The 53013-nt window shown below is 50.4% G+C and overlaps 2 long non-coding RNA genes across 3 annotated transcripts; one reads left to right on the top strand and one right to left on the bottom strand.

Annotated features, from left to right (window-relative positions):
• Positions 1 to 1015: 1015 nt before the first annotated feature.
• On the bottom strand, positions 1016 to 3779 carry LOC107968261 (uncharacterized). 2 transcript variants are annotated; one of them, XR_001709378.3, is made up of 3 exons: positions 3128 to 3779; positions 2439 to 2621; positions 1016 to 1217 (listed from the first exon to the last, which is right to left on the bottom strand). It is a non-coding gene; the product is annotated as an uncharacterized LOC107968261 (long non-coding RNA). The 2 variants fall into 2 exon arrangements; XR_010151040.1 differs by having other exon boundaries at positions 3297 to 3779.
• On the top strand, positions 3766 to 37033 carry LOC107968263 (uncharacterized). Its single transcript, XR_001709380.3, has 3 exons — positions 3766 to 4062; positions 13995 to 14058; positions 36486 to 37033. It is a non-coding gene; the product is annotated as an uncharacterized LOC107968263 (long non-coding RNA).
• Positions 37034 to 53013: the final 15980 nt, after the last annotated feature.

Raw genomic sequence — 53013 nt, 5'->3', positions numbered from 1 at the left:
GTCTTTTCTCCCCACAACGGGGGTGGAGTAGGAGAAGGGAAGCTTCGGAGGGAGGGGCTCTGGGCTGGGAAGGAGGGAGGGTCTGAGAAGCAGGGAGCCCTGGGACTGGTTGGGGCGGGTCACTCTGACACGGATCTCACTGTGGAGGGGGTGATGTTGCTGAGACCTGCATGGGTCCGGGCTTCCAGTGGCCCCACCAGAATCCAGGGCCACCAGGGTGGGGGGTGCTGGTGGTTTCTGAGTACCTTCCCACACTGCCCCCATGGCAGACCCCTCCCAGCAGATCCCAAACATTCCCCACTATGCAGGGGAAGGGTGAAGCCACATTCCCCACTATTCAGGGGAAGGGTGGAGCCCCCTTCCTCTGGGACCACCGGCCTGGAGTCACCTCCTCTGGGCCTGCATATCCCTCCCGGGGAGGGACAGAAAGGAAGGTGGCAGCTGGAGGGCTTCCAGAGACCACCGACCAGCACCGGGCAGACAGGAAGACTCTGGAAGTCAAGCTATGACTTTTTTTGAGACAGGGTCTCGCTTTGTCACCCAGGCTGGAGTGCGGTGGTGCGATCTCAGCTCACTGCAACCTCCATCTCCTGGGCTCAAGTGATTCTCCTGCCTCAGCCTCCCAAAGTGCTGGGATTATCTGCGTGAGCCACCGCTCCCAGCCTAAAGGGGACATTTTCATTGTCAGTTTCTTAATTTCCACTTTAGAGGGCAGGAAACTAAATCAGCCAGTTTGGTCCAATGGCAGGGGTTTGGGCCCCTTCTGAGGGCAGCCTGCTCTTCAATTGTGGGGGCTGCCTCAGGGGGCCTTTGGTTTCGCATTGATGGGATGGCTGTGCCACTCATCTTCCAAACCAGGACAGCTTTGAGAGAGAAACAGGTACCAGTGACGCCAGGACACCAGGGGTGGTGCAGCGCACCTGCAGAGCTGAGGCCAGGCTCCGTCGTGGGCGGATGCGCCACCGGCAAAATGCATCTGTTTGTTGCTGCGACACAAATAACCCTCAGACGTAAATCCCAGAGACCATGTATTTTGCTCCCAAATCTGCAATTTGGGCAGGGCTCAGCAGGACTGTCTCATCTCTGTCCATATGGCATCAGCCGGGGTGCCCGAGTCGGGGCTGGAGGGCCACCTCTGTCATGGTTCACTCAGCATGGTGGCTGGAGCCCAAGTCAGCCTCCCAGGAGAACAAGATGGAGGTGCGTGGACTCCAGAGCTGTGAAAAGAAAATCCGTAATGGAGATGGTTATGTCAGGGCTATCTAAAAAGGAGCTGGGAGGGCAAGAGGAGCTGGACCCCGTCCAACTCGCCAGATAGAATTGATCTGTTGACCTGGGCCAGATCGTGAACCAGCTGCATTTGATTTGAACCATTCACACCGGGCCTGATCACCGGTCTCCTGGAGACAGGCACACCTGACTAGATTGATCATCAGCCAGAGCTGTCCTAAGCTGTTAAGCCCCCACCGTTGGTCATGGACCATGCCAACAGCTTCCGGATGTGTAGACTCACAGCAAACCTTTGTAAGCCCCTGCCCGGCCTCCCCCACACAGACACGTTTGAGCTCCTTGCTAGATCTGTGTCTCCTGAACCGCAGTTCCTGAGGCTCTCCTTCTCTTTTGTTTCCTGATCTACAGTGTTGGTCTATTTTTTGTCAGTTGACAGAACATAGCCTTGCAAGTCACCGAGTCCCTTTTTTTTTTTTTGAGAGAGAGGGTCTTGCTCTGTTGCCCAGGTTGGAGTGCAGTGGTGCAATCATGGCTCACTACAGCCTTGACCTCCTAGGCTCAAGTGATCCTCCTGCTTCAGCCTTGTGAGTAGCTGGGACTACAGATGTGTGTCACCATGCCTGGCTAATTAAAACAATTTTTTTTTTTTGTAGAGAAGGGGGGTCTCACTATGTTGCCCAGGCTGGTCTTGAACTCCTCGGCTCAAGTGACCGTCTTGCCTCGGCCTCCCAAAGTGCTGGGATTACAGGCGTGAGCAACTGTAATGCACCAAGCTAACCCAGCTCACTTCTGCTATCCTCTGTCAGCAGAGACCCAAAGGCCTAGCCAGGCTCAAGGGGAGGGGACACAGCCCCTGCCTCTTGACGAGGGAGAGGCAGGGTTAGGAGGGCTTGTGGGATAGGAGATGGCACGGTGGCCATTATGGGACCCAGGCAGCCTCAGGAGGCGTGGGGGTGGCGCTGCTCTCACAGGGAACATCTGAGCCCTGCGGGGGCAGGTGCATCTCAGCAGTGCGGGTGTTCACCCGGAGAGATGCTTCTCTGCTCACATGGGTTTGTGCCCGTGCCCTGTCTGCACAGTTTTCTGCAGGCTCTGAAGGAGCAGCCATGCACACGCTTTCTGCTTCCTCTTTCTTGACAGCGCTTGCCTGTGGGTGCCAGGACCCCCCACGCTTTTGGTTCCCCTCTGGATGAGTGAGCCCAAGTTACCGTAACAGAAGACCTCAGCCTGGGCAGCTTAGATGATAGACCTTTATTTTCTCACAGCTCTGGAGCCTGGAAGTCCAAGATCAAGGTGCCATCAGTGTCAGTGCTGGTTTCTCATGAAACCTTTCTCCCGGCCTTGCTGCGTCCGCCTCTGGTGTCTCCTCCTCTTCTTGGAAGGCCACAGCCCTGTTGGATTAGGGCCCACCCTTATGACTTCGTAAAGGTCGTAGTTACCTTCTAAAGACCCTATTTCCAAATCAGTCACATTGGGGGTTGCGGCTTGACATAAGGATTTGGGGGGGCCACACTTCAGTCCATAGCACCCTCCTACCTCCCTGGCTGCCCCACCTCTGCGTCTGTCATCCCCTCCTCTCCCCGAGGAGAGGCCTCCTCTCCAGAGGGGCCGTGCCCCATCTCATCTATGAAGACTGCCCCCGGCCCCTGCTCCCGCGCTGTCTGTGCACTGTCAGCCTCCCACCGCCCTCCACGTCCTCAGAAACACACACTTGATGAGGCTGAAAGAACCGTGACTCTCTCGCCCGCCCCCACCATCTGCTTTTGCCTCCCGTGGGACACCCCACCACTTTGTCAAGCCCCGAGCCAGCCTCTCTCCGTGTTCTTCCCTCCCCTCACTGCCTCCACACCGAAGAGCTAGGCACTGCTTCCTAAATCTCCCTTCCTGCATTGCTCACCACCTCCCCTGCCGCCACCATGTCCAGGGGCCGAAATTGTTCTGTCTGCTCTCCCTCCCTCCGCTGGGGCCTGAGGGCAGTCTGCTTCCATGGGAGCCAGCGGGATGCTGGCAAGTCACAGATGCAATCCTGTCCATGGCTCCCGCCTCCCTGCAGGTTACAAACATGCCTCCCTTTTCCTGCTGTTGGAATGAAGCTCAGAACCACAGCCCTGAGGCTCCATCCTGTCTGGTCCTGCTGCCTCCAGCCACGTCTCAGACCCCTTTCTGCGCCCGTCTGCCTCCAGCCGCACAGACATCAGTGCCAGGCATGCGCCTCTTCCCTCCTTCCCCAGGGCCTTTGCACGTGTAGCTCCCGCTGCCTGAGCACTTTTCCATGGCTCTGGCTCAGTCTGACATTCTATTTTTTCCTTGGAGAGTTAAGTGGAAGTTATATGCTCTATTTCTATTTTAAAATAGTCACTCTTAGAATTTTAACAAGTATATTTAGAATTCAAAGATAGCCAGTGTTTCCATCCTCCTCCTGATAGATCACGCCCCTCCTGGCTCACAGATCATTACGACTGCCCGATACTCAGGTCTGCCTTGCCTTTATCACCCTCCGCTTTCCACAGGGCTTTGTTGCACACAGCCAGCACCCGTTGAGGTTTGCACATGTTTGCACCCCACTCTTTCTGGCAGCCCAGGCGTCCCCTCTTTCTGAGCTGTATTCTGTGGAGGTTGCTCTGCTGAGGAGCTGGGTGGTGGCGCAGTCATTTTGCTGATCTGATGCTTCTCCCACACCCGTAAGTGGGAGTGGAGCAGGGCGTGTGGGTCCGGCTGCTGCCTCTGCCTCGGCACTTCAGAGACGGTCATCTGCTCCTGTTCTTGCCATTCGCGGGGTCTGCCTCCAGCAAGTTCTCCTTCAGCATTCTGAGTGTACCACGGGACAGCTAGGTATGGGCTGCTTTTATTCTTCCTGCTTGAGAGTGCTGCACTCTTGAGGCTGAAGTTTCCATATTTTATCAGTTCTGGAAAATTCTCAGCCATATTGTCAGGGAGCTGGTGGGCACTCCCCGTTTTATTTATTTCCACCTCTTGGAATTCCTTCCTTCCTTCCCGCCTTCCCACCTTCCCTCCTTCCTTCCTTCCTTCCTTCCATCCTTCCTTCCCCTCCCTCCCTCCCTCCCTCCCTCCCTCCCTCCCTTCCTCCCTTCCTCCCTTCCTCCCTTCCTCCCTTCCTCCCTTCCTCCCTTCCTTCCTTCCTTCCTTCCTTCCTTCCTTCCTTCCCTCCTTCCCTCCTTCCCTCCTTCCCTCCTTCCCTCCTTTCCTCCCTCTTCCCTCCCCTTCCCTTCTCTTTTCTTTTTGAGGCGAGTCTCGCTCTGTCACCCAGGCTGGAGTGCAGTGGCATGATCTCTGCTCACTGCAAGCTCCGCCTCCCGGGTTCACACCATTCTCCTGCCTCAGCCTCCCGAGTAGCTGGGACTACAGGCACCCACCACCACGTCCGGCTAATTTTTTGTATTTTTAGTAAAGACAGGGTTTCACTATGTTAGCCAGGATGGTCTCAATCTCCTGACCTCGTGATCCGCCTGCCTCAGCCTCCCAAAGTGCTGGGATTACAGGCGTGAGCCACCGCGCCCGGCTTCTTTTCTTTTCTTTCTTCAGAGTCTCGCTTTCCGGCCCAGGCTGGAGTGAAGTGGCGCAATCTTGGCTCACTGCAACCTCTGCCTCCCAGGTTCTCCGGGATTCTCCTGCCTCAGCCTCCCGAGTAGCTGGGATTACAGGCACCCGTCATCATGCCTGGCTAATTTTTGTATTTTTAGTAGAGACATGTTTTCACCATGTTGGCCAGGCTGGGTTCGAACTCCTGGCCTCAAGTGATCCACCTGCTGTGGCTTCCCAAAGTGCTGGGATTACAGGCATAAGCCACTGTGCCCAGCCCCTCTGGAATTTCGATCGGAAGTACGGAAAACCTTCTTATCCATCTCTCCTATGTCTTAACCTCTTCTGAACCCCCTTAACACCTCCTATCTGTCTGTGCCGATCAGGGGTGATCACAGTCTTCCCTATCGATTCCTCACTTCCCTCTTGATCTGCATCAAATCAGCTGCCAGACTAGCTGACTGGGGGCTTGTTTCCACACCGTCTTCCCATGTTTCAAGGTACAGTTCAAGTTCAGTGGCAGTAAGTACGTTCGCATTGTTATGCAACCTATCTCCAGAACTTTTTGACCTTCCCAAACGGAAACTCTGAAACAGCAAACACAAACTCCCCACACCCTCCTTCCCCCAGCCTGGCACCCTCCATTCTGCTTTCTGTCTCTGCGGTTTTGACTGCTCTGGGAGCCTGACAAACGTGGAGTCAGGCAGCACTTGCCCTTTTGTGTCAGTTCTTTCCCTCAGCATAATGTCTTCAAGCCTGAGCTGTGTGGCAGCCTGTGTCAGGACCTCCTGTGTTTGTTGTTGTTGGTGGTGGTGTTGAGGCTGGATAATATTCCCCTTGATGGATACGCCACTTTTTTCTTTTTGAGACAGGGTCTCGCTCTGTTGCCCAGGATGGAGTGCAGTGACGCCATTATGGCTCACTGCAGCCTCGACCTCCCTGGGCTCAAGCAATCCTCCCACTTCAGCCTCCTGAGTAGCTGGGACTACAGGCGCACACCAGCATGTTTAGCTAATTTTCGTATTTTTTGTATTGATGGATTTTCACCTGTTGGCCAGGTTGGTCTTGCACTCCTGAGTTCAAGCGGTCCACCCGTCTTGGCCTTCCATGTGCTGGGATTACAGGCGTGAGCCACCTCGCTTGGCCTGGATACACCAGGTTTGCCCAGCCGCCTCGCTCGGCCTGGATACACCAGGTTCGCCCAGCCGCCGCGCCCGGCCTGGATACACCAGGTTCGCCCAGCCGCCTCGCCAGGCCTGGATACACCACGTTCGCCCAGCCGCCGCGCCCGGCCTGGATACACCAGGTTCATCCATCTGTGAGCACCTGGGCTGCTTCTACCTTCGCGTGTTGGTGAATGATGCTGCTGTGGACACGGGTGTGCAGATATCTGTTCAAGTCCTTGCACTCAGTTCTTGGGAGAATACCCAGAAGTGAAATGTCCGGATGATGTGGCAATTCTAATATAAGTTTTTGAAATACTGTTTGAAATATCGCCATTCTGGTCTCCATAGTGGCTGCACCGGTTTGCCCTCTCTACCGTAAACACCCTCCATGCTCTGCTGATTCATCCCTTCCTCCCCACTAACCCTGGCAACCACGGGTCCTTTTACTGTCTCCGTAATTTCCCCTTCTCTGGGATGTCCTAGAGTTGGAATCATATAGTATGTGGCCTCTTCAGACTGGCTTCTTTCACTCAGTAATATGCATTTAGGGTTCTTCCATGGATTTTCATGGCTTCACAGCTGTCTTTTAAGTTTATCAACTTCATATATACACACTGCCCTGCTTTGTCCCCAGGTTCTGTGAGTTTCGAAGAGGTAGTTTAAGGAGTCAACTGGGTTGGACTACAAGTTTTTGTTCTTTTTCTGTTTGGAAAAGCAACAGTGCATATCACCAGTTCGGGATTCCTGGCTCAATACCACCAGCTCGGGATTCCTGGCCCACAGGCCTTGAGCATGAGACGACTGTGGTTCTGAGGCTAGATATCATAACCTCTCCATACGGAGAAGGATGCGGGAGAAGTGATCACGGGCTTGGCTCTCCCCAACCCCCCTGTAAAACATGAGCCACCAAGATTGCACAACCGGAGACACAGAGGACACTGTCCACAGTAAAGCCTGGTGGCAGCATGTTCCCCTGGAACACAAAATAAGAGTGGGCAGGAAGAGACCACCAACCTGGTGGCTGGCGAGCACGAGGAAGCTGAAAGCAGTGGTGGGCATTGGTGGGCTTGGGACGCCATGGACCTCCTCAGGGGCTCCCTGAGCCAACGTGGGGAGCAGCCATGGTGGGAGGGGTGGACACACACTTGGTGGGGAGCCAGGACAGCCCGGTCGGAAACGTTCACAACCGCCCGCCCAAGCCTCCTAAGGGGAGAGTGCTGGGACACAGCGACCAGGAGAAAGGTGCCCAGGCTGAGCCGGGAGAGAGGCGGGTGGGAGCACCTAGAGCCGCACATGAGGGCGCTGTAGAGTCACCGCTGTGCCACGTGGCGTCGGGTCTCCAGGCCCAGCTAGAGGATGCACCTGCTGGGAACAAGCCCTGCAGGAGGGGAGCAGGGGGGCAGCCCTCGACAGCAGGAGCCACTGGGAGATGAACCTGTGCGTGCCAGCAGCTTGGTCCCTTTGCTGCATGGCCAGCGGCTCCGATGCGTAAACAGTGGACAATTATTTCATGGTTTCTGGAGTTGGCATTTAGGAGGGGCTCATTTGGGAAGCTCAGGTGTGGGGTCTTGCACGTGGTCAGATGCTTGCGGGGATGGCTGTCATCTGAAGGCCTGGCTGTGCTCAAGTATCTGTCCGGGTGCCCCATGTCAGAGGGAACCCAGGCCCGGTTGTGCCCAGGGTGTCTGGTGCCTGTGGGCCGGGCCGTGGGTCTGCTCCTGTACCTGGTGCTGGTCACTGGGCCCCTCCTGCGGCCACTTCTCACTGACAAAACGCTGCCCCGCTTTGTCCCCAGGTTCTGTGAGTTTCAAAGAGGAGTTTCAGAACATCCCCTCCACCATGTGGTGGGATGCTGACTCCGGAGCATGGACCGCGTGCTGGCAGCACGTGGACTCCGCAGAGACAGACTGGCTTAGCCTTCCAAGCGAAAGCCGTCAACACCTCTGCTCTACGGAGGGGGAAACAGAGGCCCAGGGAGGTGAGGTGGCTCCAGGAGGAGCTAGGCTGTGATGGGCAGGGGCCAGGGAGGTGAGGGCTGTGGGGACTCAGCTCTGTACCCCAGCCTCGCGGCACCTCATGGAGGCCAGCCTGAGGGCCCTCCAGACCTGGGAGTCCTGCCCTGCGGCCCACAGGCCCGATGGCTTCACAGGTGGTAGAGGCCTCCAGTACAGATCCCCGTCCACGCCCTCCTCTTTCTGGACTTCCTGAGACGCCCATCCACACCCTCGTCCTTCTGGACTTCCTGGCTGAGGCCTTCTATGTCAAGAGTGGGTAGGGGTGGGGAGGCTAGGTGTGCCCCCACTGTGCCCGGCAGATACTGGGGATGGGGTGGTGCTGGCAGGTGGGCTGGGGCTGCCCTTGGCCCCACCTTTCCAGTGTGAAGTTTGTGCAGCTTCTGCCTGGCCCAGTCGGGGTGTGACTGGCCCCAGGTGTGGGCCGTGAAACCCCAGGCCCACCCTCCCACTCCCAGCCATTCCTTGAAGGGGCCCAGGCCGCCTGCACTGGAGTGGGACGCAGGTGTCTGCTGCGTTCAGGAAAGATGGCAGGTGTCCACGACACCCCAGCCACGCCCAGGACCTTCTGGACAGGCTCCTGTAGGGGTGGGGGTGGAGTCCTAATTATAGGGAGCCTGAAGACCAGGCCAGGACTTCGAGGCATCTTGATGCTACCCATCCCCAGACCCAGCGGCTCTGCCCCAGGGTGGGCCCCAGCCAGCCAGAGGAGCCCCGAGGCTGGGAGATGGGGAGACTGAGGCAGGGTGGGCAAGCGCTGGGTGGTGCGGGGGCAACCAAACCAGGACCCAGGCAGGAGGCTGGAAGCCCCCTGGGCCCCCTCTGTCCCTGCACCTCCTCTCCCCCTCCGCCCCCTCTTCCCTTGCGCCCCGCTCGGCCAGGGGGCGCCCCGCTTCAGTGTCCGTTTGGGGGCGCGGCGCGCCCTCTGGCGGTAAGCAGTGGCATCGCCCTCCTTTGTCAAGGCTGACGACGGGGGAGGAGGAGGGGCAGGGAGAGGGAAGCGGGGATGGAAGGAGCGTGTGGGGAGTGGAGGGTCCGCAGTCAGGCGGGGGCTGCAAAGGCGAGAACGCCTGGGAGGACGTTCCAGGGCGGGGCGGGCTCACGCGGCTCCGGGGCAGCGAATGTCCAGACCCTCGACTTCCTCGGCCCCTCGGCCTCCCCACCCGGAGCATGGACTTGCCCGGACGCCCAGAAAGCCGCTCTCCACCCTGGGGCTGGTGGCGTCGCAGCCCCCCGACCGCAGCGGCGATTCCCGGTGGCCCGTCTCAGATTTGCGGAAGTGCTGCCCCAATCCTCCTTTGTCCCGTAGACTTGTTCGTGTGAACAAAGACGCTCGGTGCTAGCCCCTAAAACCCAAAAAGCAGGAGGACGTTCCATGCGGGATAGTGAGTCTTTTCAACAAGTCGTCGTCACCCATGGAAACAGGGGCTACACGGAAAAAAGCCCGTCCCCTTCATCAGGAGATGCATCCCCAATGAAAACTTCCTTTTTCTGTGTAACGATTTTTAATCAAAATGTATAATATAGATTATTTGTATCCAAATCAGTGGTTTTGAGAAACTGTGGGCTAATAATTGAAAAATAATCCAGTAGAAACATTTAAAGATAAGAGACTTATGAAGTAAAGAATGAAAAGTGGCATTTCAATTTATACACATATTTCCATTACGGAAAAGCACAGTGAGGCCAGCGGAGGACTTGGAGCAGAAGATATGTCATGTTGGCATAAAATTCTGTGGGCAAAGTGGAGGGAAAATACAAGGCAAAGGAGAAAACATTTAAGTCTGTTAAAAAATTGTCTCTTAAAAATTGATGATTAAATCACCATGATATTTAGATTTCGTTGGATTCATTTAAAAGACTGGCCAACATGGTGAAAACCTGTCTCTACTAAAAATACAAAAATTAGCCGGGCGTGGTGGTGGGCACCTGTAATCCCAGCTGCTCGGGAGGCCGAGGCAGGAGAATTGCTTGAACCTGGGAAGCGGAGGTTGCAGTGAGCCGAGATCACACCATTGCACTCCAGCCTGGGCCACAGAGCGAGACTCCATCTCAAGAAAGAAAGAAAGAGAGAGGGAAACAGAGAGAGAGAGAGAGAGATGGCGGGAGGGAGGGTGGGAGGACTGGTCCAACCGTTATCTAATGAATATCAATATGAACGAGCGATCCGTGCAGCAATATGGATGACTTTATAAACATGATGCTGAGCAAAAGAGACCTTCCACAGAACAGGACCTGCTGTGATTCCTTTTATGTGGTGTTCTAGAACTGGCAAGAAATCGTACCAGGGGGTGTCTTTTGGGGTAGGGTGGGGGTGGGGCTTTGCTGGGAGAGAGCATGAGGGAACATTCTGGATTGGTGGTGGTGTTCTCCCTCTTCGTAGGTGTATGCGTTTGTTAGAAGTCATCTAAGCAACCACTAATCTATTCTTTTTTTTTTTTGATATGGAGTCTTGCTCTGTCACCCAGGCTGGAGTGCAGTGGTGCGATCTCAGCTCACTGCACCCTCCACCTCCCAGGTTCAAGCAATTCTCCTGCCTCAGCAGCCGAGTAGCTGAGATTACAGGCGTGCACCCCCACACCTAACTAATTTTTGTATTTTTAGTAGAGATGGGGTTTCACTATGTTGGCCAGGATGGTCTTGAACTCCTCACCTCAGGGCCTCCACCGCCTTGGCTTCCCAAAGTGCTGGGATTACAGGCGTGAGCCACCGTGCCCAGCCTTTACTTTCTGTCTCTGTGGATTTCTCTCTTCTGGACTTTCATGTGGATGGAGTCGTGTAGTGGGTGGCCCTTTATGTCTACCTCTTTTCCCTTAGCTTACTGTTTTCAAAGTTCATTCACATTGTAGCATGTATCAGTAATTCATTCCCTTTATGGCCAAATACTATTTACTACATGTAAATTTTACTTTAAAGAAAAAAAGGAGGCCAGGCCCAGTGGCTCACACCTGTAATCCCAGCACTTTGGGAGGCCAAGGTGGGCGGATCACTTGAGGTCAGGAGTTCAGGACTAGCCTGGCCAATACAGCAAAACCCCATCTCTACTAAAAAATAAAATGAAATAAAAAACTTAGCCGGGCGTGGTTGTGGGTGCCTGTAGTCCCAGCTACACGGGAGGCTGAGGCAGGAGAATTGCTTGAACCCAGGAGGCGGAGGTTGCAGTGAGCTGAGATTGCGCTATTGCACTCCAGCCTGGGTGACAGAGTGAGACTCCATCTCAAAGAAAAAAAAAATAGAGAAAAGGGGCCAGGTGCTGTGGCTCATGCCTATAATCCCAACCCTTTGGGAGGCTGAGGCAGGAGGATCACTTGAGCCCAGGAGTTCAAGACCAGCCTGGGCAACATAGGGAGACACCAGCTCTACAAAAAATAAAAAAAAATTAGCTGAGTTGTGGTGGTGCATGACTGTAGTCTCAGCTACTTGGGAGGCTGAGTAGGGAGGATCACTTGAGCCTGGGAGGTTGAGGCTGCAGCGACCCACGATTGCACCACACTGCACTCCATCCAGCCTGGGTGACAGGGTAAGACCTCAGTAAATCATAAATGAATATTGAACTTTAGTTCCCTATGTAGGAAGTGAAACTTCCTCTTCAAAGTTTCCCTTCTTGTTAAAGAATAAATCGTGTTAAAAAAATAGTTTCTTTTAAAGACTAACTTCCTTCAAGACTCCTTGCTTTGTGCTAGTAACTCTTTGTGAAGCCCTATCCTATATAGCTGTTAAACATGCTCACAGGCACGTAATACATTCCATGTCTTTGTACTTTGACCAAAATATCTGTACCGGACGTGCTCGCAGGCATATCCCAGCTCGCAGCCTATGCCCCTTCCCTATTTGGCAAAAGCAACTTCTTTTCCTTTGTCTTTCCATTACTTTTACCTATTTAGAAAAGTTTTAAACTTTTAGCCAATCGGGTTTTAGTTTAGATTGTGAGGTCTGGCTGCAGCCAATGGAGACAGGACACAGTACCAGGGACAAACTGCGTACGGGATAAAAATTGCTTCCCTCCTTTGTTCAGATGTGCTCTCGCCATTGTTGCATCTGCGATGGGCACCCTTTCTGCAGAAAGTAAAAATGGCCTTACTGAGAGAATTAAATTTATGTTCAAGTGCTGTTTCTTTGCAGCACTGGGGAACGAGCATTCTATTTCTAAACAAACATTTTTACATATAACACCCTATAATCTGCCTGCTGAAGGGCTCAGAGGGAGTAGACTGCAATTTACTTTAAAATGTACTAAGGGCCGGGCACAGTGACTGATGGCTGTAATCCCAGCACTTTGGGAGGCCAAGATGGATGGATCACCTGCGGTCAGGAGTTCAAGACCAGCCTGGCCAACATGGGGAAACCCTGTCTCCACTAAAAATAAAAAAAATTAGCTGGGCGTGGCGGCAGGTGCCTGTAATTCCAGCTACTAGGAAGGTTGAGACATGAGAATTGCTTGAACTCAGGAAGCAGAGGTTCCGGTGACCTGAGATTATGCCACTGCACTCCAGCCTGGGTGACAGAGTGAGACTATGTCTCAAAAAAAAAAAAAAAAAAAAAAAAAAAGGAGGCCGGGCACAGTGGCTCACGCCTGTAATCCCAGCACTTTGGGAGGCCAAGGTAGGCAGATCACTTGAGCTCAGGAGTTCGATGCCAGCCTGGACAACATGGCAAAACCCTGTCTCTACAAAAAATACAAAAATTAGCTGGTGTGTTGGTATTGGCGCCTGTAAACACAAGCCCAGCTACTCGGGAGGCTGAGGTGGGAGGCTCCCTTGAGCCCAGGAGTGAGCTGAGATCACGCCACTGCACTCCAGCCTGGGTGACAGAGTGAGACCCTGTCTCAAAAAATAAAACAAAAATAAATTAAAATGAAACATATTTAAAAAGACGGCCGAGGGACGCATAGCTGGTGGGGAGAGGGAGCAACCAGGGCAGAGCTTGGACCATATATGCGTTAATGGGAGACTCTAGAAGGAGGTAGATGGTGTCTGCTGTACAATTCTTTCAACTTGGCTGTGTGTTTACAAAGGTTCAGAATAAAATAGTAGGGAAGATGTTTGAAAGGCCCTGTGGAAGAAGGCTTGGGTTGTGGAGTTGGCGTGGTGGTCCCTCTGCCTGGTCCAAGCTGGCTGCCCCTCCAATGTCCCTGATCTTGAGAAGTTGCTGGCTGAGCTCCTGGAGGCCCTGCATGTGAGTGGGCATGAAGAGTGTGAATACCTGTGCTGTGGAGGCCTGGGGTTGACTCCTGGCATGTAAAGCCTGTTTCTGTTAGAGTTTGGAAGTAACATGTGTTCCCTGTTTGTGAGGAACAATACAATAATACAGCCCAACAATACAATAACAAGTGACATCACTACAGCTGGGGAGGAGATAGGGAGGAATCAGGGTGTGGACCAGGCTCTCCTAAATTTCTTTTGAGTCATATTTTCTTTCTTCTTCTAGTTTCTTAAATGAAAGCACACTTTCATCCTTTCTTACCTTCTATTAGAATTACTTAAGGCTAGGCTGGGTACAGTGTCTCACACCTGTAATCCCAGCACTTTGAGAGGTCGAGGCAGGCGGATCATGAGGTCAGGAGATCGAGACCATCCTGGCTAACACGGTGAAACCCTGTCTCTACTAAAAATCCAAAAAAAAAAAAAATTAGCCGGGCTTGGTGGCAGGCACCTGTAGTCCCAGCCACTTGGGAGGCTGAGGCAGGAGAATGGCGTGAACCCGGGAGGCGGAGCTTGCAGTGAGCAGAGATCGCACCATTGCACTCCAGCCTGGGTGACAGAACGAGATTCTGTCTCAAAAAAAGAAAAGAATTACTTAAGGCTATACTTTGTCCTTTGAGAGCCACTTTGGCTGCGTCCCAGGGTTTTTGATGTGTGGTGCTCTTGTTATCAAATTAGTTGAGCCTCTAATTTGATGTTTCATTTCCTCTAACTCAGAGTCATTCAGAAGAGTGTGTGTCTCATCTTACGCTAGCATTGGCAGCTAACATTCACTGAGTGCTGTCTGTGTGTGTCACGCTCTGTGTGCTGTGGATATTAAGTGTTTCACTGCCTTTAACTTGCAGAATACAGAGACGTGTAACAGCCTGGTCCTCATTCCGCCGACGAGGAAGCAGAGTCATCTAGCCTGTAAGTAGAAAACGTGTCAGACGTAGTGTCTATCCCACGTCTAAGCTGACAAGAGGTGAGGACTTTAAAGAAGGTGATCTGTTGTTAGTGCCCTGTTTTATTGCACTGTGATCAGAATTTCACAATTTCCCCTTCAGGGACCTACTGGGATTTCCCTGGGGTTCTTGAACACGCTGTTTTTTCACTTGTTTATTATTCGAAAGGAATGCGCTTCCTATCTTTGTTGAGTGTGAAGTCCTGTAGATCTGGTAATTTATGGTGGTTAATTGTTCTATTAATATTCTTTTTTCCTTTACTCATTCTTTGATCTGACAATTACCGAGCGAGGTGTATTGAAGTCTCCCACTGTGACTGTGGTTTAGGAAGATTCTCCCTGTGTTTCTAGCAGCTTTTCTCCATATGTTTTGGAGCAAAAGGTTAATAACTGTGATGTGGTCTCAATGGATGTGTCAGTCTGGCCCTGTGGGGGGCCCTGTCAAGGTCTCTGCCAAGCCTAGCATCTAATTTCTAAATTTAATTTCCTCCAAGATTGTGTGGGATTTTGCTCCTTAAGGGTTTTAGAAAACAAAAGCAACCATCCCGGCCTCTTACGCCAGTGAAATGAACCCTGAAGACCAGGAACCAGTAGAGCACCGTGATGACCGCCTGTGTCACGCTCAAGCCGGGCGTTCTCTAGCTCCAAGATTTGCTGTCCTCTGGGCCTGCCTGGGTGCTGCTTGGCTGGTAGCGAGAGAAGGGCTCAAGTCTCATGAAATAACCAGCGTGGACTTCTAGGGCTCAGTTCCTAATCCACGTGCTGAGACTTTTGAGTCGATGGCTCCAATGCTGACTGCTGCCAAGTCCAGGTTGCAGGTGCCCAATTGCACAGGGTGGCTGTGGGGCAGCCTGGGGAGAGGTCTGCTTTCGGCTGGGCCTGGGGGAGACTCACAGACTGGGCAGTATTTGCCATCTGAGCAAAGCAGATTGCCCTCCCCAGTGTGGGTGCCACATCCAATCAATTGAAGACCCAAATAGAACAAAGAAGCTGAGTAAGAGTGAGCTTTTCTGGCTTGACTGAGCTGGGACGTGGGTCTTCTCCTGGCCTTGGATTACAACTGACACCACTGGCCCCCCTGTCTCCCGCAGGCTGACTGCAGATCTGGGGGCTTCTCAGCGCCGTAATCGCATGAGCCAATCCTTGCGATCAGTCTCTCTCATATGCATACGAAGATAGGCGTTCACACATCCGATTGGCTCTGTTTCTCTGGAGAATCCTGGTACACATTCTGGACCGCTGGCCTCTCCTACATTAACTTCATATTCTGAGATGCCCGGGCTGGCTTTCCTGCAGGCACAGGGGGAATGAATGAGTGTTGGAGTCAGCTCAGGCAGACGTGTGCGTGTAGCATTTGCACAAGTGCAATTAGAAGGATCGCAGAGGGTTTCTCTCCTTGGAGGCCAATGTCTGGGTGAAACACACAACCCTGGGCTTGCCGATAGGGTGAATTGCACTTCTGACCTAAATAGAATATTCTCTTTGTTCCATTAATACTTTTGCCCTGAAATCTACCTTCAAGGCGAAGTACGATGGTAATATTCCCACAATGCCACCTCTTCCTTCTCTTTCTTTTTGAACTCCCCTGGTAGAGCCCCCTGGGGTGGGGACCTGGCTCTCCTTAGGTCTGTGATCCCTCCAGAGCAGGAGGAGCTGGTGGAGGGGAAGGGAGGGGCCTGGCTCTCTAGGGAGGCCATAGAGGGGAATATATTCTGGGCCGTGTCACCCTGATAGCATCAGGACGCCGGTCCCACCCACATTTTTGTTCGTTGCCCTTCCCTGTCCTGCGGAGGGGCACCAGCACCCAAAGCAACCTGACACAAGACCCTTCCCTGACCCTCCAGGCCAGCTTGTCAGGACACGAGGCTGGGGGGCGGGTGGGTGGCGGGTGGGGGAGGGGCACGGGGCCTTGCCACCTCTCTGCACAATGCAAGATCCCAGAAGGAGGCTCTGGGGTGGGCTTCCGGACTGACGGACGGCCTCCTGTGCTTCCTTTAGGCTTTCCTTTCTTTCTTTTTTTTTTTTTGAGATGGAGTTTCACTCTTGTCTCCCAGGCTGCAGTGCTGCAATGGTGTGATCTCAGCTCACTGCAACCCCAGCCTCCCAGGTTCAAGTGATTCTCCTGCCTCAGCCTCCCGAGTAGCTGAGATTACAGGCACCTGTCACCATGCCCGGCTAATTTTTTTGTATTTTTAGTAGAGATGGGGTTTCACTATGTTGGCCAGGCTGGTCTCGAACTCCTGAACTTGTGATCCGCCCGCATTGGCCTCCCAGAGTGTTGGGATTACAGGCGTGAGCCACCACACCCAGCCTCCAAAGCGGAGAAATTCCCTTCCAGTTCATAACACAATTCCCCTTAAGTCTGCGGAAGCACCAGCGGTTGCCAGAGCTGGATTTTGAGGAGTGAACGCTGTGGGGAGGAAGCTGAGCCAGTGGTCCCCTGTGGTAGGTGTAACTGCCCAGGACCACGGTGACTGCCCAGGGGCGGCCGTGGATGGCGTCCTCCATGCAGCCCAGTCCTGCCTCTCCCACCTCTTCCAGCACCCAAGTGCCTGAGCCCTTCTGGGTCGGACCGGTCCGGGTGCTTCCATGTGCCCCTCTGTGGGGCTGTCACTACATGGCAACTCTTCTCCTCTGGGACCACTGTGGGCTGCCCAGCCCCAGGCCAGGCGGTGGCTCCACTGACTTGACCAGGGTTGGTGTGGGGGAGGGTGCCATTCCCCTTGGGGCCTCTGGTCTCTGGGTTCTGAGCATGGCTGTCTCTGGCTCAGGGGCTGTCCTGTGTGTGGATGACCAGCACAGCCCCCAGGCCTCCGTGCTCCAGGGGCCTTGGTCCCAGAGAGTGCTCAGAGCTGGTCAGAAAAGGCCCCGGAGAACAGCTTCCTCCCCCCGAGCCCCAGGCAGGCTGTCCTCTCCCACCACCGAGACGGCTCTCAGTTCCATCTTGGCAGAAATGTCTCCACAAGGCCCACCCTGTGGGCCCGGGGCCGTTCCGACCTTGAGGGATCCCGGATGGAGCCCTGTGCTGAGACTTTCTGGGAGGAAAGAAGTGGAGCTTCAGCCTTGAAACCCGCAGTGGTGGCTGACACAGGGGTGCAGCCACAGGCAGTCGGGTTCGTCTCCCAGCAGCCCTGGGCTGAGCATGGACTCCTCCCCTGGGTCGAGGAGAGAGGGGGTCCCAGGGCCAGGGCAGACGGAGGGGACTCTGCTCAGACTCTGCTGGACAAAGAGCAGGCCGCGCGAATGGGGGGCTTGTGAGACTCACCAGGCCCCGGGCAGGCTGCAGAGCCACCTTCACTCCTCACTCACCCTGTGGGGCCTTCACTCATTCATTCACGCCGTGGGGCCTTCACTCATTCCTTCACCTGAAGGGTCCTTCACTCCTTCATTCACCCCGTGGGGCCTTCACTCATTCATTCACCCCGTGGGGCCTTCACGCATTCACTCCTCTGTGAGCGTAAGCAGAGGGGTGCTTGCAGGTGAGACTGGAGAGGGCCACTGGGAAGGTCCTTGTGGCCAAGGGGAGGGTTTGGCTGCTCCGAGTGCTGTGGTGAGTGCTCCGTGGTGTCCCAGCTGTGGTCACAGCTGTGGGATGCCAGGGAAGGGTGGCGGGAGTGGGCACGCTGGGTGTGGAGGGGGCAGGCTGCAGAGAGGAAGGGGCTTAAGGGATGGAGTGAGAGCGGCCCAGCCCCAGCACAGCCCTGGTCCCCTTCACCCTAACTGTCCTCTCCCTGTCTCCCCAGCCTGCCTTCTCAGGGGATGCCTGGGCGGGGGGTGAGTGGGGGCAGTGGGGACGGCGAGGGCTGGGAAGGATGGGGATCTGGCTTTCTCACTCATTGGGGTCTTTCCAGCCTGAGGTCCTTCACCCCCACGACCCTCACAGGTCTGTGCCCCCAGCACCCTCTGCTCCTGACACGTGGCCCAGGCCCTTATCTGTCCGGCCCGGCTGGGTGGGGTGAGGGTGGTGCTGAGTGAGTGCAGGGGGCATCTTGAAGCCCCTCGATACAGCTGGCCTCTTAGGACCCCCCGCTTCTGCCTCTGTGTGGGTGCTTTGCTGGGGTCAACTCAGGAGCCAATGGGGGCTGTTTCCCTTGCCTCCCCTCCTCATGGCTTTGGTGGGGCCCCAGGGGAGGAGGAACAGATAAAGGGGTGGAGTGGGCACAGAAACCCATCGGTCCTGCCCCTCCGAGGGTGGAGCAGGCACTAGGGGATGGGTCTTGTACTTCCCATGGAGATTCATGGAGGGTCCCGTTAAGTCCACAAAGCCATCCACGCTGGGGATGGGGGGCTGTGCGCCCCGGGGATGGGGGGCCGTGCGCACCAGGGATGGGGGGCCATCCTCACTAGGGATGAGGAGGGTGGGCAGGGCACAGGACTGGGCCTTTGAGACCCCGCACGTGGTGGGCATCACTAGAGGGGGTTGGCATCCCATGGATGGGAGGGGCTGTGCTACCCCTAGGCACACATGCCCAGGGGTGTGTAGGAACCAAGGGGAGGTAGGGTCAGGGCTTTGGGCTGCCCAATATTCAGTGGGCCTGGGCAGCAGAGGTCCCAGGCTCCACCCCCCAATCCCTGCAAGGAATTCCGGGGACAGTTGCAGCAGAGGGGGCCTGACCAGTGTAGGGGTGGAAGCCCAGGCAGGAGGGCTGTTCCTCTGTGTGGACAGGGACGTTCTCAGGTTATGAAGCGAGTGCACTGCCGGGACCGTGCAAACCCAAGCCGAGGGTGGGGCTCGCTCCTAGTGCCACACGCGGGCTCTGTGCATCCTGGGACTGTGACCTGGGTAATCGCTGATCTTGTGCTTGGCTCCCTGGATCCTCCCATGGGGCAGCACGGCTGAGGTCCTGCACACACGGGCCACACGAGGGCGCCGGAGCTCCACCCGCGGCCTGGCGAGGCAGCAGTGTGGACAGGGTCTGGACCCCTTGGTGGAGTCCAATCAGAGAACTGGGTCCCCTCACAGCAGCCCACCTGCAGCGGGCTGGGCGGGGTCGCTGGGTCTCCGAGCCCCTGCCAGGTCAGGAGAGAGGATTGTGGCTGCCCTGAGGGACGGGTGCTGCTCCCTGTGGGCAGACCAGGTGGGCTTCCTGGTGGAGGTGGCATCAGTGGCAGGAGCCCAGTGGGGCTGAAGGTAAGGCTGGAATATAGATTTCCTGGTCAGTGAGTGTGTGTCTGTGCCAATGGAAGATGGGCCAGTGAGCGTCCTTGTGGTCAGAGTTCCACACCCACAGAAAGCCGATCCATCCATCCTGTAGTAGAACCCTCAGCCCCCGAGGCCAGGGATTCAAAGTACCTCCATGGAAGGAGCCCCAGGAGGAAGGACCCCACCCCCATCCCCGGGGTTGGCGTTGAGAAACACGGTGAATAATGGATGCTACACCAACAGAGGGATTAGCACAGAGCACAGGAAGGGGAGGCCTATTCCTTGTTAATATTTATTAAACCCACAGCCTCATCACTCCAGAGCCTCATCCATATTAATTCCCAATTAAACATTTATATGAAGGAGATTGCTTCTCCTCCCCCTCAAAGAACCTGTTTGAAGCTGGGACTGCGGTTGGCCATCAGGGAAGTGGGGTCTCCAGGGGGACCTGGGAGTGGGGGCTGGAACAATCCCTGGACTTGCCCCTGAGGCCCCCCCGCTGCAGCCCGTGGCCCCAGCTACATCCTGGCCTGCACCTGCTCTCCATGCCCAAGTCCCACAGAATGGGTCCCCACTGACCGGTCCCAACACCTCCAAAGTCCCTGAGGTCAAGGCCCTGTCTCCAGCTGCAAAGTCAGTGCCTGAACTCTGTCGGCCATGCACACCTCGGTAAGACTGAGTGGGCAGGGGGTGGCTGAGTGCTGGCAGGAGGGGTCCAGAGTGCTGGCGTTGTCTGGGGTGGGCCTCGGGCCCAGCAGATGATGCCTTCCAGCAGGCTTGGTGCCACTTTCAGGGGACAGCCCAGTGGGGTCCCCAGGCTCCCTTCAGCCCACTCTCCATCTGTGGTCAGGGGGCGTCTTTCTTTTGTTGACTTTGGTGTGGACGTGGAGGGTGGTTACTGGTGGTCTTTGGTGCTTGGGTTGCGTGAACACTGTCCTGAGGGTGCGCCTCCTCCCCGAGCCCTGCCTAGCCTCCCTGCTGTGTTTGTCAGTTTCCCCTTTAGTCCATCTGCGGCCGGCGTGACTTTATTTGTCTCCGTATAACGAGCCACTTTCCCCTGCGCTGTGTTCTCCTTGATTTGTGGGAGTCACCTTTTACCTAAGGAGTTCCCACACGTCCCTGAGTCTGTTCAGGGTGGGCTTGCTCCGTCACCGGCAGCGTGCTGGCTTTTATTTTTATCTTTCATTTCCATGGCTTCATAGTTTATCTTCATTCTGGTGGAGTGAGCCCTTTCTCTTGGCTTTTCAATCAGCCTGTCATTCAGGGACGCTCCTTCTTCCATCGCATGCTGAGAATAGGGCTGTGGTCGGGTGTCTTTAAAATGCCTGCTGGAACTTTGCTTTGCGTTGCACTAATCTAGAAACTAATTTGGCGACGTCGTGGGCTGTGCTGCTGGTCACTCCCGAGCTGACCATGCTGCCTTCTCCTTTCAGTGGCTTGGCTGGGTCCTTTCACTGAGTTCCAGAATTTTCTTAGCAAACGGCCAGCCCGTCCCTTGGTAATTTAATTCCTATCCACTTAATTGCTTCAGTTGCTGAAAGGTATCTTATTTTCTGGCTGATTATTGTTGCCATAGAGTCACATTATTGATTTTTGTAGGTTTATCTTGTAACTGTTCGTCCCAGTAGTTTGTTGATTCAGTGACATTTTCTACATAGATGGCCACGTTATCCACCAGTCATGACAGTTTTATCTCTTCCTTTCCAGTCCTTACACCTCTTCATTTCTTATATATATTTTTTTTGTTTGCAGTGTTTCCTGGGACTTTCGAGATTATGTTAAACTGAGTGGTGATAAGGGTCGCCCTTGACTTCTAGTCTGGAAGAGATTGTGTCTTAGATTTCTCTGTGAAGTCTGATGTTTCCTGGGGGTTTCTGGAAAGTAGGTTTTTTTCAGGTTAAAGATGTTCTCTTTTATTTGTAGCCTTCTGAGAGTTTTTAGAAATTATAAATAGGTGTTGAACTTTATATGGGTCTTCTGTGTCTATTGAGATAATTCATGTGGTTTTTTTGTCCCTTAGTCCTTTTAGCAGACTGGTGAGTCACCTGAGGGTCTGATCTAATGTGAGCCATTCTTCCTCCTCTTGGATAGACCCTGCTGGACTGCGGGGTATTATTTTTTAACCATTTTGTTGAATGCCACTGATTATAAGGTGCAATGTTGTTTTATGTACCTCTAAGAAAGAAAAAATGCTGCCTGTAAAACTATGACACAGTGCTTTATCACATAGAAGCTCCACTTCACGTGCATGGGAGAGCTATCAGACTTATAGGATTTTATCATAGCTCACTCTTACGCATCCATAAACAGGGAAAAAAAGCAAAATCACAGAAGGAAGGTGCCCTAAGATGCCCCACTCCCAGAGCTGGGCTCCCCTGAATCGCATTTGGACTTAGCATCCCGATGCCCTCATTTCTCTGTGTGGAGCCTTGGAGTGCAGAGTGCGTGGGTGGTGACACACGTCTCGGACGATGGGTGGTGCCCGTTCCTCAGTGGGTGGCGACACAGGTCTCGGGCGACGGGTGGTGCCCGTTCCTCAGTGGGTGGCGACACAGGTCTCGGGCGACGGGTGGTGCCCGTTCCTCAGTGGGTGGCGACACAGGTCTCGGGCGACGGGTGGTGCCTGGTTCCTCAGTGGGTGGTGACAGAGGTCTCGGGCGACGGGTGGTGCCCGTTCCTCAGTGGGTGACTGTTTGAAGCACTGTCACTGTCCCTGCTCTCCCGGAGCCAGGGTCTTCGCAGGGCTGGCTCAGGCCATTGCTCTGACCATGTCCCAGAGGAGGTGGGTCAGCCCCCCAGGCCTCCTGGGTCCAGCAGATCCAGCGCCCACTGTGTGGGCAGTCTGTCCGGAGGGGTCCCTGGGACCCTGCTCTCCTGGTCAGTGCTGGCCCCTCTCACTTCCAGGGATTTGAGGAGAATGGAGGTGGGCTGGACAGCCTGGTTAATTATTCACTGATTTAAATGAGATAGCAAAGGGCTTTTTATTGATTTGCATATAAAAATTATGAAACCCAATATATCCTGAACACGCACAAATTAGTGGGCTGCAAAGACACGTGAGCCGGGTGATTCCACGAGCTTCAGGCCCCAGGCGCTGGGACGGGATTAAGGTCAGCTGCAGAGACAGATGGACGCGCGGCCCGTTAATGGCCCGGAGACGCGTGTGCATAAAAATGTATCCTTTCCCACACGACCACCGTTCCTGCTCCTCTGGCGGGTGTCTTAAATGTGCTCTTGTATGTATAATATTAATTTAGTCATAAAATAAAAGGCAGTAGCTCAGAGAGGAGCCCATGTGAACCATTAAATTCAAAGTACCGTGTGAAGTATTCGCGGTTCTGGTTGCCGGGTGGGGTGAGGGGAAGGGGCCCTGGAGGGGGCCTCTCCACACCCATGAGGAATGAACGTCAAGCAAAGCCTCCATCTCCTTCCTCCAGAGCCAAGAGCACTGGCCGTGGGTGACAATTAGAAGCTGGCTGGGGACCCCGGTGGCCCTAGGATGGGGTGGCTGGAGGCTGGGTGGATGAGGACCCTGCTGCAGCAGGCATCCTTCAGGTGGAGAGTGGAGGTATTGTGTGTGCCGCTGTGCACCAAGAGGCTCCAGGTGGATACAGCAGATCCAGGAGGCGTTTCTGGGGATTGGGAGAGCTGCTGGGGGCCCCAGCAATCCACAGATGCACCCAGGAGATGTGCCAGGAGCCGTCTTCTGCTTCCCGGGGCCCCAGTGTGGCACTGCGCCTGATCTCCACCCCCAGGACGGTGAGGTGTCTGTGGTTTAAACCCCCGGTGGGTGGTACGCACTCACGGTGCCCAAGCTAGCTCACACAGTTGGAATGGAAGGAGGGGGGAGGGAAGAAAGGATGGAGGGATGGGTGCAAGAGCCGGGGCTGGGATGCTGGTAGAGCACGGGTGAGGATGCGGGGCAGGAGAGGGGACACTCATGGAATCCTCGCACCTCAACCTCAGAGGGGATGTGGGGCCAGGATCACACAGCCCAGCCCCTTGAGGGGATGTGGGGCCAGAATCACACGGCCCAGCCCCTCGGAGGGGATGTGGGGCCAGGGTCACATGGCCCAGCCCCTTGGAGCCCTGTCATCTCATCACCAGTGACCCTAGGCTTCCTGTGTGACCCTTGCAGGCTGGAAAGCCCCCTCCACTCAGGATGCATCCCCCAGCAGGGCGAGACTGAACCAACCTCCTGGCAGGCCCGGCCAGTACTGCGGGCGAGGCCCTTCCTCCCCCACCTTCCAGACATCCTTCAACTGTGGATGAAGCCGAAGCTACCCCCACTGGCTGCCACACCCCAACCCTCCCAGAGCGGGGACTTCCCTGGGGTGGCAGGTGCATCTCCTGGCTCCGGGCTACTTGTTGAGGCTGCTATTGAGGGCCCATCCTCCGGGCGTGCACCAGGCCCCATCACCTGCAGGTCCATGGGGCACCTAGGCCGGCCCCCGGGGGCTTTCGGGGTTGATGGGATTGGGGATGCCCCTCCATGCCCTTTGCCTCCTGTGTGTGCTGACCCCCAGCCCCTCCCCGCTTCAGGCAGCTTGGTGTTCCGGGACGTGTGGAGCCCACTACTGCTCCCCTTCCCAGTCCACCCTGGGCTGTGGGCTTGTGTCCTGGAATCTTCTGTGGGTTGCCGCAGCGTCTCGGCTGTGCTCTGGCCCTGTCAGCCCCTCCTGTGTGGGGCTACTGCCCCCTCTACATGCAAAGCAGATCCCAGGTGCAGGCACAGCTTCTCCGCTGGGGAGCAGAGGGGTTTTCTGCAGAGAAAACACCCCCTAAGCTGTCGGCTTGAAGCCCCTGGTCCCGTTGGCCCTCCCTGTAGTGTCCTGGCCGTGACAACCCATCTCTGGGCTCCCTCTGGGGTGGTGCGGGGAGGGGCTGCTGGAGCTGGGCCCTCTCCCCTTTGGGGTCAGCAGGCCATGGGGTACCTGGGTGTTCATGTCCACCCCAGGGCCCTGCCGCAGGGGAACACACCCCTTGGCGTGGGGATTGCGCTGTAGAATGCATTTACCTCTTTCTTCTCTTTCCCCAGGGGCACAGATTTTGGGGTCAGGAGGCCAGGCCAGTGCTCGGTCAGATTGTCTGGCCTTGCTGAGCCTCAGTTTCCCTCTCTGCAGCACAGGAAAGGTTATGGCTGTTGTCAGGCGTGCCAGTGTGGGCTCCTCCCTGTCAGGTCCCAGTGGGGCAGGTTGGCGGGGTGGGCAGGTGGTAGCCGGGAGCCCATGCTGGTTCCTGTCCACTCACAGCAGGGCCCTGGGCAGCGGCTCAGTCGAGGCCCTGGGTGCGCTGGAGAGAACAGGGCAGGTGGCAGAGCTGACCCAGGTCAGTCGGATTCGGGGGGGCCTGACAGGGGAGGAGGTGAAGGCAGGGGACCCAGCCCACCTTCGGGGTCCACTGCTCACCTCAGAGTGGTCTGAGAAAGGCAGCTGCCCTGTGGGGACAGGGCTCCTGGTCAGCCCCCGGCAGGCTCAGAGCTAGCCCTTCTGGCCCCACCAGTCTCATCTGTCTCCACATCAGTCTGAGGCCCTGCTTGGAACCTCAGGCCAGGGGGCGGCCAGGGACGCGGGGTCCCAGCCAGGCGGGCTCCCATGCTGCTCGTAGATTCTGACAGGACAGATGACAGCGGCGAGTTTTCACCTGATGGGCAGATGGGTGTCGTCTGTTACTGTCATTAATCAGTGCCAGCTTCCCCAGAGCCACTAACAGGCTGCCAGGAGGGAAGGATGGATGGGGCTGAATTCATCAAGAACCAGGCAGAGGCCAGCAAGGGTGGGCTCTCAGCTAGGAAGCGATGGTGGTCACGGCAGCAAGGGGTGGGCTCCTGGGGGAACCCTGCATAGCTGTGGGAGGCAGCAGGACAGTGGATTGGGGCTGGTGGTCGTGGGCTCAGCTCCCTGGAGCCCGCCCTGGCAGCACGGCTGCCTCGCACCGTGGGGGCCTCTGCTGTTGGCACTGCAGGGCCTCAGGCTAAGTCAGGGGCAGCTGGGCCTGAAGGCCCTGGTCTGCTGCCATTTCTGTGCCTGCCTGGCCCCAGCGCAATGGCGGAGGCCATCCAGACGTGACTATGTTGCAAGGGGCTCTGTGTTCTCACCAGTGGCAATGTCACTCCCATGGGGCAAACATTGGCCCTGGTGGCAGCCAAATATCTTACTCTTTTTCTGTACAAAGCACAGAGGCACATTCAGAAAACAGGCATATAAACAAGACCAAGAGGAGCTCTGTGGCGGTTTGTGGTATATTCCACTGGAAACGTTATTCAGTGGTGCGACACGACCGGCCTCCACAGAAGTGCAGAAAATAACGCAAGAGCGCAGGCCGACATGGTGTGCTATTTGTTGTTGACAGCTCCCTCTGGAATAAATCAAGCATGACAGCTTCATCCCATTGCCCCACCCGTGGAGGAAGTAGGAGTTTCTGACCCCCGCGCTCCGTGGGTGCTCCCAGGCTGGTGGCTGGGAAGTAGCTTCTCTGTTTTCTAGTTGGCATTTCGTGCACCTGGAGCAGTGCTGTACGCGTGCGTTGGCCGGTCCTGGTTCTTCTCCTTGAGACTAACCTGCTCCTTCCTGCTGAGGTTTCAGGAAATCAGCAAAGACCCTCTGGCGTCCCTCATCTGAATAGGATGGGGAAGCCTGAGCGTCAGAGTCTACAGGTGTTGGGAAATCACCCTCTACACTGCAAAGCAAGGGCGGAGGAGGGGACCAAGTTATGCACAGGTGTGTGGCAGGGCCTTCTACCTGGAGGCGCGTCGGGAGGCACAGCCGGCAGCCTCTCCAGGGTTGCTGCTTTGCAAAGGTTGAGGGCAGAGAGAGGAGAAAAGAGCCCAGGTCCTGAGCACATGGCCTTTGAAGAGATTTCTTCCATGAAACAGAGGCGGAGACCCATGCCTGCCACCTGCCTGTCTGGTGGCTCAGTCCTCTCCTGGGAGGAGTCAGGCAGGGCTGGAGGGTGGCAGGGGCCCAGCGTGCCTTGTGTGAAGAGCTGGGGACACAATGACCTTGACCATACCCTCTGCTCACTTTTCAGCTGGGTTAGATGTCTTTTTTATTAAAATTGACTTTCATAAGAGTTCTTTCTTTATCCTGGATTCCAATTCTTTATTAGTCACGTGCATTGCAGATTTTCTCCAAGTCTGTGTTTGCCTTTCACTTTGTAGTCTGTTTTTGACTTTCAGACATTTTACATTTTAATCCAGACAAATTTATCAGTATGTTCCATTATTGTTTGTTAACACTGTGACTTGTTTAGGAAATCGTCCTGCTCGTCAATATCACAAGCATATTCTCCCAAGCTTTCTTTGAAAAGTTTTATAGTTTTGCTTTTCACCTGTTAGTCTTTGATCCGTGTGGAATTTAATGTGTATGTGGTATAGAATAGGAATTTAATTAATTAATTTATTTATGTGAGACAGAGTCTCACTCTCTTGCTCTGTCACCAGGATGGAGTGCAGTGGCACAGCCTTGTCTCACCGCAACCTCCGCCTCCCGGATTCAAGTGATTCTCGTGTCTCAGCCTCTCAAGTATCTGGGATTACAGGCGCAAGCCACCACGCCCGGCAGGAATTGAATTTAATGCATCCTGTGCGGAAAGCCAAAGTTCCCCATGCCGCTTGTTCAACAGCAGCTTTGATGCCTGCTCTGTGCACTGTGCAGCCCTGTAGCCACTAGGCACGTGGAGCTATTTAAATTCCATGAACTGGCAGGGTGCAGTGGCTCACACCTGGAATCTCAGCACTTGGGAGGCCGAGGTGGGTGGATCACCTGAGGTCAGGAGTTCGAGACCAGCCTGACAAACATATACGAAAAATATAAAAATTAGCCAGGCATGGTGGTTGGCGCCTGTAATCCCAGCCACTCGGGAGACTGAGGAAGGAGAATCGCTTGAAGCCGGCAGGTGGAGGTGACAGTGAGCCGAGATGGCACCACTGCACTCAGCCGATGCGACAGAGCGAGACTCTGTCTCAAAAAATAAATAAATAAATAAATAAATTCCATGAACTAACACTGAATAACATTTAAAATTCAGCTTCTCACCCCAGTTGTACCAGTCACATTTCAAGTGCTCGGCAGTCACAAATAACTGACAACTATAAAAATGAACAGGGATAGGGAAGATGTGAAAAGCACAATTAGGTTTGTTTGAATAGACACCTGGGGCAACTGCACTCAATCCCAGGCCACACATGCTTTCTAGGCACCCATGGGGCATTTTCAAAAGTTGGCCACGTTTCAAAAATACCAAAAAGTGGATTGTTCGGGCCATATTCTCTGATCAAACTGTGGTAAACTTGGAAATCAGTAACAAAAGGTAGTAACAAAATCCATAGTTGTCAAATGAAAAACACACGTATAACTAATTCATTTTCAAAGACAAAATCATAAAGGAAATTAGAAAATGTTTAGATTTGCATAATAACTACTTATCAAAACTTGTGGGGTTCAGCTAAAACAGTACTTACAGACAGGTTAGTCTATTTTACCATTTTGCTTCTCAAAAATCTAGTTTTGGCTGGGCTCGGTGGCTCACACCTGTAATCCCAGCACTTTGGGAGGCCGAGGCCAGTGGATCACCTGAGGTCAGGAGTTCAAGACCAGCCTGGGCAACATGGTGAAACCCCGTCTCTACTAAAAATACAAAAATCAGCCAGGCGCGGTGGCGCGCACCTGTAGTCTCAGCTACTCGGGAGGCTGAGGTGGGAGACTTGCTTGAACCCAGGAGGTGGAGGTTGCAGTGAGCTGAGATTATGCCACTGCACTCCAGCCTGGGCAACAGAGTGAGGCTCTGTCTCAAAAAAAAAGAAAAAAAATCTAGTTTTGGCCAGTCATTCTTGGCGATTTTTGTTCTCTGTTCCATTCATTTCTGCACATACATTTATGGTTCCGTTCCTTTCTTGGGTTTGTGGTGTGGCTGGTTTCATGTTTCTTGATTTGGATTCTTAACTCGAGAATTTTAACTATCATATTACAATATGTGCAGTTTTAGGTTACATATTTCCCTTCCCAGCATTACTTCAGCTGCATCTCCTTAGACTGTGCTGCTTCACTGTGCTTTTCTCTTCTTTCTGATCCTTATTAGTTTTTATGATTTTCAGTTGTGAAGTGGAAAATCTTCCACTCTGATGTCAACTTGTCAATTTTTCATTGTAATACTGAACCTTTTTTATTTATATATTTGAGCTATGTTTGTCATTCTATGGTAATCTCTGAATCTTTACTAATGCTTTTTTACTTGACATTTATTTTGTTTGGTATTAATATAACTTCATAAACTTAAAGAGAATAAAGTATTTGCTAATTTTTAAAATTTCTTCTTGAAACCTAAATTGTTGGTGTTTCTGTATTTTGCATCTCTTAGGAACGCGTATAGCTGGATTTGGTTTTGTCGAAGCTCTATTTTAACTTGCAAGTTCAGTTTATTCATATTTATTGACACATTTGGATTCACTTGTGCAATTTGATTTTGTGATTTTTGTTTCTTGTGATTTTCCTTGGCTTCTTTCTCCCTCGTTTTCTGTTTTCTGTGGGGCTGAGGCATTTTTTTCCTTCTTCCTTTTTCTTTCCAAATTCTGTTTTTATTTTTAGTAGATACATGCATACTTGGCTTAAAGTCTAAACGCAATCAAAATCTATACAATCCTCTAGAATATTAAAAGGACGTTGGAATATTTGAACGGTAATTATACTATTCTGTACGTGTTTTTCTGAACTGTTATTTTAGTTTCATCTTATTTCTTGTTTTCGTATCACAAAATTTGTCCTTATCATCATTTAATAACAATTAATCTCATTTGGATTTACTTACATATTTTATATTTTCTCCTCACCACTACTTTTTTTTTTTCTGTTTTTGAGGCAGAGTCTCACTCTGTCACCCAGGCTGAAGTGCAATGGCACAATCTCAGCTCATTTCAACCTCCGCCTCCTGGGTTCAAGCGATTCTCATGCCTCAGCCTCTTGAGTAGATGGGATTACAGGCTCCCACCACCATGCCTGGATAATTTTTGTATTTTTAGTAGAGACATGGTTTCACCATATTGCCCAGGCCAGTCTTGAACTCTTGACCTCAGGTGATCCACTGGCCTTGGCCTCCCAAAGTGCTGGGATTGCAGGCGTGAGCCATCATGCCCAGCACCCCACCACTACTTCTTGACTCTCACTCCTTCCTTTGGATTTAATTTGTTTCCCTCTGAAAAATATCCTTTAGGAATTCTTTCAATGAAGGAATGTGATTGTTCAATTTTTAATTTTTGTTTGTTGAAAGTGTTTTAAAAAATATAGTTGCCACCCTGACTGGCAATGTTGTTGGGTGTAAAATTCCAGGTTGACACATACTTTCTCTCAGCATGGTGAAGACATTTCCTCACTCCGTTCTGGCTTCTACTGTTGTTGTTAAGAAGTCAGCTGAATTATAGTTCCCTTGTAGGTTATCTGCCAATATGGGCTAAATTGTGCCCCACTCCCCTGGATGACATCCCAATCCCCAGTACCTCAGAATGTAATTGTGTTTGGATAAGGTCTATAAAAGGTAATTAAGTTAAAAACGAGGCCACTGAGGGGGATCCTAATCCAATCTGACTGGTGTCCTTATAAGAAGAGGTAGAGACACACGGAGGAAAGGCCATGGAAGAGCATAGTGGGAAGGTGGCTATCCGCCAGGCAAGGAGAGAGGCCTCAGCACAAACCAAACCTGCCAACACCGACAGCTTGAGCTTGGACTTCCAGCCTCCAGAACTGTGAGAAAAGGAATTTCTGTTGTTTAAGCCTCCCAGTCTGTGGTATTTTGTTATGGCAGGCCTAGCAAACAAATACTTCTGGTTTTTGCTGTTTACTCTGTTTTTTTTTTTTTTTTTTTTTTTTTTTTTAAGACAGAGTCTCACTCTGTTGCCCAGGCTGGAGTGCAGTAGTGCAATCTCGGCTCACTGCCACCTCCACCTCCACCTCCCAAGTTCACGCCATTGTCCTGCCTCAGCCTCCCGAGTAGCTGGGACTACAGGCGCCTGCCACCACGCCTGGCTAATTTTTTTTGTATTTTTAGTAGAGACGGGGTTTCACCATGTTAGCCAGGATGGTCTCGATCTGCTGACCTCGTGATCCACCCGCCTCGGCCTCCCAAAATGCTGGGATTACGGGCATGAGACACCGTGCCCGGCCTGCTGTTTACTCTTAATATATTCTTGTCATGATATTCTGCAGTTATACACTGAGATATAATTAGGTATGTGATTAATTTTATTTATTCTGCCTAGAACTTATTAGGAATTGTGAATCTGAGAATCCCTGTCTTTCATCAATTCTGGAAACCTCTCAGCCATTGTCTCTGCGAAGAAAATAACGACTGTGGCAAGCCTGAGACCGCTCGCCCTTAGAAAGGCTACTCACGAGGATGGCCTTGGCCAAACATGGATTTCAGGAGGGTGCTTGTCATTTCTAGAACTGACAAGATTGAGTGGCTTATTGTCTCTAAACAGTTTGTGCAAACAGTAAAGTTAGTTTATGCTAAACACCTGCTTTTCTTCTGGGAGCCTGGAGTTTTGGTATGTGCTAGGCAGGGGGTGCCTGTGTGACCAGCTGGAATCCCTGGGTGCTGCAACTCTGATGAGCTTCTTTGGTAGACAATAACTCACCTGTGTCATCACAATTTGTTGCTGGGGGAATTAAGTTCATCTTATGTGACTATTATTAGGAAAGGAGTTATATTAGTTCATTTTTGCATTGCTATAAAAATACCTGAGACTGGGTAATTTATAAAGAAAAGAGGGTTACTTGGCTTATGGTTCTGCAGGCTGTACAGAAAGCATGATGTTGGCATCTGCTCAGCTTCTGGGGTGGCCTCAGGAAGCTTCCAATCATGGTGGAAGGAGAAGGGGGAGTAGGTGCGTCACATGGAGAACAGGAGGAAGAGACTGAGTGGGGAGGGGCTACATACTTTTAAGCAGCTCTATCTCATAAGAACTCACTCATCATCATGAGGACAGTGCCAAGGGGGATGGTGCTACACCATTCATGGGAAATCCACCCCCATGATTCCAGCACCTCCTGCCAGGCCGCACCTCCAACATTGGGGATCACAATTTGACATGAGATTTGGGTGGGGACACAGATCTAAACCATATCAGGGCTCCTGGAAACTTGTGCCTTGTTTCCTCCAGATTTCACCCCATGAGACTTTTCCCATTGCTGATTTTTCTGTGGATTCTTTTGCCGTGATAAATCTTAGCCACGAGTATGACAATGTGCTGAGTCTTGTGAATCCTTTTAGCAAATCTCATGTTTGGGGATGGTTTTGGGGACCCGCACACGGTCTCTCAAACATGGTCTCAGTTCTATTCTCTCCTGGAGCTCCAATTAGAGATAAGGTAAACTTCATTCTTTCCTTCTTGACGCTCTTTCATATCTTCCCTCTTTTCATTTCTTTGCTCTGCCTGCTGGATGATTTCTTCAGACCTTTACAGATAGTAATTTTCTCTACAGCTGTGTCTTAACTTCTATGAATCTATTCACTGATTTTAAAAATTCTAATGACCATAGTTTTCTTTTGAATATTTTTATAATTTATATATTTATTCATTATTCCTTCAATTATTTATAGCAGTATAGACCCATGAATTCTGATTTTAGCTATTTTAGTTCAATGTGATTATTATTTATGTTGTTGTAGAGATTTCCCAGCCGATGCCATTGGGAGCTACTTTTGGCCACCCCTGTGTTCTTTTGACACATCCCTCTCGTTTTTTTGATGACTTCTGTAGCTCAAGATTATGATTTTTCCCTTCTCCAGTTATTTCTCCAAGCAGCTCTGGTTCCTTTAATTAATTTTAGTTACTTATTTATGTTTGAGCATGTGAAGCATTAACATGGTTCTAAAAGTCAGAACAATAGAAAATAAAAGTGCCCACAGTGTCTCTCCCCCACTTTCTACCCTGTTCCCATTCCCCCATCTTTTCCACTCCTTTGGTTTATCCAAGCCTCTATAGCCAAACAACCTTATATGTTTCTCGTTTATTATTCTTGTATTAGTCCATTCGTACACTGCTATAAGGAACTATCTGAGAATGGGTAATTTGTTAATATAAAGAAAAGAGGTTTAATTGACTCACAGTTCTGTAGGCTATACAGGAAGCATGGCTGGGAGGCCTCAGGAAACTTACAATCATGGTGGAAGGTGAAGGAGAAGCAAGCACATCTTCACATGGCTGTAGGAGAGAGAGAGAACAAAGTGGGAGGTGCTACACACTTTTCAAACATCAGATCTGGTGAGAACTCTATAGGAGATGGCACTAGTGGGGTGGTGCTAAACCTTTAGAAATCACCCCCGTGATCCAGTCACCTGCCCCCAGGCCCCACCTTCAACACTGGGAATTACAATTCAACATGAGATCTGGGTGGGGACACAGAGCCAAACCATGTCAGTGTGTTTCTTTTTGCACAAAAGAGTAGCTGCATGTTTAATTTCCTATTTCCATTTACTTCTTACACAGAGCATTCTATAGAGGGTGTTCTGCTCTTTGCTTTTATAATATAAGAAGTTCATCTGGAAGCCACTCACAGAGTTGAGTTCTTAGGAGTCTTTATCACTCTTTTTCAAAGCTGCATAGAACTTCATTGCGTGAATGTATCATGGTTTATCCACTACTCTCCAGTTGCCTGATATACAGGGTTTCCCCATATAGGCCGCAATGAGTAACTCTGGGCTTACGCAGTTTCTGTGTGGCTCCCCAGAGGTGGGATAGCCAGGTGGAAATGTAACTACAGGCCACAGTTTGGTAAGATACTCCAAATTCCGGCTGGGCCTGGTGGCTCACGTCTGTAATTCCAGCATTTTGGGAGCCCGAGGCCGGAGGATCACCTGAGGCCAGGAGTTTGAGACCAACCTGGCCAACATGGTGAGACCCCTCTCTACTAAAAATAAAAAAAAAATTAGCTAGGTGCAGTGGTACGCACCTATAATCCCAGCTATTCGGGAGGCTGAGGCAGGAGAATCGCTTCAACCTGGGAGGCGGAGGTTGCAGTGAGCTGAGATGGCGCCATTGCCCTCCAGCCTGGGCAACAGAGCGAGACTCTGTCTCAAAAAAAAAAAAAAAAAAACCCTCCAAATTCACCTCCTAAAGGCTTGTGGCAGTTTACACTCCCACTAGTAATGTATAAGAGTTACTGTTTCCCACAGCCTTGCCAACAGAGTATATTGTCATGCTTTGTAATTTCTATCCATATGAGAAGGTATCTTAGTGTAGGTTTTTAAGTGTGAAATATAATAACATAAAGCTTACCATTTTAACCATTGTAAGTGAACAGTTCAGTGGCATTAACTACATTCATATCGCTCAGCAACCATCACCACCATCCATCTCCAGGCTAAAACTGTAAATTGTGTGTGTGTGTGTGTGTGAATATAAAATGCACCCACTGGCTCTACTGGAGCCGCCGTGTTGTTTAGATCTTCTGTGTTCTATGTGGCAGACAGGGAGGTGTGCTGCTCAGATCTCCTTTCCAGAAGCATTTGTCTCTCTGCTGGAGAGGAGCAGTTAGCCAATGGCCTGCAGCTGTAGCCCCTTCCGGGGCTGCCACAATGCTTGCATCAGGCCTTGTTCTTCCTGGGCAGCCTCAGGCAATGGCAGGGGCAGGTATGGGATGAGGACCTGGCCAGTTTTGTTCACCTGGGCCTTTCATGCAGCCTTTGCCTTAAACCTCCCCCAGGGTTGTTGAGACTTTGTGAGACATGCGTCTCAGCCCCCGGCTCTGCCTGTCCAATCCTGTGCCTGCTCCACCTTCACCTTCCGTAGGTGCTGCCCCTAATGCACCTCTTACATCCGGACTTCAGCGCCTGCCTGCTTCCTGGCGGACACAAGCTGACCCACTTTACTTATTTTTTTGTTCCCTTGAGCCGTCTTGCTCCGGGAGCGATATGCTAAAGTTTCCTATTGCTAGTTTGCTGCTATGACTCCTTACAGTTTCTGTGTTTTTGCTTCTTGAAGGTGGTTGCTGAATTATTTTTATTTATTTACTTTTGAGACAGGGTCTCGCTCTGTCACCCAGGCTGGAGTGCAGTGGCATGATCTCGGCTCACTGCAGCCTCAACCTCCTGGACTCAAGCAATCCTCCCACCTCAGCCTTCCTAGTAGCTGGGACCAAGCCATGCACCACCATGCCCAGCTAATTTTCGTAGAGACTGGGTTTCGCCATTTTGCCCAGGCTGGTCTTGAACTCCTGAGGCTCAAGCAATCTGCCTGCCTCAGCTTCCCAAAGTGCTGGGGTTACAGGCATGAGCCACCACATCTGGCCCTGAGTTACTTGTTGCATAACTGATCTTTTCGTGAATCGTGTCTTTTTGCATTAAAAAGTTCTTCTTCGTGCTGCCTAAGGCTTTTTTGTCTTGAATTTTACCTTGCCTGCTAGCGTGGTCCCCATTTCTTTTCTTGCTGCATTTATGTGACTCATGTACCTTCGTTCATCCCTTCAATTCCAGCATTTTGGATCACTTTACTTCAGCTGTGTCTTGAATACAGCATGTAGTTGGATGTCACTTGTGAGCCAAAGTGATTTTTTTTCTTGTGGTAAGTGAATCAAGCCCATGACTTTGTGATGGTCTAAGTGTTCACGTCCCCCCAAAATTCCTATGTTGAAACCCAGCTCCCAAGGTGATGTACTAGGATGTGAGAAGGGCTGCCCATTTGGAACAGGATTAGTGCCCTGTTAAGGCCCGAGGGAGCCGCTTGCCGCTTCGCCTTGTGAGGGCATGTGGAAGGCACCCTCACAGGCGTCGCATCTGCTGGCACCTTGACCTTGGGGTTCTCAGCCCCAAGAACTGTGTTGCCTGTGAACTTCCCAGTTGTAGGTATTTGTTACAGCAGCCTAACAGGACCAAGACAGATTCATGCGTTCAGCGTCAGCTGTTATAATATTTTCTAATATGTGTATATCGTGACATTCGCCATGTGATGTGTAAGCTTTGCTCTTTCTTTCCTGTTGTTTTTCTCAGGGGTTTGTATTTTTATTCTAAGGATTGCTTATCCTTTTTAAGTGCCCTTAGTTTCCTGTTTTCTCACCTAAACTTTCACTGTGGGTTTGTTAGTTTTGGGCAGTAACTAACTGTCCCCCTGATTGCCCGTGTCACCGTAAATGAGCTGATGCTATTTTCCTCCTTCCCTCTCTCTTCTCCAGCGTTTCAAAGTTGCGATATTCCTACCTTGTCACTGCACACAACATCAGTTATGAACCTTTCACCCTCTGCCCTTATGATGCTCCTTGTGCTGAAGGAGCACAGTCATCTTTTGGGTTGGATGAAGTTAATATTCTAGTAGATTCTTCAAGAAGGGCTCATGGGCCGGGTGCGGTGGCTCACACCTGTAATCCCAGCACTTTGGGAGGCTGAGGTGGGCGGATCACTTGAGGTCAGGAGTTTGAGACCAGCCAGGCCAACATAGTGAAACCCCATCACTACTAAAAATACAAAAATTAGCCAAGTGTGGTGACGCACACCTGTAATCCCAGGTACTCGGGAGGCTGGGGCAGGAGAATCACTTGGACCCAGGAGGCGGAAGTTGCAGTGAGTCAAGATTGCCCCACTGCACTCCTGCTGCACTCCAGCCTGGGCGTCCCAGTGAGAGACTCCATCTCAAAAAAAAAAAAAAAAAAAAAAAAAAAGACAAGGGCTCCTGGTTCAGAATGTTCTAAGTTCTTGTATTGTTAAAACTGTTTTCCATAGTTTTGATATTTGAAGGGAAGCTTCACTAGATATTGATATATTTGTATATCTATGCTTATCTATTTCATCCTGTTATAGGACAAGGGGTCCTGATCCAGACTCGAAGAGAGGGTTCGTGGATCTCACACAAGAAAGAATTCAGGGCGAGCCCACAGTGCAAAGTAAAAGCGAGCTTATTAAGGAAGTAAAGTGGTAAAAGGGCAGCTACTTCGTAGACAGAGTAGAGCGTTCCCGAAAGTAAGAGGAGGAACGTGTCCACCCTAGGTACAATGCTGGTATATACGGGGAGATGCGCTCTGCTACCAGGGTTTGTGATAAAGAATTAATTTTCTTAATTGCTATATTTTGCAAGAATTGATATTATTACCTTTAAAGCAAAATTAGGAATGCCGTTGTTCTCTAGATATTGGGATAGCTGAACACTCCCAAGTCCGGATCTGTTTAGTAAACATTATTCATTTGTTCCCTTAACTGTAAACATCTAGAGGCTTGGAATGCCTCACTTTCTGAGGATGCAGCTCAGCAAATCCCCGTCTCATTTTCCAGCCCTCACTGAAGATGAAGTCGCTCTGGTTTGAACGCCTCTGACAATCCTACGGGCGAGCACATCATTTTCCAGCCCTCACTCAAGACGGAGTCGCTCTGCTTCCAACACCACTGACAATCCTACGAGTGAGCACAACATTTCTGGATTAGAGGGAGACCCACTTTTTATTTACAGAATATATTGGCATTGGTTCCTTGTGACTGCTGCCCACCTGGGACAATGTGGTGATAGTGAGAGGAGCCTGCCTGTGCAAAAGGGGGTTTTGCTCTACAGGAGGGAAACCTGAAGATTATGAGTCTTAGAGCTGATGTAGGAACTGTTACACCCATGGGAGAGTGTAAGATAAACCTTATTTTCTAATGTCAACAGATCCTCTCTGAGAAGAGAAGGGAAAGGTCCCAGATTTACTATTCTTTGGGATGTAAAGTAACGGTCCTGAGTTTCATCTGGCTTGGAAATCTAAACACATACCAAAAGGGAGATAAACCTGTCAACCTTTTCCCTGGGCTCTTTCTTTCTTTCTTTCTCCCCCCGTCCCTCCCTCTCTCTCTCTTTCTTTCCCTCCCTCCCTCCTTCCCTCCCTCCCTCCCTCCCTCCCTCCCTTCCTCTCTCTCTCTTTCCCTCCCTCCCTTCCTTCTCTTCCTTTCTCTCTCTCCTTTCTTTTTTCTTTCTTCTTCTTTTTTTTTTTTTGAGACAGAGTCTCGCCCTGTCTCCAGGCTAGAGTGCAATGGTGCGATCTCGGCTCACTGCAACCTCAGCCACCCAGGTTCAAGAGATTCTCCTGCTTCAGCCTCCGGAGTAGCTGAGACTACAGGCGCCTGCCACCACACCCAGCTAATTTTTTTATTTTTAGTAGAGATGGGGTTTCACCATGTTGCCCTGGCTGGTCTAGATCTCTTGACCTCATGATCCACCTGCTCCCAGCCTCCCAAAGTGCTGGGATTACAGGTATGAGCCACCGTGCCTGGCCTCTTGCTTTCTTGCTTTCTTGCTCTCTTTCTCCTTCCCTTCCCTTCCCTTCCCCTCCCCTCCCCTCACTCCTTCCCTCCCTCCCTCCCTCCCTTCCTTCCTTCCTTCTGTCCCTCCTTCCTTCCTCTCTTTTCCTTCCTTCCTTCCTTCCCTCCTTCCTCTCTGTTTCCCTTCCTTCCTTCCTTCCCTCTCTCTTTCTTTCTTTTCTCTCTCTCTCTCCCCCTCTCTCTCTCTTTTGAGTTGATATGTCACACTGTTGCCTAGACTGGAGTGCAGTGGTGCATCATAGCTCACTGCAGCCTCAAACTTCTGGGGTCAAGTGATCCTCCCACCTCTGCCCAAAGTGCTGGGACTACAGGTGTGAGCCACTGGACCTTCCCCTGGGTGTTTCTGAGTCTTTCTAGGCTGGTTTCCCTTCCAGGCATCCGTTAACCCAGGTTACCAGTAATTTTTTCTCAGAAAGCCATGACCTTGCAGAAATACCAACATATTTTCTCTATAATAAAAAATCCTTGGTGCAGAATTTCTTTCACCAATGTTTGGAAAACGTTGCTCCACTTTGCCCTGCTTTGCTATTACTTTTGAGAAATCTGATGCCAGGCGGGCTCCTTTGCTCTTGTAAGCTATTTTTAATTTGTTTTTGAAACATAATAATTTCATTAGATATTTTCTCAGAGTTGGTCATGTCTGATTAATTATCTCGGCATCTATGGGGGTGGGCCTTTCAATACGTAGACTCGTCTTTCAATTTTGAGGCATCTTCTTGGACTAAGGTCTTACGTATGATGCCTGTCCCGTTGCTTTGTTTCGCATCTTCCGGGGCTCCAGTTATGCACGTATGATTCCTTCTTTGCTTGTTTCCCATGTTCCCCACTTCTCTGTGGCCCTTTTTATTTCTTTCATGGTCTCATTTTCATTCTCTTAGTTACTTTCCTACTTTATTGCCTTTCTTTATTTAAGTCTATTATTTCTTGGGCATCTCATAATTCAGCCTTCATTTCTGAGACAATTTTGTCCGTTTCTTTCCTTTCTTTTCTGGTTTCAGCCAACCCTTTTTATTTCTTTCTGCTTTTGTCTACTTATATTCCAAGAGTTTGAATTTCTGACTCAGGGTGGGTTTTCCTATTCCCTGGGTGCTTCTGTGAGTATATTTCATTCACTTTAGATTGTGGCCTTGCTGTTTTTTTCCTACTTCTTTTTTTCCAGGAGTGGGGATTTTTATCAAATGAGGTGTGTTGATTTTTGTAGTAGCTTTAAATAGACAATACTCTTCTGATCATTTTGTGAGTTTGGGTGGTTTACAAGATCCCTGCTTCAGCACAGTCTGTTCTGTCTGCGTGGCGAAGTCTAGTTTCTCGCATGAATCTGTGTGTGAGTGTGTGCTGGGAATGGGGGATGTGTGCCCTCTGCATTTTCTGGTTCACCTTTTCCTACAGGACCTGGGACTTCTCCCCTTTCCTCCTTTTTGGCTTGGCTGCCGGATGCCTAAAGAGCACATTTCCCTTCTTTTCCCCGTTTGCTTCTCCTGAAGTTTTGCCTTTCACAGATGCCACTTCAGGTTGTGTGTGCTTTTTGGGCCCATCTCTGCAGTTAGCAGGCGGACCTAAAGGGCACTTGTTCCGTGTTTTCACACGTGGGGAACGGTGCTATTTCTGCCGGTTTTAGAGCACTCCTACACCCCTCTCTAGCTTTCCTCTTTTCTCTTTCCTGTCTTATTCTTGGACTGCTCCTACCTACTGCAAAGAGTGTGAGAAATCGCTTGCTGGGATGTTTTTCTTTTTCCCTTTTTTCCCCTGCGGTTGATTTGAAGTTGGGGCATTCCTGTCTTTGTGTGGTTTCACTAGACCTTCCTGTTGACCTGCACTGATTCTGGAGGATTTTGGGGGTGATGCAGACCTAGGCAGGTGCCATTCTCTTTGGTTGCTCAGAAGTCCTCTTAGAGAGTGTTAGAGTGCATTTATTGATTGTGAATGATTTTAAGACTCTTCACATGTTTAAGAATTAGTTGATTTTATTTTCTGCACCTGTTTATCTTACTTGATTATATTCTTCTATTAACATGAAGGCCCTGCTCTTATTGATTTCTAGAAAGTCTTTACATAGCAGAACAATGGTGTTGTGCCTTGCAAAAGGTTTCTCTAAGTTCCTAGGTTGTCTGTGGGCTTTGCTGAAGGAGCCTGATGCTGTTAGCTCTGGCAGCAGGGCGGAGGGCTTAGGCCTTTACGTTCATGTGCAGGCAGAGAGGCTTTGAGAACAGGACCTTTATATATGCAAGGCAGGACTGGGGGACACTTAACTCTCTTCCTGTGGAGCTGTGGGGCAGAGATGATGGGGAAAGAGCAGGGAAGGAGGTAGCAGAGAGGGACCTGCAGGAACACAGAGAAAGGCAGTGTGTGTGTGTGTGTGTGTGTGTGTGTGTGTGTGGTGGGGGCTCGCCAGCTAGCTGGTGTCTGCAGTTCTTCCGCTCGCTGAGAGATGAAAGGAAGGGCAGAGACGAATGTACATGCAAATGGATAATCTGTGCAGCTTTGCAGAGTGCGGGGCCATTTGCATAAATATTGTTTGCAAGAAGCAATTAGTGGTTCATTTACATGCAGTGAAGTAGCAATTTGCACTTTTTTCAGGAACAATTTCTTTGCCGACGTGCACATATTTGATGCTTTGCAATTGGCCTGTAATAGTAAGGGTTTACAATTTTTCATGTTTGGTTCCTATCTTGCTTTCCTGAGATATGGAATTTTTCCTTTAAAAAAAGAGAGTGCCACATTAAGGGCGAAAGTTCTCCAAGCTACCGTTCCTGGTGAACACTTACTCCTTTTCTGACTGTGTCCAAGCTTCTGCATCTCCCTGAGTACCTGTGCAGACCGTTTTCTTGGCCTCCTACTTTAAGTGAAGTACCTTTACGTACCTTTAAGGGAAGCTTTCTCAGTTGGGCAATGATTGGCCACACCAGCACGCACTGCCCTCCTCCCCGACCTTGGGTCAAGCTGCAGCGAAGAAGGCTCTGCCTTGGGCAGGATCAGTGACTGTGGATCTCAGTTCAAAGAGACAGGATCATGGTCTGGTACCTGGTGGTCCTGGGAGGAGTGGGAGCATCCGTGCCCAGCCCCTACCAAGTGACCCCAGCTAGGCCTGGCCCGGCCCGCACTCTCACTGATGTCAGTGCTGTTCACGTCTCAGCTGAAGCTTCAGCCTTTCCTGCAAGGGCTGTGGCAGACAAATCCAGCAGAGGACCTGTGCGGAGGCTTCACCGCAACGGTGACCTTGCAGTCAAGTCTTGCTCAACTTCCGAGGAAAGTCCATACCATGTACACTTGTACAGGTGTGAACATGTACAAGGAGAAAGAGAAGCAGAACAAATACAGCCACCAGAGAGGACCTAGAGCAAGTATAACTGGTGTCCTCAGAGAGGAATGAGACCAGTGGGTATTGCAGAGAACCCATGAGAGGTCTTGCAATGAAAAAAAGTCATCAAGAACAAAAGCAAGAATGGCTCCAGTGATGGGAGGCAGAGTGGGCATCTGTGGGAGAAGCAGGGAGCTGGGCGAGGATGCTGAGGGAGTTTACTGGAATGTGACACAAAGGGATGGAGTTGGGAAGCACAATGGGCAAGCTGAGATGTGGAGGATGATCTAGAGGCCATAGCATCCCTCTCCTAGGATTTCAGGGGGAGAGAATAAAGGGGAGGTGCTGGGGGTGGGACAACAGCCAGGGCATGTTTTCATCTCTACCTTTTCAGAGCTAAAGGCAGGTGCTGGCCTCACTGAAAGAGCCCACCAAGTGCCAAGCAGGATAAACACAAATAACCAAAACCCCCAAATTCATTCCTTGCTACATCAAAGTGCAATGTGGATCGTCAGTGATACAGCTAAAGCTGGGTGGGTAGGGGGAGGGGAAACCCCAATTATCTAAGAGGAACAAGGATCAGATTGACACCTGCCTTCTCATCTGCAGCACTGGGGGAACAGGTTAAGACTGCAAAATCTCCCCAGTTGTGAGGTGAAATCCTTGGACAATCCACTATTTATATGCAGATAGAAAATAAAACCAGCCAGGCAGGGAGGCCCAAGCCTGTAATCCCAGCACTTGGGGAGGCTGAGGCGGGTGGATCACCCGAGATCGGGTCAGGAGTTCGAGATCAGCAGTTCGAGACCAGCCTGGCTGACATGGTGAAACCCTGTCTGTACTAAAAATACAAAAATCAGATGGGCGTGGTGTTGCACGCCTGTAATCCTAGCTACTAGGGAGGCTGAGGCAGGAGAATCGCTTGAACCCAGCAGGTGGAAGTAGCTGTGAGCCGAGTTCATACCACTCCACTCCAGCCTGGGTGACAGAGCGAGACTCTGATTCAAAAAACAAACAAACAAACAACCATTTAGCTCCTGTAGTCCCCCGACTTTCTGAAAGAATTGCCAGAAGATGTGCTGTAGCAAGAGGAAAAGGGCGCCCGGGAGCTGATGCTGACTGACGGTTCTCATTCCTGCTGTTGCTCAGGTGTGCTAAGTGCTGCACGGGAATTATCTCACTGAATCCTCGTGATGCCACGAGCCTGGTGCTGCCAGTCACATTTCACAGGCGAGGAAGTAGAAGTACAATCATGTTAGCGTATTGTTAAGTTCAAATAGGTGTTGATTGCTAAAAATGATAACAATCCAGCACTAAAATTCCATGTGGGATCAACATGGGGGGTTTGAGGGAGATGTGGAGAGTGGGTGATGGGTCTCATCTTGTTCGGAGAGTATCTCGACTCTGACAAATTCTTGACACTGTCGGAAAAACAGCTGCTTAAGTGTGTATTTGCTAAATCTATAGGTAATCAAAAGGAATTGGAAATAGAATGTAACTATTTCAAAGACAGGTGAGGGAAAATGCAATAAAATAAACCTAATTTCTAAAATAAGATGAGAAAGGGGGAAAAAAAACCCAGGAAATACAGAGTAAGATTTTATTTGATCAGAAATCGTAATAAATGTCAGTGCGCTAAACACACGTGTTAAAAGACAGAGACGCTCAGATTGAACAGAAACAAATAACAAATTCTAGCTGAAATGTTGCTTACAAAAGACATACTTAAAGTTGCCTAGAAAGTTAAACATTAAAGGCATAAAAAAGTCTATCAAAAATGCCAAAAAATGCAAGCAGTCCTAGCAATATTTATATAATAGAAGATAAAATTTAAGGCAAAATGTTTAAAAGGGACAAAAGGGGATATTTCATGTTGACAAATGGAACAACTCATAAAGAATACATGAAGCCAGATGCAGTGGCTCATGCCTGTAATCCCAGCACTTTGGGAGGGCAAGGCAGGCAGATCCCCTGAGGTCAGGAGTTCGAGACCAGCCTGGCCAACATGGTGAAACACTGTCTCTACTAAAAATACAAAAATTAGCCAGCATGGTGGTACACACCTGTAGTACCAGCTACGTGGGAGGCTGAGGCAGGAGAATTGCTTGAACCTGGGAGGCGGAGGCTGCAGTGAGCCAAGATCGTGCCACTTGCATACTAGCCTGGGTGACACAGTGAGACTCTGTCTCAAATAAAAAAAAAAAAAAGAAAAGAAGAAGACTCCATAAGAGTCATAAACTGAAATATATAATGAAAAAATACATTAAGTAAAAAAAGAAAATTATGAATCCATAGTCATGGTGGGAGACCTACCCCAGAAACTGAAGAATTTAATAGACTATAAATAAATATAAGCAATTAAAGCTTAATCTAATAGACACATAGAAATACATATTCAACAAATGAAAAACTTTTTTTTAGCACAGCAAGAACATTAAAAAAAGTGTACTAGATGACTAAGAGAATTTTGACAATTTAAATATTAACATGTAAGGCTAACTTCAGTAACCACAAAGCAATAAAATTAGAAATCAATGGCAAAAAGAAAGTCCATCAAAATGAGTATAGCTGGAAATACACTGCTAATTATTTTAGCAGGTATTAAAGTAAAAATAGAAACTGTTAACTATCTGTAGCCAAATGGCTATAAGAACATTTCATGTCAAAACCTATGGGATATGGCCAAAGTGTTATCAAGAGGAAAATGTATAGACTTAAATTGATTCATTAAAATTGAATATGAATAGGTTAAGATTTTAAACTGAAGAAGCTGGAAAAGCAACAGAATAAGCTCAGAGAAATAATGTGTTAATCATAAGGGGGCATGATAATCATAAAGACAGCCATGGGATCACAGAAAAAGGGAGACACTGTTGACCATGCCCTTCCCAGCACTGTCCAGGGAGAGGGAGCCACTGTTTTAGACATCAAGTGCTTGTAGTCACCTGGACAGGTGTATGTTATTGGGAGATGTAAGGCAGCTTCTCTTAGCTTGAGCTTGTTATCATGAAATAATCTTATTCCCCGTCTGATTCCATGCTCTCCAAGATGACTTCTAATGGTGCCTTCCCAGATAGCACTGCTGACAGCAAATGCAGTTTGAGTAGGGATGTTAGTGTCCTAGTCTTGCAAACGGTAACTTCTCAGGGTAAATCAGCACATCAACATTCTGATTTCCCATATCAGCGATCACCTTGCCAGAATCAGGCTGCTGGTATTCTCCAAAATATGGCTGTAAGGATTTGTTAATCATTCTTCACCCCTCATCTCTCCACTGATCAATCCACCTACCCACCCACTCACATAGTCATCAATGTGTGAGTAATCAATACATTTATTTATCCTCCCTCCTTCTTCCTCCCTGCCACCCTCCCATCCATCCACTCAAACATCAACCCACCCACCCATCCATTCATCCATTCATCCATCCACCCACCCACCCACTCACTCACTCACTCATTCATCCATTCATCCACCTACCCATCCATCTACCCACCCACTCATCCATTCATCCACCTACCCATCCATCTACCCACCCACACATCCAACCATCCACCCAACCATCCATCCATCCATTCATTTATCCATCCATCCATCCATCCACTCAAACATCCACCCACCCACCCATCCATTCATCCATCCACCCACCCACTCACTCATTCATCCATTCATCCACCTACCCATCCATCTACCCACCCACACATCCATCCATCCATCCATCCATCCATCCATCCATCCATCCATCCACGCACCCCTTCATCCACCCACTCACTCACTCATCCATTCATCTAACTACACATCCATCTACCCATCAACTCATCCATTTATCCACCCAAACATTCATCCACACAACCATCCATCCATCCACCCATCCATCTCTCCATCCACCCAAACATCCAACCACCCATCCATCCACCCAAACATCCATCCATCCATTCATCCACCCACCCAAACATCCATCCATCCATCTATCCATCCATCCATCCATCCATCCATCCATCCATCTATCCATCCATCTATCCATCCATCCATCCATCCATCCATCCATCTATCTATCCACCCCTCGATCCACCCACCCACTTATTCATCCATGCATCCATCCATCTACCCACCCACTCGTCCATCCACCCATCCATTCATCCATTCATCCAACCAGTCGTCTACCCACCCTCTCATCCATTTATCACTCTCCTACTGATGTATGAATTCATTTATTCATCCTCTTATCCCCCATGCACCCAACCACCCTCCATCCATTCACCCCTCTGCAGGGGCCTTCATTTGGCAGTTCTTCTGGAGTGGTTGGCACCACTCATTTCTCTCCCATGCACGGAGCACTCCATTGTATCATGCTCAGGTGGAGTGCAGCAAGTGAGATGATGAACGGTGCCCCTCAGTCATCTTTCGGATGGAGAGCAGTCTTCTTTATATGATCTTATGTTTGCCCTCAGTAGGAGCCAAGAAAATGGGGTGAAACATGAAGACATTAGATCTTTTGTGGTTTGCTTTCTCAGTCTCCACTGACCCCTTCCCAGCCCCGATCTTTTTCAGCCTTGCTTCCTCCTCCAGCCATGTCCTTCTTCCCCTTCGACCAGAGGCCTTGCAGCGCCATCCATGGGCCCTGCCTCGAGTCCTAGGGCACTGCCTGCTGGCCTGGCTCTTCTACACGATCCACAGCTTCCCTCACATGGGATGTGGTGGGGGTGAGGAAGTGCCTGCGGAGGAGACTCTTTCTGGAGTGTTCTATTTATACCCTCCTGCTTTAGAGAATTTCCAGGTGCACCTGGGCCCTGTACTATGTATTTCTGGACTCTTTCCCACACCTGGCCAAAGCCAGCTGTCCTGGATCCTTCCAGGCCTCAGGCAACAGGACAGACAGGCCCTGACTGGGAGCTGGCAGGAAGGAGAAAAGCAAAGCATCCCTGAGGTAGGGGCGGCACTGCAGCAGAGGACAAGGATAGGAGGAAGCTCTGCAGCCTGGGGGTCAGTGGGGGGAGCCATGCTACCCCTGAAGTTCCAGGTGGACATCGCCTCCATAGAGGGAGCTGGGAGTGTCCTCCCCTAGCCCTAGTGACAGCGGCTGGAGCACAGGGTCTCTCTCCCCTCACTCATGTATGCAGATGGTAGTCACAAGCTGGTGAGGCTGTGGAGAAATAGAAACACTTTTACGCTGTTGGTGGGAGTGTAAATTAGTTCAACCATTGTGGAAGACAGTGTGGTGATTCCTCAGGGATCTAGAACCAGAAATACCATTGGACCCAGCAATCCCATTACTGGGTATATACCCAAAGGATTGTAAATCATTCTACTATAAAGACACATGCACACGTATGTTTATTGCAACACTATTTACAATAGCAAAGACTTGGAACCAACTCAAGTGCCCATCAGTGATAGACTGGATTAAGAAAATGTGGCACATATACACCATGGAATACCATGCAGCCATAAAGAAGAATGAGTTCATGTCCAAAACCAAACACCGGATGTTCTCACTCATAAGTGGGAGTTGAACAATGAGAACACATGGACACAGGGAGGGGAACATCACACACTGGGGCCTGTTGAGGGGTGGGGGGTAAGGGGAGGGAGAGCATTAGGACAAATACCTAATGCATGAGGGGCTTAAAGCCTAGATGACGGGTTGATAGGTGCAGCAAACCACCATGGCACAAGTATACCTACGCAACAAACCTGCACGTTCTGCACATGTATCCCAGAACTGAAAGTAAAATAATAAAAAGAATTATATCAAAAAAGATGAAATAAATAGCCAATGTCCATATGAAAAAATGTGCTCTTTGTATAATACACCAAAGACAAAAGGAAGAGCAGTTCCGGAAGCAAATCCACTTATATGTGAATTTAAAATATTTTAAAGTTAAAATTTTTAAAAAGTAAAAGAAGTTCAATATACAATTGCCACCCATATAAGAGGAAAAAGTTGATCACCTTTCACAATATCCGAAACATTGAATTGAAAGTTATTTAAGCTTTAAAAGAGAGTTTGTAAATAGCAAAAGTATTAAATTTTTACAGACTATAAAAAATAAAATGGGGTAATACAAACACATGACTTGACAATTTGCTTTTTTAAATATAGCACTAGACAGATAATCCTTCAGGCCAATACTCACAGACACGACTCCCGTTTAACAGCTCAAAACTTTCCATTATAAGGAGGTGCCAGAATTTATTAAATTGCTCCCTGGTTTATAAACATTCTGGTTGTTTTCCATTTTTGGCTGGTACAAACCGTTGTAATAAACATTCATGTACACATGTCCTTATGAAATGAGGCTTTTCTGTTGAGCCCCTGTGTTTCAGAAGTGGTGGATCTGGGTCAAAGCATGTGCGGCGATCTTAGCTTCTACTGACTGTGCCAGTTCCCGCCAGAAGACCACGGGGCTCCCTCTTCCCTGGGGTCCCCAGCTTTGGCAGGCCAGGAGTGGGCATTATCAGCCTTTTAAAGCTTTGGGATTTAATTTCGGAGGCAGCCTGCATCCAGTGATGGGTCAGTGTGGAGGTACAAAGGTCCAGCTCCTGCTCCTCTGTGGGGCCGCTCTGAAGGGGCTGTTCCCAGGGGATTGCCTCTGTGTCACCGAGCATTTCTCCCTTGGCCCAGTCCTGCTGCTCTTGGTGGCTCACAGGTGTTGCTCCTGAGAGGAACCCGCACACTCAGTCATCCTGTCTACAAACCTCGAGGTCCAGCGTCAGTTCTCCTAAACTAGGGGTGGTCCTAGGAAGCAGGCACACATGGGATTTGGGGCTAGACTAACCACTGGCAGTCACTGGCTGTGGTCCCTTTTGCTGTGGCTGGTGCAGAAGTGATAGCCCTGCCGTGTCAGGGACCCTCTCGCCGTGGTGCCCCAGGTGCTGTATTGGGTAGGGGAGGAACTGCACTGGTTGGTGCCTTATCTCAGAAGCACGAGAGGCAGAGGCAATGTAGGAATCACAGAGCCATGGATCAGATGGCTGTTGCCGGGTGCTACAAATTCCTGGAGAAAGATGATGGGAGCCGAGCTTGACTCATCTCCACTCAAGGCTGGGTGTGGGGGCAGTGGGCCTGCTTGGCAGCCTGTCCAGAGAGTCTCATCCCCTATGGTTGGAGGCAGGGACAGGTGGGGGTCCAGCCCAGGGCTTAATTCTAAGGGCAACATAGCTCCTGAGGTGATGGGACCCTCAGCCTTGGCAAGGCTGCCATGCTGGCCTCAGGCCTCCATGGTGGGCCCCTTTAGGATAGAACTTATTCCCCAAACTGCCATATGAGCTGCCCTCGATGGCTCCTGGCTGCCAGCCTCTTCTGATGCTGCCTCATCCCAGGTCACTCCCTGTCCCAGGCCAGCTGCTTCCAGTGACTGATCAACATGTGCTTACAAAGGCCCAGGCCCTTGACCCTGGGGTCAGCTGAGCCACCACTGAGACTGTGTCTCGGCCAGCAGCCCCTCTGCCCTCTCCTGTTTTTGTCTTTTCTTCCCCATCTGTGCTCACAGAATCCTTCCAACAAACCTCTCTGGGTACTTCTCCACCTTAGAGCCTGCTTTCTAGGGAATCCCACCTGTGATGACATGCTCAGAGGTTGGGGCTCTCCCATGCCTTCTGGAAGCCTCTGGGCCTACAGAAGGGGCTTGCTCCTCCCTGTCAGAGACAGGCACTTCCTTGTGTATGAGTTTTCTGGGACAGCTGAGTCTAAGTACCATAGATGGGGCAGCTGAAACAACATTTATTTTCTCACAGTTCTGGAGGCTGGGAGTCCAATATCCAGGTGCCAGCATCTGCTGAGGGCCTTCTTGCTATGTCATCTCATGGTGAAGGCAGAAGGGCAGGAGAGCCCACACATGCAAGAGAAAGAGGGGTTCAATTCTTTCTTTATAGGGAATCCATTTCCAAGGTAAATAACCCACTTTCCCAGTAATGGCAATAATCCATTCATGAGCCCTCCTGACCTAGCCACCTCTTGAAGTCCCCACCTCTCAGCACTGTCACACTGGGGATTGAATTTCCAGCATATGAATTTTGGGGGACACTTTAAAACCCTAGTTGGAAGCATCATCCCAATCTCTGCCTGCATCTTCTCATGGTGTTCTACTTCTATGCATGTCTATCACCAAATTTTTTACAAGGACGTCAATTACATTGGCTGAGGGCCCACCCTAATGACCTTCTTTTAACTTGATTACCTCTGTAAAGACCCCATCTCCAAATAAGACCACATTCTAACCTGCTGAGGGTCTGGACTTCAACATGTCTTTGCTGCGGTCACAGTCAACCCATAACACCTGTTGGAAGATGATTCACAGGTTTGCTTTGCAAGGAGAATGCATGGCCTCTAAGGAGGGGCTACTCCATCTCTCCTGCTGGTGACCAACGTCAAAGAATGAGTTCTGCTGAGAGAGGGAGGCCAGCGTGCCCCAATGGCTCTGCAGGATCTGAAGACCATGTACCAACAGGCGGCAGGGATATGTGTGCGCCTGGACCACAGTGTGCTGGTTCGGGGCAGGGGAGTAGAACACAAATGTTGGGTAAGAAAGAATTTATCCAAAAGGTAGAGGTGTCCTGGAATACAAAGGTTTAACACCAGGCAAGAGCCCTGGGAGGCAGGGTTAACTTGTTCCTAGGATGGTGGGGCAGACAGAATAATGCCCCGAAGATGTCCACATCCCAATTCCTGCAACCCATGAGTATGTTACCTTTTATGGAAAAAGAGACTCCGTGCATGTGATTAAGGTTGAGGACCTCAGGTTGCGGGGCATCCTGGATTTTCCAGATGGGTCTAATATCAACATAGAGAGTCTTCTAGCTGCAGAGACCAGAGGAGTGGAGCATGAGAAGGGCTGGACTGGTGTTACTGGCTTTGAAGATGGAGCAAGGAGGCCAGTAGCCAAGGAACGCAGAACCCTCTAGAAACTGAAAAGGTGAGGAAACAGATTCTCCCCTGAAGCCTCCAGAGAGAACAAAGCCCTGCAGATGCCTTGATTTTAGACTTCTGACCCTCGGATGTTCTCACCTCCCAGAACTGTCTGATAATCCATTTGTGCCGTTGTGGCAATTTGTTGCAGTAGTGACAGAAAACTCGTCTAAGTGGCTCTAAGAAGTTTGGAAAGTGGATACTCAACCCTGTAAAATAGAACAGCCAGGACAGATGGCGGGAGAGGGGGCAAGGACTCAGGGACAGGGGCGTGCTCGAGTGTCCGTGCTAGAAAGGCTGCAGCACCCACCGAGGCCGCATTCCTGGGTGGAGAAAGGGTGGCTGCAGAGGAGTCTCCATTTACCAGAGCAAGAAAGTTGCACTGGGGAGGGGGCAGAATCACTGAGAAGCTCAGCGGGATGATGGTTGGAGCTGCTGTCACAGGACTGGGTGCCCTGAGAACAATGCGGCTGGTGGGATCCCCAGATAAGACAGACCAGGTGGTGCCACCTAATCGTCGGGAGCAAGGTGAGCTCAGGTCCTAACGAGCAGCAAAGTCAAAGAAGGAGCCAGCGTGTCCTGACCAACAGAAAGTGGGGGAGATGGACAACAGGACTGGGCATCCCTGGAGGAAAGGCAGAGGCATCTCTCACTCTGGTGCACTTGACACCATCATAGGACACGAAGGGGAACCATCCCAAGGGCAGCCTGACAGGAGACGTCATGACACCCGGCCCAGTTTCTGGACCTAAGCCAGGTTTTAGATCCAGAACAAAATTAATTTGCAAATTATCATATTTTTATAGAGCATCTTGAGATTTCTAGGTATAGAATCATATTATCCTCCAATAAAGATAGTTTTGCCTCTTTGTTTCCATAGTTATACTGCTTCTTTTATCTTCTTGTCTTGGTTCATTAGGTAGAATTGCCCCCAAAATGGTCAATAATAGTTGCAACAGTGAGCATTCCTGTGTTGTTCCTGATTTGAACGGGTGCGGATTTATAATGTGGTTTAAGGTAGTCTTGACCACATTTAGGTAGTTTTATTTTACATAGAGGTTTTTTTTTTTTTTTATCAGGAGTGGATATTCAATGATAGGAAGTGCATTTTGATATTCCTTGATACGAAAAGGTGGGTTTGCCTCCTTTATTTGTTGATGTAGCATATCATTGATAGATTTCCTAAAGCAAAGCTATTCTCTCATTTGTAGACTAAAGTCTACCCATTCATGTTTTCTTACTTTCTTAATACATTGGGTTGTGTTCAATGTGCCAATATTTTACTTGAAAGTGTTCTGCATCCATATTTGTATATGTAATTTCCTATTTCTTTCTTTCTCCCATAATTTTGATAAGATTTTGGTATTAATGTAATGTTGGCTTTTAAAAGTGAATTTTGGAGTTTTCCACATTTTCCGTAGATTGGAATTTCTTCAATAAAGAGATGGTTAATTTTATGTGTTAACTTGGCTGGGCCAAGGTGCCAGATATGTGGTCAAACATTATTCTGGATGTTTCTGTGGGGGTATTTTTGGACAAGGTTAACATTTAAATGGTGAACTTTGAGTAAAGCAGATCCTCCATAATGTGGATGAGTGTCTTAGTCGGTTTTCTGTTGCTAAAACTGAATACTAGAGACTGGGTAATCTATAAAGGAAAGACGTTTATTTCTCATGGTGCTCGAGGCTGGGAAGTTCAAGGTTGAGGTGCTGCATCTGGTGAGGGCCTTCTTGCTGGTGGAAACTCCCTGCAGAGTCCCAAGGTGGTGCAGGGCATCCATGGTGGGGAGGCTGAGTGTGCCAGCTCATCTCTCTTCCTCTTGTTATAAAGCCATCAGTCCAAGTCCTGGGACAACCCATTAATCCATTAGACCACTAATCCATGAAAAGAATTCATCTATTCATAAGGACAGGACCAAATCACCTACTAAAGGCCCCACTGTCACATTGGGGATTAAGTTTCTACATGAATTTCAGAAGAGACAAACATTCAAACTATAGCAGTGACCTCATCCAACCAGTTGAAGGCCTGAATAGAACCAAAGACTGACCCCACCTCCCAATCCCCCTCCCCCCACCAGTAAGAGGGAATTCTGCAGCCACGACATTGAACCACAACATTGACTTTTCCTGGGTCTCCAGCCTGCTGGCCCACCCTGCAGATTCGAGACTTACCAGTCTCCAAAATCACATGAGCCAATTCTTTAAAATAAATCTCTCTCTTTCTCTCTTTCTCCATCTTATTGGTTCTGTTTCTCTGGAGAACCCTGACTAATACAAACAAGATAAGTCTTTGATTTTTGAAGGTAAGTGGAACTAATCACAGACATGCCAGAGTCTCGCACCTTTGACCTTTGACAATGACAGATATTTAATCATCTTTCCAGCCTAGTCTGCGGTTTCCAGTGCTGGTGGTTCCCTGTCAGCTGTCATGGTCTCCTTCATGTTGGCCAGAGTCTAGAAGTGTAACACCCCCAGATGTGTTCAAATTGGTCCAACTGCTGGATAATGAGTGGATGGAACTTCCACTCTTGCCCAAGTTAGGGGAGGGGGTGAATTTCCTGAGTGAGCTCCCTTTGGGGAGAATTGGGGATACTCCAAGAGTGGTAAAAACCCTGAGTGGATTCTCCAAGAGAAGAGTGGCCGTTGCTGACCTCGTGGCTGGCCTTCAAGGCCCGACTTTAAAGTGACTGCAAAATGAAATGCAATCCATAGAAGAGAAGAAGTTGCAAATGGTGGCAAGCGTAAGAAGATATGCTCAGCCTCATGATGCCAAAGCAAGTCCAAGTTCACACAGCAATGAGTGCATTCTGTGGAAACTGGCAGGATTTGCATACAACTGCTGTTTCTCAGCCAGGGAGGGGAGGGGTCTACAACCCAGATGTGAGGGTAAATTTGAACAACATTTTAATTTTTTTTTAAATTTTTTTTATTTTTGAGACCAAGTCTCGCTCTGTCGCCCAAGCTGGAGTGTAGTGGCGTGATCTCGGCTCACTGCAACCTCTGCCTCCCAGGTTCAAGCGATTCTCCTGTCTTGCCCTCCCGAGTAGCTGGGACTACAGGCACCCGCCACCACACCTGGCTGATTTTTTTTTTATTTTTAGTAGAGACGGGGTTTCACCATGTTAGCCAGGATGGTCTCGATCTCCTGACCTCGTGATCCGCCCGCCTCGCCCTCCCAAAGTGCTGGGATTACAGGCGTGAGCCACCGCGCCCGGCTGAACATTTTTAAAGCCGGTTTGGCAATTTTTGTCAACATTTTAAATGTGCATACCCTATGACCCAGCAATTCCTCTTCTAAGAATT

The sequence above is a fragment of the Pan troglodytes genome, chromosome 15 (assembly GCF_028858775.2).
Source record: "Pan troglodytes isolate AG18354 chromosome 15, NHGRI_mPanTro3-v2.0_pri, whole genome shotgun sequence".
Classification (NCBI taxonomy): Eukaryota; Metazoa; Chordata; class Mammalia; order Primates; family Hominidae; genus Pan; species Pan troglodytes.
The sequence above is the reverse complement of the archived record's forward strand: the minus strand, read 5'-3'. Positions and strand labels throughout refer to the sequence as shown.